The sequence below is a fragment of the Bolinopsis microptera genome, chromosome 10, assembly GCF_026151205.1.
Source record: "Bolinopsis microptera isolate Bmic1 chromosome 10, MBARI_Bmic_1.0, whole genome shotgun sequence".
Taxonomy (NCBI): domain Eukaryota; kingdom Metazoa; phylum Ctenophora; class Tentaculata; order Lobata; family Bolinopsidae; genus Bolinopsis; species Bolinopsis microptera.
The window spans coordinates 6,313,282-6,365,916 of NC_087081.1; the positions used below are offsets into that span (position 1 = coordinate 6,313,282).

Genomic DNA, 52,635 nt, shown 5'->3' on the forward strand with positions numbered 1-52,635 from the left:
TTATGTGACACCGCGACACGACACCTTAATTGAGCAGCCTTATCGATTCCCATAATGTTTAACGGGGTGGTTAACGGGGTCACCTAATCACGTGATTAGGTAAACCAATCACCTGATCACACGTAATGAATAACCTCGTTAAGGTTCATATCTCGGTCATCTGAGAAGCTAGAACTCTCATTTTTTTCAGGGTAAACGTAATTTAAATGGCCAAACACAATTCAATAAAATTTGATTCCCGCACTATATAATGACAACACTATATAATGACAAGCACTTTATAATGACTTGTCACTATATAGTCGTGTCATTATAAAGTATGTTTTGCACACTATATAATGACATGTGAGACGGCTGCAAATTTACCTAAAAGGATGTGACCCATGCTTTCAAATGGTAAGGTCGCGTAACATCGACGTGCCACAGATCATCACTAGCTGATGATCCGTCATCTCAAATATTTTAAGGCAAGCTGTGGAAAGGATGTGATCCAAGTACTCAAGTAGAAACATGAGTACTTGTTGGAGCTCGTTGGTGTCGTTGGAGCTTGTTATCATGTGGTGGTACTCGTATATATAGGGCTCAATGAAGGACAAGTTATATCAATCATGGCTACTCCTTCTGTTGAATACACTACTGGTAAACGAGGAAAGGACAACGCTCTCGTGGATGGTCAACGCTACACCTTAAACAGAAAGAGGAACGGAACTGACGGAGTCACGAAGACCTACTGGATCTGTGTTGTTCCTGGCTGTCTGGCTCGACTGGTGCTTCATGAACAGAAAATTTCGATTGTACTAGATATTTCTATGACAGTTATACATTTTACTTAAATAAGATTATTTGCTTTAGTAATATTCTAAAAGTAGAATCAAAGAAAAGTAAGGAAAAGTCGATATAAGATAAATTTGTCACTATATAGTGTTGTCATTATATGGTGCGTTTTGCAGACTATATAATGACAAAGATCAGCTGTCATTATAAAGTGCTTGTCATTATATAGTGTTGTCATTATATAGTGTGATTACCTTTTACTATAAGTTGCCGTTTGGTGTGAGCAATACTCAGCAATAGCGAACAGCACGCACACTCCTTTGCCCCGTAAACCTATATCTAATCTATTCAAAGAGTGACAGCCATACTACACATTGAATTAGGATTCCATTAAATATAAAATTGATTTATTGTAAACTTGTTTATTCTGTAATAAATGGCATAAAATTGGAATTTTTGTTTAAATGATAGTAATATTAGGTGTGAGACTATCATTTGACCGTTCATTAAGGACAACACCCCAAACACTTATACCATAACTGAGATGTGATTCAAAGAGAGCATTATATATTTTTTTCAAATGTAGTTCACCAGGTATTGAGTGTCGAATTCTACAGATTGCACCAGTCATGGACCGAAGTTTTTTACGAATGTAGTGCATGTGGGCAGCCCAGTTTAACTTACTACCTATAACAATACCTAATTTGGTATCCTTGACTTCAGTAATAACCTTACCATCGATGAATATTGACCTAGACTCATCTAGCAGGTTAGCACTTTAGCAAATGGTCTGGTCCTTGCACAGGTCTCATCATATTCAGAGGAAAATTTAAAATGGATCATGTAGCAACATTTACTCATTGATATGGAGTAGATTACATTTCATGTAAATCGACACATGTTTAAGAACTAAGAACATCATTGACACCACTCCATCATATATAATCATCCCTTCACAACATCATCCCTAGCTGAAGACGATTAACACATGTATTTTGAAAGCTCCTGCGAAAAAAACTTTTCGTATCTCTTATAGGTTTTGAATACATTCAATACATAATCAATAAATATATATCCGAATAAATTTGATTTAAAATTAAATGATACAAGTATGCTTGCAGCTAGCGCGCTTGTATTTGATAAATATTCACGCTGTTAAAATGGGTTTTACCAATTGTCCTTGATTAAAGCAAACGTACTTGATTCTAGTAGCCCCTACCTCCTCGAACTCTACGCAGTTGTTGAATGTACTGTGCTATTGTTCTATGGAAGCTATAAGTCTCTTCGATTATTACAATACAATGGGTCGTTCACATATTACGTAATCAATATTTTATATACCCAGTCCTAAGCACAAGAGAACTGCAACAGCGAATGAGCGAACGGCACTTTGTCTTTACACTTAGCTAACTTGTACTTGTACTACAAGTTGCATCTTCAAGTTGTAGATGCGATACTTCATAAATCATACTGCCATAGATTGGTTCATAATTTATCTTTCATCTACCAGTATATATACTACCCTTGCAAGCTTTCGACACGAAAGTCTCAGGTCCCTTGATACTAGAACCACCCCCATTAGCAAGAGCTCCCGTCTCTTATGTGATCTATGAGTCGAGCAGACAAGATCATGTTAACTTCTTAATGTACAGCTACATCTACTGGTGGATCACACCACTAATTATACGTCACTATTTGGTGATATGATAGGACCCCTAATTATTGGGGTCCTCCTTAGTCGGTCTTTTGTCAGCTGCACTGCTCCGGTTATTTTTGTTCTAAAAACCTCACAACTCTGTCTCGGGCATTTTAAGATTAAACAGCATCTTCAGATTAAACGATACGATATTTTTGGAACAAAATAAAACAAGGTAGAGTTGAGAGTTCGATTGTTGAGACACGATGAGTTAAGTTATTCCTTTTAAAGAGCTGCTTTATGCAGTTCACTGCATTCAGTTCTGCTCCAGGGACTTTGAGCCTCGTGGGCGATAATTCAATAACTCATTGTTGTCGTGAATTTCACACGGTACTACTATAACCAGAGGCTATTTGCTTACAAAAACTTGTTTACTATCTTAACACGTTTTTGTATATATTCTTACTTCTTAGTATACATTGGCTGGTACTACTTATATATACTCCGGGCTAGTATAGTGGTTTGTTATTATAATGGGTTCAATTTAAATAGGGTTTGATCTACATTGAGGCTTGAGTTGGACATTTTCGCCAGGAAAATATGTTGAGTAATACATTTGGGAAGCTTTGAAATGTTATCAAATTATTATGATTATGACAAAGAATTTAATTTGTTCAACTTTTCCGTACAAATTTAAGAAGACTGAACTGTTATTATAAGGCATTTAAACATTTCCATTTAAGATGAATGGTTCAATTTTTATAAATCATTTATTACAAATTATCAGAATATCACTACCTGCGTTTTAAACGATGCATTCAATTTTTATTGTGGCACGAAGTGTTGTGATTTATTTATTAACCATTTATCATTGTTAGGCATGTAGACAAATTTCCAGTTATCGCAAGAGTTGTCTCACTTGTTCAGAACATATTTGTCTACATCCCTCATCATGGAAAAGTTTTTAAGCCCTCAGCGCTTGGACATCACCCTCACAGATAAAGGTGACGAAGTTGCAGATACCTACCTGCACTGGAAACAGACTCTAGACAATTTTATTACTATTCTTGGTGAAAAAGCTAACACCGAAGAGACACAATATATGGTGCTTTGCAATTATGTGAGCCCCTCAATATATACAACTATCAAGGGTGAAACAAAGTTTTCGGAGGCAGTTAAGATCTTGAATGGTTTGTTTGTTAAAACAAAGAATACTAACTTTGCGAGATTTTGTTTATCTACACGGAGTCAAACTGAAGCTGAATCAGTTGATCAATTCGTCTTGGCGTTGCGGACACTGGCGAAACAGTGTAATTTTACCGAAGTATCAGCTGCTGTTCATGGGGAAGAGAGCATTAGAACAGCTCTTATCAGTGGGCTAAGGGACAAGCAAATTCGGCAGCGCCTAATGGAGGACACTAAAAGTTTAGATGATACCATCACTCTGGCTTTTACTCTGGAGCAATCAATCTCAAACAATGAAAAGTATAACGGTTCTAATCTAAATGGTATTGTTAATGGAAACGATTCTGGACTGGATTCAAAGGATCATGCGGTTATAAATATCTCCGGGATTTCGACGCGGGATCATATTATCACTCAGCCCGGCCCGCTGTTAGATAAACATCTCAAGGTGATATCATCCCGCCCCGGAAATTTGTATAAACCCGGCCCGCTTTTTAGTCGTAACTGATGTTTATCATTCAATTCTCCGACTTACAATAATCAATGATACTGCTGATTTAAGAACTCGATAATAGTAGAACAGTTAGACGCGCGATCACGTGGGCGCGTCACGTGCGTACCACGTGCCACCAATAGCATACGCCGAGTCTATACCACGTGACACGAAAGCGCACCACGTGATATGAAACATCGTAACCGTCCACTTCTTTTACACGCAAATTCCTGGGAACGTTGCCAAAGCAGCTAATTCTAAAGTATAAATCCCTTGTCGAAATCGCCGGAGATAATTATAATCCATAAACACTTCACGCTCAGGGCTAAATAAATGTAATCCCTCAGCTGGCGCTTCGGGATTACATATTAACACAAAACTCGTGCGCTGCGCGCACTCGTATGTGTTTATCAGATCATCCCGCTAGCGCGGGATGATCTGTTATATAAACCCTTTGCGTGGCGGGTTTATGTTATTGTAGCTGCCACTCACGGCAATTCAGTTAGTCCTAATATAAAGTGTGGATATTGTGGTAAGGAGTACCATGTTCGAACAGCGTGTCCTGCTAATAATACTACTTGTAAAACTTGCGGTAAGCGCGGACATTGGGCACGAGTATGTCGATCAGCGACGGGTCTTGGGAAGACCGCACCTAATGATTACATCTCTAAGAAGAACTCTGCAAACAACGCTTATACTCCAGTTAACAACGCCTACAACGTCCCGTCTGCTGATCAGCCCCAGCAATCATCCCCATTCTCTTATCTTTGTGCTATGTCTCCATCGACACCTTCAACGCTGTCTCAGACAACCGTCAACGCAAAGGTAAATAATCATATCGCTTACATTTTGATTGACACTGGTAGCTCAGAGAGTTTTGTTGACTTGGGTTTTGCTAGGCGAAATGGCATAACGATAGGCCCGGGTACGAACAAAATAACTTTAGCTTCGGAATCAATGTCAACAAACACTCAGGGGTCCTGTGTAGTAGATATTGTGATTGAAGGCCACTCCTATTCAGAGTGTAAATTATCAGTTATGGACAAACTATGTTGCGACGCAATCGTGGGTTTGGATTTACTCCGAAGTCATATGAATCTTGTGGTTAATTTCGGAGGAAATAGAGATCCCTTGGTGATAGATGAAGCTGGTAGGAACTGTGCACAGCTTTCAATGTCGAACCTTGAGCCCATACCTCTATTCTCCACATTAATGGAAGGCACCAATCCAATCGCTTGTAGGTCCAGAAAGTACTCTGATGCAGAGAGAGCATTTATAGCAAAATCGGTTAAAGAGTTATTGGAACAGGGCACTATTAGGCCGAGTAATAGTCCTTGGAGAGCACAAGTCCTCGTTACAGGTTTAGATTCGGCAAGGCCCCGAATGGTGGTAGACTACTCTCGAACGATCAACAAATTCACACACTTAGATGCGTATCCTCTGCCAAACCTTGATACTATGGCCTCGCAGATAGCTAAGTACAGGATCTATAGCACATTTGATCTTAAGTCTGCCTACCATCAAATCCCGATTCTCGAAGGAGAAAAGTCACTCACAGCCTTTGAAGCAGCTGGGAAACTATTTGAATTTAATGGCATTCCCTTTGGAGTCACTAATGGCGGGCCTGTTTTTCAACGTAATATGGACATACTTGTGGAGGAAAATAAGTTAGATAGTGTTTTTCCTTATCTGGACAATATAACTGTTGGGGGCTATGATCAGGAAGATCACGACAAAAACGTCAAGGGGTTATTATCGACTATTAAGAAGTTGGGACTAACGTTGAATCATGATAAGACTATAAGTTCAGTTGAAACTATCAACATTTTGGGCTATCAAATTTCTCACGGCACTATCCGTCCTGATCCTGAGCGCATGCAGCCGTTGAGGGACTTGCCGGTACCACATGATGCTGACTCACTAAAAAGGGCCATGGGCTTATTCTCTTATTATGCTTAATGGGTGCCAAAATTCTCGGACTTGGTACGACCTTTGATAGACCCGGAATTCCCCCTACAGAAAGAGGCAATCACGGCATTTAATAATCTGAAAACGTGTATAGAGGGTTCCTGTGTAGTCTGCCCTAACACTAATGAGCAGATGGTGCTAGAGTCTGACGCTTCTGATTTTGCAGTCTCGGCCAGTTTGAATTAAGGAGGAAAACCGGTGGCATTCTTTTCTCGAACATTGAAGCCTCATGAAAGGAAACATCATGCAGTGGAGAAGGAGGCTTGTGCTATTGTGGAGGCATGTCGTGCGTGGCGACATTACTTAGTTAGCCGGCACTTTAAATTACTTACGGATCAGCAGGCTGTTTCGTACATATATGATGAAAAGAATCATGGAAAGACTAAAAACAGCAAGATAGACCGATGGCGTATTGAACTCAGCTGTCTAGACTTTGACATAGAGTACAGACCAGGCCCGCTTAATGTCACAGCGGACTGCTTGTCAAGAGCATTTAGTGCTGCTACATATCATACAGGTCCTTCCCTCTCTCGGATTCACGAAGAACTATGTCACCCTGGGGTCACTAGAATGTATCACTTCGTTAGGAGTAAGAATCTTATCTATTCTCTAGCGGAGGTAAAAGAGACCATCGCGAAATGTGTGGTGTGTTCTAAGATTAAACCACGTTTCTGTAAGTCCGAGAACTCTCCAGTGATTAAGGCAACACAACCTTTTGAACGATTGAGCATTGATTTTAAGGGACCCTTACCAAGTGGTACAGGGAACAGGTTCATATTAACTGTAGTTGACGAGTACTCGAGGTTCCCGTTTGCCATTCCGTGCCGTGATCAAGAGTCAAGGACAGTGATTAAGGCGCTCATGAATTTATTTTCATTGTTCGGTACTCCGGGGATGGTTCACTCGGATAATGGACCATCACTCGTCTCTCACGAATTCAGATCATTCCTAATTGAGAACAACATTGGATTCTCAAATAGCAGCCGGTATAACCCCAGAGGAAATGGCCAAGTTGAAAGATATAATGCCGTTATATGGAAAGGAATTGAACTGGCGTTGGCTAGTAAGAAATTAGCACCATGTCACTGGGAACAGGTCCTCCCTCAAGTTCTGCACTCTATCCGCACCTTATTATGTACCTCAACTAATCAATCACCTCATGAGCGATTATTTACTTATGTTAGGAGATCTGCCACAGGTAATTCTCTACCTTCTTGGCTTATTGGGGCATCCAAGGTTCTTCTTAAGAAACACGTGAGGTCTAATAAGTACGATGATTTGTGCGAAGAGGTGGATATTGTCTCACTACAGCCTGAATCTGCTAAATAGTACAGACAGATCCGTCTGAAAAAATCGATCTGTCGACACACAAAGCTTACAAAGGATTTTTGACGTTTTTGAGTCCTAATAGATGTCCTTTATGGCTGACCAATTTTTCCAAACTTTTCCACGTGTCTTAAGGCCACTTTTTGCCACTTTACCACTTTTTACCACCTTTCTTGTTTGTCAAATATCTTGAGTTGTGAACATCGTAGAAAGTTGCAGATTAATCGAGGGTGTTTATATTATCAGGAAGAAAAACTTTTGTTCAAACAATTTTTACGTCAGATAATCAGTTAATTGGATAATTATCAATTAGCTAATTAGCAAAATTCTAAAAAAATTTTATTGGCTCAAAATGATCGGAATAGCTTAAAACACGGAAAAAGGTAGTTTTTAGAAAAACTTTGAAAATTTTTCACTTACATTTTTTTTTCGAGACTTGGAAAAATTTCGAAAATTCAAAATATTTTTTTCCTCCAAAAGTAATCAAATTGCATGAAACGCGGAGAAAAATGCTTTTCAAAAAAAAACTTAGTGAAATTTTCGTTTCAAGAATACTCAAATCACCAATATTTGTAGTTGGAGTTCAGTAAATCTTGGCATATTTTAGTAATCAGGAATCACTAAGTGGAAAGGTCTGAAACTGAAAAACGTTAACCATACGATATAAGAGTTTCATAACTAATTACTAAATTACAATACAGCCTTATCGATATTCACAGAAACTGCACCAATGGCACAGTCAAGATCGAACCGATAGCCTGCTGTACTATCATTTTATTGATTTCAATGATGAATCAGTGGGGTTAAGATAATCACATTTGTAATAAATAAAACCTCTCTGTACCGTCAATTATGCTAATCTAAACCGGCCTACCTGGATTACCAGACCTCTTCTTTTCCTCATCAATCAAACCGAGTTGTTCATATCACATTTGGTGGGTGATGTAAGTACATATCGAGCTGTATTCAATCACAATATGACACAATACGTGTATATTATATTATAGCCCTTAATGAGGTATATGAAACGCTCTATAACGGGGTGTTTCTATACCGTACACTTCTCGTTTCTCCCGTGAGAGGCCCGGTATAGAGAGGTTTCACAGTTTATCACGAAAACGTCTTCTTGGCCTCATGGCTCTTTGACAGCTCAAAGAAGGAAAGAAAAGACCAGAAAGCTTAAAATGTCAACTCGCTCTTTTCAATGCTCTTCGGTCCGTCCCACATTAATCCCGAGCTGATCATCATGGCCTCAAATATCCTGCGGAAAGAACCTGTATTTTTACTTCACAACGCCCGGATTTCAAATCATCATCCTCAATAACATTAACAATCCTTCTTGATCAGGATCTGTCCCGTCGTCTCTATTAGCAATTTCCAAAATATCCTGACTCGGATCTCGTGCAACATTTCACTGAATTAATTATTACCGCGGCCGGTTCTTTACTTCCCCTTGCCCGTCGCTCGTATTTAAATATTACCCTTGCCCGTATGTTACCCTTGTTGATTTTACTTTTAGCCGACCCTGACATATGGGGGTGATTTGAGGTATCCCGCATAGCAAATGAAGCGGTATGCAGTACAATACAAAACAAGTCACAGTAGATGTTGAAAGGTGTATTTTCACTTGCTTCCTGGACCTGGCTGTTCCTTAGTTTCCCTGGTCGTTTCTTGCCTTCTTTGAGCTGTAAATGAGCCATGAGGCCAAGTAGACATTTTCGTGATAAACTGTAAAACCTCTCTATACTGGGTTTCTCGCGGTATAAAGCGTTTGATAAACCTTATTAAGGGCCATAATATAATATACACGTATTGTGTCGTATTGTGATTGAATACAGCTCGATATGTACTTACATCACCCACCAAATGCGATATGAACAACTCGGTTTGTTTGTTGAGGAAAAGAAGAGGTCTGGTAATCCAGGTAGGCTGGTTTAGATTAGCACAACCCCACTGATTCATCATTGAAATCAATAAAATGATAGTACAGCAGGCTATCGGTTCGATCTTGACTGTGCCATTGGTGCAGTTTCTGTGAATATCGATAAGGCTGTATTGTAATTTAGTAATTAGTTATGAAACTCTTATATCGTATGGTTAACGTTTTTCAGTTTCAGACCTTTCCACTTAGTGATTCCTGATTACTAATATCTGCCGAGATTTACTGAACTCCAACTACAAATATTGGTGATTTAAGTATTCTTGAAACGAAAATTTCACTAAGTTTTTTTTGAAAAGCATTTTTCTCCGCGTTTCATGCAATTTGATCACTTTTGGAGGAAAAAAATATTTTGAATTTTCGAAATTTTTCGAAGTCTCGAAAAAAAATGTAAGTGAAAAATTTTCAAAGTTTTTCTAAAAACTACCTTTTTCCGTGTTTTAAGCTATTCCGATCATTTTGAGCCAATAAAATTTTTTTAGAATTTTGCTAATTAGCTAATTGATAATTATCCAATTAACTGATTATCTGACGTAAAAATTGTTTGAACAAAAGTTTTTCTTCCTGATAATATAAACACCCTCGATTAATCTGCAACTTTCTACGATGTTCACAACTCAAGATATTTGACAAACAAGAAAGGTGGTAAAAAGTGGTAAAGTGGCAAAAAGTGGCCTTAAGACACGTGGAAAAGTTTGGAAAAGTTGGTCAGCCATAAAGGACATCTATTAGGACTCAAAAACGTCAAAAATCCTTTGTAAGCTTTGTGTGTCGGCAGATCGATTTTTCAGACGGATCTGTCTGTACTAAAAGTTAGGTTTGCTTCCGGAAGGGAGGCCTCGGTATCGATTCGGGATATTGCTCCTCTGGCAGGTCAAGTTGAGATTGACCCTGGACAAAATTCTGTTGTTGATTGCGGTGAAGTACAGACTATTGATAGGGAATTAACCGCAGGACCTGTTGTAATCGGACAAGATAGTGGCTCTGTTCCTACTAAGAATACGTGTAACCCTGCTGTTCCGCCGTCGGATGTTGTGGTACCGGACTTAACCCCTGCATTACGTAGGTCACAGAGGACTAATAAGGGAGTACCTCCTCCGCGGTTTGAGGCAGGTTGAAACTTTATTGACTTGCTGTTTAATGAATGAGATATTTTCTGGAATTGTGATTTTTATGGTATTAACCGGATTTATAACTTGGTAGATTTGAGGTTTTACAAATTCATGTTGAATCGTGTTTTACAAATTCATGTTTTATGAGTGCCGTTTAGAACAACACATGTTTCTGAATAGTAGAGGCTCTTACGGGCATTGTCTGCTCGATACGTTAGGGACCCCAGATACACCTTACTAGACGTATTTTTGACCGTAGAATCGATTGAAAGTGGTTTCAAGATGATTGGACTGATTGTTCTGGGGTAAAATCGCAAAAAACCGATTTTTGGGCCAAAAATAGGCCAAAAAACCATGTTTTTTGATATTTTGAGCAAGTTAATTTTGTTGGCATGTCGGCAAAACTTGCATAAAGATAGCTAAAAGACAGCCGCACAAGATTGTATAAAAATAAAACAAATCCCTTTATTTGTTCTGAGGTAAAAATCCAAAAAAGTGGTAAAAATTTTGACTTTTTTGCTTGAAGTTTGAATAATTTTTTGCAGTTGTATTAAATCAACCCAAAAATAGTCACATCGTGTTTGCCTAAATTTTTCCTTTCCGAGAAGTACCCACTTCATATACTTTATCGAAGTTTGAATATTGTCACTCCGCAAGCGTTTTTGCCAAATTTTCGACGCGCACTACGCGCAAAAGCATTTAGTTGTTATCAATTGGCACCCGCGCGTTCATCATAAATTTCAAACAGCTATAACTCAGCGAGATTATGTCCGTTCTAGCTCATATTTTCACACTAAATAGAAAATAATGTGATCTTATTGCTGACAAAATATGAATATAATTACTCTATTTGCCTTAGAGTAATAGACTGTCAAAGTTTTAAACGCGCATTGGTATAGCACGTGACTAATAAGTCCAAATTTATACTTCTTAACATATTATCGATCCTTAGACATCATACTATTGTGTCCAATTAGCGGTTAGGTCTCTAAACTCGTAGCAGAAAACACGTCTTTTTGCCCGTAAGAGCCTCTACTAGAAAGATGTATTTTTATACGAACCGATTATTTGGTTTTTGCGAGTATGTGACTTTTGAGAAGTTTTATCAATGTTTTAAATGTATCCTTATCTGCGCATTGAAATGGCGCAAATTCGTATAAAAAGCACGAATTTTCAGCTGACGCGCGCATTTGCGCGTTTCCATTTGTTAAATTTTTAAATTTTATTTGATTTTTACGGGGGGTGTATGTTGTGATTTATTTATTAACCATTTATCATTGTTAGGCATGTAGACAAATTTCCAGTTATCGCAAGAGTTGTCTCACTTGTTCAGAACACGAAGGTCAGTTCAATTTGGTTTGGACACATAGTAAGACAGCACAAATATAGGTGAATTCTTCGTATATTTACATCACTAGCCTATAAAAATAAAATTAGGTTAGACTAATGAAAGCAATTTAAAAGTTAACAACTTGAAAATTCAAACAGATTTTAATCTGAAACTTTACTAAAGAGCTCAATGTGTTAGGTAGAATGGACAACAGAGCATAACAGATTATTCAGCGAGTAACTACAATCCTATTTAACCCGAAAATATTAGTTCTAAATTTTGAAATAAGAATGCTCTCTTCTCTATCAAGTGCTGTTGGTCGGACTTTTCTTACTACACCTAATTTAAAAACTCCCATAGTGAAATCAGATTTATGCGCTAGAAAACAATGCATGGAAAGTGCCGACTTCTCAAATGACAATTCATTATCAATTTTAAACTTGTTTCTGTGTCCATTCATTCTGATATGAAATGGAGAAACCGTTTGGCCGAAATAGGTGTCGTCTTTTAGGCTCTGGGGAAGTTTATTACAAACTTGGCATTGGGCGACATAAATTATATTGCTGTCCTTACATGTCAACCGGAAATCCAGAGTTAAATCCAAACCATTGACAGTGATAACTTCGTTGGAGTTGAACAGTTGGGGACAGGTTGCACAGCCTCTCCCGCCACAGTTTTGGCTGACGGTGAAAGAATCCGTTTCGGAGCACGAACTGAGTTTTCTATTACGCACTACTGTGTTGCCTATAGATGGCTGTTTACGTAGTGCAAACAATATCTGTACGTCTCCGCATAATTGTTTGATGTCCTCACTAGTAGTGTGTACCAACTTCCTAAGTTCAGTGACCTCTTTGAAAAATTTCACTGAAAAGACAACTTTGTCAGTGATTGGCTTCTTATCTTCCCTCTCATACAAATCGTGTTCTATTGACCTCAAGACTGCTTCAGGCTCTGTTTCCGTTAAGGTCCCCTCCTTGTGTCCACTTTTCATTAGGTCTTCTTTAAGTTCCTCCATGTCCTCCACACATGTGTGATCCTGCGAATTTCGTTTGATCACTCGGATCATCTGTGAGAATACTACTGATTTAAAGACGTGGTTTGGGTGGAAACTATCAATATTAAGGTAAAGCCTGGCATCAGTCTCTTTCTTAAATAGTCTGTAGTCGATGTTGTTGTTCTCCCCCAGTGAGAGTTCTACATCCAAGTAGTTAACTGATTTGCCAAACTAACAATCACCGAACTGAATTCCAAATCGTTTTGCGGCTTCATTTAGTTTCGACACAAAAAGATCAAATTGCCTCCTGGAGCCCTTCCAAATTCCAAAGACATCGTCGATGAAGCGTCGCCAGAATAAAATAAGACTCCATAGCTGTATCATTTCAGGCCAGATGTTGATGAATAGCACCCAATGAAGCATGATATCAGCGACTTGACGCGAAATACAATTTCCAGTTGGGATACCCTTTTTGCCTGTGTACACATTTTCTTGAAAAGTGACAAAGGAGTTTGTGAAGATAATCTCCGTGAATGTTTTCAGAATAGCCTTTCGTTTATCAATCATAGCACTACGAAGGTCAGTTTTCACTTTGAAATTCGTTTTTTACCGTTATTATAATATTCCACTTTCCAGAATAACAGAATAGAGAATGAACATGTCTCTGAAAATCGTTGTGGTCACCGCTTTGATGCTTTTGGCAGTGAGTGCAGGTCTTGGAATAGGTAGGAAAATGACCGAATAATGCATGTTCAATGCAATGTTGATTTTAACTTTTATAATCGTATCTTTAACTCAAGTTTAATATTTTGCTTTATACCGATCTGCGCATTTCAAATGGTTTTTTTTCGTCAGTTATAATAGGTACTTAACTTAATGATTAGATGGTTTGATCTGCCACCTGTCATAGTTTTCCAATAAATAAATAAGTTTAGTAACAAACAAATTAACCCGCTTCAATACTGACATCTATAATAATAACGGTCGCCGTTAGACCGGCTTACTCCGGCCATTTATGTTTTAACCCATTTAAATACCGGACCAATAACGTTCCTCAATGAATTTTTGAAATACAGCTGTTTGTTGACCAACAAACTATAGGCTTATAGGGCCCGTGACCGAACTTTTGAGTGGGTTCCAGACTCCTGGTGCCCGCGGGACAACCACGCCCATATTTGGTCAACTTTTGGCTCAATTTTGCCAAATTACCTTAACATGGTAGATGGGAGACCGATGAAGGGATCTCCACATTTCTTTCAAGGTCCCGGAGATCTCTTTCTTGTATTCAATGAGATATTTTGCCTTATCGTTAAAATTCTTTATAATCATGAAGATAATCAACCCAGCAACCCGCATAATACAAAAACTTTCAGATGAATACAACTTAAGGTATTGAAGTTATAAGGTAAACTGCCACCATGTTTGAATAGAAGGTCAAGGGCTCGAATCCCAGTGTCAAATAGCTATAAAAGACAAAACTATAAAGATATGTGGATCTACTTTACGTCCTTACAATGTGTTGCATTAATCGTGGTAGACACTTCCAAGTGATACACTGTTTATGATAAATAGTCTCAATAAATATCGTAAGGTAAACTGTTCTCTGAGATTCTGGTTTTAAAATGGTACGCCTACGAGTGTAGCACACTTACTGTACCTAGCTGCTCGAAATAAGTGGAAGGTTGTACAAAAGAAAATACGTTAAATTTTGGGTTTTGTGGAAGAAAGATGAAACATTAAAAAGTACTATTTACTTTTGTTGGGTTTAGCGCACTGCAACAGGGTCATCAACTATCTTGACCGCCCCATAGCTCCGCTGTTACAGGACCCTTTCGCCATTCCAGGATGGAGTTGGTATTGAGGGATGTGTATCCCTTGACCGGAGGCTGGTCAGGGATCTGCCGGAGCAAGGATGTGAGTTGTATTTTGAAGGATTCAAATTCTTCCATCTTGTTAATGTAACCAGGAAGACAATTCCAGAGACGTGGGCCATTTTAACAGCGAATGAATTGTCATATAGAGACTCTGGTGGTAAGCAGCAACACCCTTTCGTAGGAAGGTACAAGTTCTGCTTTAATGCCAGTTTGAGGTCTTGAAGTGAAGTTAATCTTCAAATCGTTGCTGATGGACCCATGGAGGATCTTCCACATGTGTAGCAGGATATAGCGTTCCCTTCGACGTTGTTAAGACATGAGTGAGAGTTTTTTAATCTCCCCCAGTAATCAAGGTGTTTGGTTCAGCTGCTATTCGAGATGTGAATGTCCGTTGAACTCCTTCCAGTTCTTGTATATCTGACACTTTAGATGGATTCCATAATGGGCAGCAGTATTCAAGTTAGCTGCGTACCATAGACTTGTATAGTGTCAGCATGATAGTGGAGCTTCTGGTGTGGAAGACACTCAATACCCACGCGGCCTTGTTTTCCATAGCTTTGATTTGTTAAGTCCAGCTCAAGTCAGAACTGACAGTAACTCCAAGGTCCCGAAGTTGTTGGACAGGCGTAAGATTGCCTTTGGAGGTTGAATACTGGTAGACTTCACATGTAATTTGTCTTCATGAAGTGACATTGAAAACCACCGAGTGACTCTGTCAAGGTCTTGCTGCAGCAGTGGCATATCCTGAGTCTTGGATATGGCTTTCATAATCCTTGTGTCATCTGCAAAGCAACAAATGACACTGTAATTAACGCAGAAGGTGATGTCGTTGATGAAGATAAGAAACAGGATAGGACCAAGAACTGTTCCTTGTGGGACACCACTAATGATTAAGGCTGCTACACTCAGCTGTCCCTCTACCACTACTTGTTGAGTACGGTCGTTCAGCAATGACTCTATCCAATTTATGATTTTTGGCTGGATACCATACTTGGCATAGCCATAATCCAAGTATATGCAGTCGGTGTCATTTCCATCAAGGAAGTTTTCCAGGATGTCGTCAAAATAGTGGAGGAGCTGTGTTAGACAACTGTGACCTGACCTAAATCCGTGCTGCTGGCTACACAGTAGGTTGTTGGACTCAAGATGATGGACGAGTCGTTTCCTAATGAAGCGCTCAAATATCTTAATGATATGGGAGGTCAAGGACACAGGGCGATAGTTTGACGCAGTTGCATGGCTCCACTTCTTGTACAATGGGCAGATGAGGGATATTTTGTAGAATGCCGGGACAGCACCTGAGTCAAACGATTTGGAGTTGAACCAGAGGAGAGGACTGAGGAGGTGTATTGGTCGTGCCAATGCATACTTGCAAGATTTGAGAAGTGTTGTAGGGTTACCGTCAGGGCCAGGTGCGGCATTTGCTTTTATGTCATCAATGGTGGACACCACATCTCCCTCTGAGAATGACAAGTCGGCATCTTCAAATATGCTTGCAATGGTTGGGGATGCAAAATCAGCAGCAGTCATGTCAACAGCATCTGGTTTTGCAGGATGTTTGCAATAGCTGCTGAGGATCAGTACAGATATTGTTCCTTTCATCGAAGAGCATGTTAATTGACTGTTTCTGCTTAGAAAATCTCTTAGCGGAGCTATAAAAATACTTTGGGTTGGACTTAACTTTCCCTACTGCACGCTCTTCTCTGAAGTGTCTATCACTGACAATGGTATCTCTAATATCATAGTGAATTAAAGCAACACGGTTCTCGAGGACTGCGATGGATTACTTGGAAGACGTGGGGTCAGCATTAGCTCTATCCAGATGTTTTTGCAATCTCCGTTTCTTTCGTGAGAAAATGCGCATCTTGCATGACATTTGTCCTTTTGGTGGTAGTTTTTGCGGACAATGGTCTTAGCAGATGTTTAGTAGGGTACACTTAAAGAGCTCAGGAAATCTCTCTACTCCATTGGTGTCCAGAATGTTGTCCCAGTCGAAGGACTCGATTCTGTCGCTGATGCTAGTGAAATCAGTTTGGTTGAAGTCCAGCCTTCGAAAGGATGCAGCTTCAAACAGAGGAGGAAGGTTGATGTTTGGCTGACAGGGGTTGTAGGACAAAAATATCTCCACCAGGTCGTGATCAGACATCCTTGTGGGTTTGACGTCCACGTGGGTAACAAGGGAGGCTGAATTTGTCATGAATAGATCCAGAATATTTTTCTGCCTTGTTGGTTGAAGGATGTACTGACTATACAGGTGGTTATTCATGAAATTCTCCATGAGTTCTGTAGATGGGCCGGGAGTGCCAACCATTGGATGATCCCATGAAATGCTAGGGAAATTTAAGTCCCCTAGAAAGCATTTGTCAAAATCCTCTTTGCCGTTAGTATACTCGTGTACAGCATCGAGGCAAGCTTTGAAATCAGTAATGGTGCTGAAGGCGGTCTGTAAAGCACACAGATAATTATCTTAGCTGGTTCCGAAGTACACATGAGAAGCTGACAGGAGTCTTTGTCAAGCGACTCAGTGTTTGTGATGTGCAGGTCACGGTGGGTTTAAAGGAGTACCCCACCCCCAATCCTGGTACTACGGTCAAATTGGTGGGTATGATAGTCTTTTATGCTGATTTGGGCATCGTGCACATAAGATTTCAACCACTTTTCCGTTTATAGAGCTATGAATGTCTTCAAGATAAGGGATTTTCCAACTGCAGACACTCCTAGCACTAGGGTTAACTGACTGTACATTTAACAGCAGGAAGGATGAATAGGAGTCATATTCGGCGGGTAGAACATCTGTTGACTCTGAACTGGATCCGATTAATTCTCCATCCTCTGTTGGTACAGTTGATGACACAGAACTGAATCTTCAAAACTATATTATGACTCGGGAATCGAAAACTTGTGAGAAATGGTCATGTAACATGAATGGAATGGAAGTTTTAGGATTAAGCAGACTAATGGTGACAAACTCTTTCAACAAGGTGAACTAAAGCGGAAGATTATAAATGGGATGGTGTGTCATGTGATAGATGAAATAGGCCTTATAGGATGGCTAATTAATTGAGTGAAGCTTATTGGTTTAAGTGAAATGCGTCTACAGAACTTAATGACAGGTATGAAACTATTTGCTGGAAAATGAAAACTTACATGATTTGAGGTTCTGAAACTGTGAAAAAATCGGTACAATTTGAGGTGAAGGTGACTCATGATAATTTACAACAAACAATATATAAACTATATAAATACTACTGAGCAATTACTTCATTAGGATTAGAACGTGATTACATAAATATTAAAGTTATTCTAAATTTCAATATAATCTAATTCTTAAATAATAGTATGTACCTAAACTAAAATATGCCTATCGCACACGAGGAAAACTGCTGCCGAGAATTTTAGGTAATAAGTTCAAAATATCGAAAGGTAAACTGTTCTCCGAGAATCTCGTTTCAAAATGTAATGTAACTGTAAACGCTGCTTTTAGTTTTAGTTTTGGCAAAAACTGACTCATAATAATAATAATCTATAAATATCACAAACTACTCAGAAGTCTATAAATAAAAACTACTCAGAAGTCTATAAATAAAAACTACTCAGAAGTCTATAAATAAAAACTGCTCAGAAGTCTGTTAATGTCAACTACTCAGAAGTCTATAAATAAAAACTGCTCAGAAGTCTGTTAATGTCAACTACTCAGAAGTCTATAAATAAAAACTACTCAGAAGTCTATAAATAAAAACTGCTCAGAAGTCTGTTAATGTCAACTACTCAGAAGTCTATAAATAAAAACTACTCAGAAGTCTATAAACAAAAACTGCTCAGAAGTCTGTTAATGTCAACTACTCAGAAGTCTATAAATAAAAACTACTCAGAAGTCTATAAATAAAAACTACTCAGAAGTCTATAAATAAAAACTGCTCAGAAGTCTGTTAATGTCAACTACTCAGAAGTCAGAAGTGTGTTAATACCAATTATATTTTTACCATGAGTGGTCGAATGTCACGCAGGATATGAAGTGCTTTGCATTTAAATCGGCTGTATCTTCGGTTCAGATGGATATATATTTTGATGCGATAAAAACTTACTACCACTGAATATTATTACTTTCTTCCCTGTGACCACGGGCTTTCTATTATTCTATAAACATCAACTACCCCCCCCCCCCCCCCCAGATTGAGAGTGCTGACTGATCTCTCTTGATACATTTTAATTTTCTCTATTCCCATCATACCGACTGATAGGGGTGTTGAATTCCTGACCAAAATAGAAGCCTTCATAGTTCACAAAAGTACATTATTTTGTAATTATTATATAGCATCCAATAATCAATAATAATCAACTATGCTCCAGAGAAAGCGTGTGAACAAGGATTTTCGCCGTGCTCGAACGGTGAATGTGTCGAAGATGCCTGGGTATGTGATGGGGAACAAGATTGTAGTGATGGGTCAGACGAAAAAAACTGCTCAGGTTGAGTATCTATAAACTTAACTTATTTACCAATTTAAAACAATTGTAACCCAATGATAACGGACTAAAATTTCCGTCAGATTTTGGGACGTAGACGGTACCTTTAAAAAAATTGCTATTATCTGGATCATAGTCAAATAACATTATACTTTATTTAGTTGACGTAAGTACGCCTGCTTAGCTACACCAAATCGGGCGTCTTCCAGTTACTGATCAAAATATTCAAAATTCCTTGTATATAGATGTGGTGTGATAGTGCTGACTGATCTCTCTTGCTACATTTTAATTTGCACTATTCCTATCATACCGACTGATAGGGGTGTTGACTTCCTGACCAAAATAGAAGCCCTCATAGTTCACAAAAGTATATTATCCTGTAATTATGATTTATTATAGCATCCAATAATCAATAATAATAAACTACTCTCCAGAGTGTCAAGAAGGATTATGGTTGTGCTCGGGCGATGAGAAATGTATCATCAATGCCTGGGTATGTGATGGAGCAGACGATTGTGATGATGGGACAGACGAATCAACTGCAACCTGCTCTCCTGCAGGTTGAGTATCTATAAACTTAACTTATTTACCAATTTAAAACATATGTTACCCAATGATAACGGACTAAAATTTCCGTCAGATTTTGGGACGTAGACAGTACCTCAAAAAAATTGCAATTATCTGGATAATAGTCAGATAATATTATACTTTATTTGACCAAAACCCATAATAATGGGTCATCTAGCCATATTTTAAGGTATGTCGAGTAATTGGGGTAGAATATTGGGTGCCTATCGTTATTATGAGGACATTATAAATTTGTATTTTATATTATTAGTAGTGATCAATAGTGTAACCCAGCCATAGGGCCGGGACTACGCTATTACAGCTGAAACAATTTATATTTCATATTGTCAAGTTTATGTGGAATGGCCAAGTTATATAGTAGTATAGTATTGAGATTTGTCGCGGCAAATGTTAACAAGAATTGCGCCCGTTGTTTCGTTTTGGCGGACGCTAGATTTCCATTTCACATTTACTATAGATTTAAGTATAAGCTCCAATCAGCTCATTTCAATATTAATGATCTGATAATAATATTGATAAATTATGCATCAAATACGGCAAACACTTGAAATTCAGTTCAATTGCCGTAGAACTTAACTTGTATCTGTAATTCAAGAAATTATCGGCAAACCTAATAGTAATATTATACATTACATGCATCATATACGTTAAAACACAGTCGCGCCGCGCCTTCATAGATCACAGGCTATCTATACATCACATCTCCGAAAGCAATCCTCGCGCGCGCGCAACTTTTTCGTTGCATGGTAACGGACGTAAGGAAGGAAGGACACACGACATATTTAAACCCACCTATCTCGTTCTCCAAAATCCACGTTTTTCTGCAAAAACCTCCATTCGTAACCTGTCACTATTGCCTTTTTTCAAAAGGGTGAAAAGGAAAAAATAATTCAAGTCTTTTTATGTCTCACTACTTTAAAATGGAAGGCACGCTTGTTTAATACGGCTGAAGATTTATTATAAACTAAACTCGACTTACTTCAACTTTCTTTATTTACAATTATTTAAATCTAAGAACAGTTAACTAAAACAGCTTCATACTTAAAGGTGACCGTTGTTGGTAGTTATCATCTCAGCAATGTCTTGTCCTCAGATATACTCCTTTAACTCTATAAGTTTCGTTAAAGCAGATATACAGTAAGATGAAGTATTTTGTTTAATGGCTAGGGTTAGGGCTGAGTCAGATTAGAGGGATAAGCTGATAAAGTTTTGAATATTTTGAATAGTCACTAAGAAACACCTAGAGAACGTGTTAAAGTATAAGTCAAGTGATTGTCGAGTGAATAAGAGTTTAACTTTCGATCTCAATAGTTGAATAAGTTTATCGAGTGATGCAGGTTGAGCAAACCAACAGTTTTGGACAAAATATTAGTTTTATGACGACAATGAACTGCCACAATTATTTATAAAAACTGTTATCTAACTGAGTGGTCTAGTTAGTCACGAAATCATCATGTTATGTTTCTAACCCTGTACAATGCATCAAGTGTTGCAAATTGTTGCCTCAGGTGCCTCAGCGCCTCAAAACTGGTTTTTCAAGGGCCTAAAAGTCGTGCCTTCGGTGCCTCAGTGCCTCAAAGCGTCACAAGGTTATCTGAAGAAACTCCAACGGGAGACGATTGTGTTGATGAAGCGGATTCAACCACTGAAAAATCATATAGTTTCTCAAACAGTTATACTTATACTGCGTTATTAACACTGTCCACTGATCGCTACTCTCTAGGTCGCCTTTACCGCGCCTGATTCACAGATACCCGATTTAATACGCCCCAATTTACTGCAAACCCCAATATACCTCACTATTGTAAGCGAGAAACTGTTCTTGTTTTTGCTATAACAATGTTTTCTAAAAAGAATAACCAATGGATTAGCTCCCACTCCACTCCCAGCTCCAGATTGTATTGAAAATGACGGATCAGAGTACAGGGGAAAGGTAGCTGTCACAAAATCAGGACGCAAATGCCAGGGATGGGACTCTCAATCACCTAACACACAGAATTTTGGATCCAAGCAAGAGTAAATTTTTTCGTTGCTTTTTAAGCCGTTCTACACTTCTAAAGTTATTCAAAAGTCTTTTTGTTGCTTCTTATTTGGATTTATTCTTTTTTATGTTTGAGACCATCATGGTAACTTTGCAGATGGTATATTGTTACTTATCACTCTGTTTACCCCCATAACACTTTTAATCTATATGATTATAATATTATATACATCGAAAATGCACATCATTGACTATTTTAGGAAAAGACCTCATCATAAAAACATTTTCAGATACACTAGATTAGGACTGCAAGAGAACTATTGCAGAAATCCAGACGGGTAAGTTTTCAATATCTGGTAGTGTTCCATAATTATTGTCATCAAGTCGAGCACAAGGTATGGGCACAAACATTTATAAAATAAATCTACAAAAAAACTGCAATGAAGATGGATTTAGAAATATAATTGATCTATGAAATTTCTTTTCTGAAATATTCCATTGTAACATATGTCATAATTTTCCTCAGTGGCTCAGGCCCCTGGTGTTATAATGGCGAGCTGGAACTGTGCCTCGATGGGAGTACTGTGATACACCTACATGTGGTAATTAACTGTGGTGAATTTTTTGCACAAGGTTTTTGCCATTGAATCGAGTTAAATAAGTTATTGTAACTTGTAATAAGTTGTTTGTTGTTTGTTTGTTTGTTTGTGATTATTTTACTATATAAGTATATACTAGCAGGAACCCGTATAATATAACCCTAAACGGTGTCAATACTCAATACACTACTTTAACGCGACTTTCCGCAAAAAACCGTAAAAGATATACAACTGAAACTTTTTTGGCTGGGTCAAAAGCTTTAATGGTCTCCAAATCAGCATGAAAAAATAAAAAATTGGCCAAGGAATAATATTAATGATTCTAGAGCCGAAAATGTGGACCCCCAAGTGGTGTCAAAAACGCCAATTAAATAGGTTATAATTATTTTAGTGTATTGTCATTAAGTCTTGACACCATTTAGGGTTACTAGCAGGAACCCGTATAAACCTAAAAGTGTTATTTTTATGAAACAAGCTTAATGAACTACCGACTGATAAAATTCAGCAAGTCAAAACAAATAAAATTATGATATCAGCCGATAAACTCGCGGCTGATTATTTAATAGTTTGACACTGAATGGTAAATAGCGAATACATAGTTGAATACAGATGTTACTTTACATTTACATGAGCAAATAAGATTGCGGCATGTCGAGTAAGCATCAAAATTTATTAGTTTATGTTAGACACAAATAATAGTAATACAATGAGACAGAATATTATATAACATTCAATAAAGTTGGCATACGATACAATAATTATAGGACGTGACATGATGTGCGCATTGTTAACACGAAACAAAACCGCGCAAAATATGATGTGGTCTACAAGTGACTACAACCAAACCACAAATCGACGTAAACTCAGTGAAGGCGAAACGTCAGAATCTGACGCTTTTTTGAAAAAAGCTGCCGTTATTTGTTTCTCCGGCAAAATATTCGGAGTTAAAGTATCGCATCGGTCATATTTGGTCTATCACTATGTGATGATCAATTTAAGTTATGGTTATATTTAAAATGTTTATATCTAATGGTCGAATAAATATTTGCAGGTCATCAGTAAGCCAGACAACTAAAAAGGAGCTGATGTACAAGAAGTTCAAACGAAAAGGATTATATAATTTAAATTTAGTGACTGAAATTTGCAGCAACTGGACTGTTTAAGTTTTTTTTGAACTTCATTGTTTTCATATTATAAAGTCTTTATGCATATAATTTTTTGGAGCATCAAACGTCTTTAAATCAGGATATACGCATATTATTATTATATATGTTTACTAGTATGTTATTTAATAACGTGAGATACTCGTAAAATATTTATTTCAAATATTCAAGAACGTCGACGATTTCAACGATCGGCGCGTTTTGGTAATAGTAGATTATAAACCTACAAGTACAATATGTTATACTACCTTATGATATATTTTAATTTGTCTTAAAACTGCATCATTATTTTGAGTGGGGTAAACCATGGTTCCAAATCAAATTATTCAGACTTCAGGTTGTTAAGTTTATTAAGTTAATAGGCCACACCCTATTTTACGCTCACAGTAGCAGTTTAAACTTAATTAATCCACCTCTTAAACACCGGGGTGGAAGTTGTATAGTCGGGAATGTTATAACCAGCTCCTTCATCCTTGATTACTAACTTTGAGGTAACTTTACAATACATCATGGGGGAGGGGGGGGGGCGTTTGAATGTGGGACAATTTTTAAAACAACGCGTTACTCCACTAACCCCAACTATCTCTACCTGGAGATGCGTGTCAGTATACTTGCTTACTTGTTAACACATTATATGTGTTAGTTAAATTATATGTGTTAGCAGTACCTACATATCGCTGTGTTTTTACATATTAGCATATTGAAACTCGAGTATTATATTTCATCCGGTATAACAGACGTACCATGTGGTTAGTTCTTTTGAGGCACTTGAGGCAGCACTTTGAGGCCCTGAGGCACTTGATGCACCACTTTGAGGCCCTTGAGGCAGCACTTTGAGGCCCTGAGGCACTTGAGGCACCAATTCTCAACACTTGATACATCGTACAGGGTTAGAAACATAATATGATGATTAATGGATTGATCTCGGCACTAACTGACCAACTAAACTAATCATTAATCAGTACTCGTCCAAATTATTGTGCCGATAATGCTCAACGGTTTAAAATGTAAAACATTTTTCTTATTTATATTTGGAATTTGGATGCTCATTTCTAAACAATACTTATTATTACTCAAATGGGACGTTGGTTTATACATTATAACTTCATATTGGTACTCTTTATTCGCTATTATGAGTGGGTCGATCATATATTTTGATGATAGTTTGTGACGAAATGAAAGTTTCCACTCAGTGTTTCACTAAGTGTTTCACTAACTCTCACTTTGTCACCAACAGTCATCATCTCCCTATGTCTTTCAACAAACCTGATGTTCTTAAGAAACACAAGCTATAAACACATGGCGATGATGAGTTCAAGTGTAGGTATTGTGGGAGACGTTTTTTACGTTCAGATACACTTTAAAAGAACACATTCAGATACACAGAGAGAGAGCACACGAGTGTGATGTGTGTGGTAAGCGGTTGACTAGAAACAGTAATCTCACAGTGCATATGAGAATTCACACAGGAGCAAAACCCTACTCCTGTACTCACCGGAGTATGGAATTTAATGTAAGTAGTGCAAAAAACAGACATGAAAGTAGCTGTAATTAATATAAATAATATTAAATATCTGTCTCAAACTTTATTCGAATACATTTGCTAAATAAGAAAAATCTAGATGATGGATCATTTTTAAAATTTGCCTTATTGGGTCCTCGCTGTGTTTGATGAAAGAAGAATCAGGAGGAGGTGTAGCATCGTTTGTGATAGAGCGCCGTTTCTTTGGTAGTTGCAGGTGGGCTGACGGTTGTTTCTTTAGCTGATACTAATGAGATTGCGTCAGCAGAGGTTTTGAAACAAATCCCCCTCCATGAAGCTAAGATCATTAACTTATACCACCCTATGGAAACAAGAAGTTACACTAACACCGTCTTGTCTTAACGTTTTACTCGCAAATTGTCCTTGATTAAAGCAAACGTACTTGATTCTAGTAGCCCCTACCTCCTCGAACTCTACGCAGTTGTTGAATGTACTGTGCTATTGTTCTATGGAAGCTATAAGTCTCTTCAAATATTACAATACAATGGGTCGTTCACATATTACGTAATCAATATTTTAGCAATTTTTAATCAACCGCCGTTATGATTTGGGAACCCCCTCCCCCCTCGGTTGATTACGTTATATGTGAACGAACCCTAATCCCAAACTTAACCCCTCAAGAACTGAGCAGACTTATTATCTTGTTACCAGACGGTAGGCTGACTCATATGAGTAGCATGTTCTTATTGTTATTTTACTCAATTCTAAGATCATTAGCTTACACCACCATAGTCCCTACCTCATCGAACGTACTTGATTCTAGCTCCTACCTCCTCGAACGTACTTGATTCTAGTAGCCCCTACCTCCTCGAACTCAGCTACGAATACAATGTATTGTTTTTGTATATTAGAGCTTTAGCCACAGGTAGGTTGGTCTGCACGGAGCCCCACAGTTTCAATTCCTTGTTTAACTAGCCGTACAGCAAGGATATCCACTAGGCACCAGCAAACGGCACTTTGTCTTTACACTTAGCTAACTTGTACTTGTACTACAAGTTGGATACAAGTTGCATCTTCAAGTTGTAGATCGATACTTCATAAGTCATACTGCCATAGCGATTGGTTCATAATTTATCTTTCATCTACCAGTATATATACTACCCTTGCAAGCTTTCGACACGAAAGTTTCATGTCCCTTGATACTAGAACCAACCCCATTAGCAAGAGCTCCCGTCTCTTATGTGATCTACGAGTCGAGCAGACAAGATCATGTTAACTTCTTAATGTACATCTACATCTATACTTCCGTGTATAATTATCTTTATCCCGGTTGTTGTGACAAGTAAAGATGCTATCATTAAGGAAAGGAGTTTACGTTTCAATGTAACTATATACATCGTGTTCATGATCTCAAATTATTTGTTATATAGTAGTGTTGAAAGTATTAAATTTTTGTCATGAATTTCACACGGTACTACTATAACCAGAGGCTACTCGCTTACAAAAACTTGTTTACTATCTTAACAAGTTTTTGTTTGTATATATTTTTAGTATACATTGGCTGGTACTACTATATACTACGGGCTAGTAAAGTGGTTTGTTATTATAATGGGTTCAATTTAAATAGGGTTTTGATCTGCATTGAGGCTTGAGTTGGACAATTTCGTCTGCAAAATCTGTTGGGTAATACAATTGGGTAGATTTGAAATTTTATCAAATTATTATGATTATGACAAAGAATTTAATTTGTTCAACTTTTCATTATACGGCCATTTAGCTAGCTTCTCGTAAATTATTCACTTTCCCTGTGCATACTTACCGTTCTCCTACTAATCGGGACTAATCGGTAATTTAACCCTTATTATTTCCACTCTTATATCTCCAGCGTGACAACAACATGTGAGGTTCACCTTTACGATATTTGTTTTCATGCTTTTATAAACTTCGTTATTATGAAATCTTTACACCATATTACTTCACACCACGTTTTTATAAAGTATGAATCAGTATGAATTCATACTGGTTCATACTTTAAAGCTACGGCGTTTTTAATTCAGAGGAAGCACTTTCCCAACTATTTACTTTAAAAGGCTAAATTGTATCACTATCAGAGTGAAATTGAGTGGAATTTGAATTAATTTAGAAAATTTTCCTTTTCATCTACCTCAGAAGCCTAGTTTTGAATTTGAATGTTATTGTAATGTAAACTTAGAACATTTTCCCATCATCATCCATTCTCCCCACTCCACCCTTGCACATCACACACCCCTCATCATTGACATCACTCCATCATATATAATCATCCCTTCACAACATTATCCCTAGCTGAAGACGATTAACACATGTATTTTGAAAGCTCCTGCAAAAAAAAATTTTCGTATCTTTATAGGTTTTGAAACAAATCCCCCTCCATGAAGCTACCACCCTATGGAAACAAGAAGTTACGCTAACACCGTTTTACTCGCAAATTGTCCTTGATTAAAGGAGGGGGTGCACGATAAAAATTAACTTGCTTCGATTATCAAAATTTTTGTACCATTGTTTTCTAGAGACTGTGAGAATTTTGACTGACTGACTGACTTAAGTCGGCTTCTTGGTCCGAGCAGCTACAATTCCTCGCCACACTTCGCGGACAAGCATAGCAGATCTTATCTCGTCAACACAGGAAAGGCTGGTGTCCTTCTTTAGCATGTCCAGAAACGTAAGGTGGGGCCTTCCCGGTCTCCTGTATCCATGCTGAGGGTCCCAGAACAGAAGTTGGTTTGCCAAAAGGTCGTCATGCCTGGCTACATGTCCAGACAGTCTCATTCTTCTGGAGGCTATCATCACTGATGGCTTGGGGATGTTGCCGTATAAATCACTGTTGTTGATGATTTGTGGCCCACGTATGTTCAAGGCCATCCGGAGCATTTTAGTGTAGCATCCATTGATCCGCTTAGTTATGGATTGACTTATAGTTATCGTCCAAGCTTCAGAGCCGTACAGGAGTACGGACTCAACCGTTGCTCGAAAGACACGGATCTTTAAATCCCTGCGCATTCCAGACTTCCAGGTTGTCTTTAACTGTGAGAATTTTCATAGTACCAAATTTGTCATACTTTTTTGGAATGAGCAGTAAGTTTCGCCTAGGTGCCATATTTGATGGTGCGCGGCTTTAGCAAGCAAAATAACGTGTAAAAGTCACGTAATTTGACGAAATTCGTTGATTTTTGTCGTATTATTTTGTCATTTCTTCGGTTCCTTAACATGAATCATGTTGAAAATTTGTCAGAACCTTCCAATCATACTCAGCTACCGAATCTAAATTAGTTGAGAGAGATTAGCTTTGATTAAAAGGTCTAAACATGACAAAATAGGTATAGATTCGTTGATAACTCAAATTCTGACCATCGAAATTGCTCAAACTATTTTAGGTTCAGTAGAACATACCTTATCGGACCTTATTTGGACGGACATTACTTGAACGCTGGAGGCCCTAGCGTTCATCTTAATGTCCGTTCAAATAAAGTCCGTTCAATTAATGTCCGTCCAAGTTAAAGTCCGTTGAAATTTTTTCAAAAATTTTTCCATTTCGAAATTTTTGTCCAGAATATGACAACTTTGGGAACTTTATTGTGCCGTAAGTTAACGACGGCGGAAAAAAGTCAACGAAATTATGGCACTCAACAACATAGTTCATGAACTAGTCCCCGCCAACAGGCAACATGATAAACTTGTTCCAGCCTCTAGATATTACGGTAAATCGTGTTGCCAAGGACATTGTCCGACGTTGTTATAGTTCATATTACTCGGGGGCGGTAATGAAACAGTGCTAGGAAAGCTCCACGTGATGTTAAGGTTAACCTTAAGTTGTCTAAGATAAAACCACTTCACGCCGAATGGCTTGTAAAAGTTAACACTGAAATGCAGGACCAGGGTAGTTTGATTTTTAAAAAGGTTTCCATAAAGCTTTAAAGCATCAGGTACCCATTTGATGAAGATGATATGTAATATTAGACACTGATCATGTACACATATTTTAACATTTTTACTGCTTAATGACTGCTTTTCTTACTTACTGTATAAAAAATGGATTTAAAAATTATTTGCTGAAATTTTAAAAACGTCAAAAAAATTGAAAAAAATTCGGATTTTTTATGGTTTTGAATGCTTTCGAGCGTTCATATTAATGTCCGTTCTTAATTGTGTCCGTTCATGTAATGTCCGTCCAAATAAGGTCCGATAAGGAAGTGTTTACGTAAGCTGACCAAATTTCAACAAAATTTTTATATGGGAAGAATTGTAACTTTTTGATTGTTTCCGAAATAATGTGCTGGCCGAAATAAGAGCTAAAAAACCATTCAATGGTCAGCGCGCGCGTCTTACGGTCGATGGCGCACGTCCTAATTAAAGTAAACGTACTTGATTCTTGTAGCCCCTACCTCCTCGAACTCTACGCAGTTGTTGAATGTACTGTGCTATTGTTCTATGGAAGCTATAAGTGTCTTCGATTATTACAACTTTACAATACAATGGGTCGTTCACATATTACGTGAACAATATTTTAGCAATTCTTAATCATTAACCGTTATGATTTGGGAACCCCCTCCCCCCTCGGTTGATTACGTTATATGTGAACGAACCCTAATCCCAAACTTAACCCCTCAAGAACTGAGCAGACTTATTTTCTAGTTACCAGACGGTAGGCTGACTCATATGAGTAGCATATTCTTATTGTTATTTTACTCAATTCTAAGATCATTAGCTTATGCACCACCCTAGTCCCTACCTCCTCGAACGTACTTGGTTCTAGCTCCTACCTCCTCGAACGTACTTGATTCTAGTAGCCCCTACCTCATCGAACTCAGCTACGAATACAATGTATTGTTTTTGTATATTAGAGCTTTAGCCACAGGTAGGTTGGTCTGCACGGAGCCCCACAGTTTCAATTCCTTGTTTAACTAGTCGTACAGCAAGGATATCCACTGCACCAGCGAACGACACTTTGTCTTTACACTTAGCTAACTTGTACTACAAGTTGCATCTTCAAGTTGTAGATCGATACTTCATAAGTCATACTGCCATAGCGATTGGTTCATAATTTATCTTTCATCTACCAGTATATATACTACCCTTGCATTCTTTCGACACGAAAGTCTCACGTACCTTGATACTAGAACCACCCCCATTAGCAAGAGCTCCCGTCTCTTATGTGATCTACGAGTCGAGCAGACAAGATCATGTTAACTTCTTAATGTACAGCTACATCTACTGGTGGATCACAGCACTAATATGATATGACCCCTTATTGGGGTCCTCCTTAGTCCGTCTTTCGTCAGCTGCACTACTCCGGTTATATTTGTTCTAAAACCTCACAACTCTGTCTCGATCATTTTAAGATTAAACAACATCTTCAAATTAAACAATACGATATTTTTGGAACAAAATAAAACAAGGTAGAGTTCGATTGTTGAGACACGACGAGTTCAGTGGTTAAGGGGTTTTCCAAACTCCAGGGGCTCGTGAAGTGTCTTACACAACCTCTCCGAGCCCAAGATCCGTAGTGCGTGGTGAAGAGCCACACCCTTCTCGAGGTGCCACTGTTAAGCTTAGTAGCCTGTTCTGGGTGATTCCAGTTAAAACAGGTGAACGGTAACAGAACACTGCGGCTCTAGACCAGTACAGGTCGAAAAATATAACCGGGACATCTGTCTCGTTAGGACTGCATGCAGTTCATCGAGTGCGAAGGGCCAGCATCCCTTCCACCTCAAATAACAACGCTACTGAAACAACACACACATCAAATGGACGGAGTGCTACTTCCAATTCAAGGACGGATGGTTCCAGCATGACGGAGGCTGGGCAAAGCCTACGGGACCCCAGTCGCCTGATGAGAAGAGGGGGTACTCGTCATCCGACCAGATTTATTAGTCAACAGATCATCCATGTTGACCCTGCTTCCAACAAATCCAATCCAGTAAATTATTGCAAACAGTTTTTACGTTTTGGAACATGGAACGTTCTATCTCTTGTCAGCTCATCTACACAGCTCTACCAACTTAGTAAAAACATTGATCAGTACAGATTGGATCTTTTGGGGATCACCGAGACTCACATGCCTGGATCTGGCACCACTCTACTGGACAATGGCAGTCTACTCATCCATTCCGGTAGAGTCGACGGGATCAAGAGACAGGGAGTCGGTCTCAGTCTTTCAAAACGAATCAGAAACTCCCTGATATCGTTCACTCCCACATCGGAGCGGGTTTTAACTGCTAGGCTGCATAGTAAGCAAATCAACATCTCTGTTGTTGTGGCCTATGCTCCAACTGAGGGTGCAGAGGAGAGTGAGAAAGATAAGTTTTATAGGACACTCACAGATACATTTGATGGGCTACCTCGTCACGATATCAAGTTACTGCTCGGCGATTTTAATGCAAAAGTAACATCAGGCAGATATGGAAGTGAAGCGGTCATCGGTGGGGAATCACTCCATAGCTCATCAAATGACAACGGGACAAGACTTGTGGATTTCTGTGCGACGAACCAGCTTGTCATCGGGGGAACTCTCTTCGAGCACAAGAACATTCACAAGGGAACATGGCGGTCCCCCAACGGGCTCACCGTCAATCAGATAGATCATATCTGCATTGGAAAGCGGTTTCGTCAGTCACTTTTTGATGTTAGGGTATGTCGCGGGGCAGACATCGGCTCCGATCATTATCTGGTTCTAGGACTGCTGAAAATCAAACTTCAGTCAGTGACAAAGATCAACGCCAACAGGCCCAATGTGCCTGCCATTGAGCGCCTGAGGGATAGTACTACGGTTTTAGAGTACAATGTGGCTCTTCAAAACCGATTTGCAAGTCTGGATAGTGAGGTCGACCTCGAGGATATGTGGCGTAATCTCAGTCAGACCGTCACTGATGTCTCACTGGAGGTACTAGGCAAAAGACCCCGGAAGGCAAAGGAGCAACACCTGTCACGGAAGACCAAGGATTTATTGACTCAGCGGGCACAGTTTAAGCGCAAAGACCCAAACTCGGACACTAACAGGTCAGAGTATTCTAAACTTAATAAGTTAGTCAAGAAAAGCAGCAAGCTAGACGACAATAACTGGGCAGTAATTAGAGTAGCTACTGATCTTGAGGAAGCAGCGAGCAAAGGTCAGCAGCGTGAGGTATGGGCAAAGATCAAGAAGATCTCTGGTAAGAACAAGAAGCCTCAAGCATCTTGTGTCCGGGACAAGGACGGTAGGAAGATCACGGATCCCCAACAGCAGAGGGATAGGTGGAAGGAGCACTTTACTGAACTTCTGAACCCCCATCATCAAGTGTCAACCTTGCCGACCTTGATACAGTACCACCCCAACCCCACTTTAACTCTCTCTCTTGTTCGGATGGACCACCCACCAGAGACGAGATTAGTTATTCCCTGACAAAGCTTAAGAACAACAAAAGCCCAGGAGTGGATGGGATAACTAACGAGCAACTGAAGTATGGTGCGAGTGCTCTAGTTGATCAACTAGAGTGTCTATTCAAGAAAGTGTGGGAAGAAGAGACTGTTCCTGAAGATTGGTTAAAGGGTGTGATCATTGTTATTGGGAAGAAAGGAGACACTTCAGTCTGCGGGAACAACAGAGGGATCACCTTAAGGTCTACAGCATCCAAGCTTTTTCAGATGATTCTTCTTAAGCGGTTACATGCTGGTATGGAGTGTCTCCTCAGGGAGAATCAGTGCGGATTTCGACAGAACCGCTCATGTATTGATCAGATTTATTCTCTCCGAACTATTATTCATAACTGTCTTGATTTTTTTACATTAATTTTGTGGATTTCAAGGCAGCGTTCGATTCTATCAGAAGGGACTTTATTTGGTGCAGTATGAGACACTATGGGCTGCCTGAAAAATATGTCAGAATATTTCAGTCATTTTTTGGGGGTACCATGAGTGCCGTGAGGGTTAATGGGGAGCTGACAGACTGGTTTGATGTTAACTCAGGCACAGGTCAGGGTGACATTCAAGCACCTCCTGTCTTTAATTTCTGCCTAAACTTTTCTGCATTTCTGGCTGAGACCAACAAGATCATCAGTCAAGGCGCAGTGCTGCAGAAAGAGATGAAGACGGTCGAGGAAAAGGTCATTCTGGACACCGATTATGCTGATGACATGGCTATTATGGACAACTCAGGGGAAGGCCTACAGGAATCAACTGATCTATTAGTTCATTACAGCTCCTACGCTGGGCTCAGAATAAATGCAAAGAAGACCCAATGCATGGCTGTAAGCAAGTGCGCCTCCCAGCGACCTTTCATCAAGGATGATTGTATTGAGCTGTCGGTTGAGGGTGAACCCGTCGAGCAGGTTAGCAACTTTGTCTACCTGGGTGCAACTATTAGTGGGGATGGGACAATCAACAGAGACCTGGATGTCCGTATCCAGAAGGCTAATGGCGCCTTTCATCAGCTCTGGAACATTTGGAATAGCAGAACTATAAAGACTCCAACCAAGATCAGGATCTATAGGGCTGCTGTCCTCACCATCTTGTTGTATGGAGCTGAAGTCTGGAACACCACCAAAAAGCAGATGAAACGTTTCGAGGTTTTCCATCAAACCTCCTTGAGAAGGATCCTTAGGATTAAATGGTTCTTTCATGTAACCAACGACGAAGTTCTTAGGAGGGCTGGCATCAAGTCAGTTGAGACTTTCATCAGTGCTGCCAGGCTACGTTGGTATGGACATGTAGTTAGAATGCCAGACTCTAGACTACCGAGGTTTCTGTTGAACTGGAAGCCAAACTATGGAAAGAGGTAAAAACATCGACAACGACACAACAGAAGCTTTGGCTACCAACCGAGTACAGTGGAGACATATGTTACGCCGCCAACGCGATGTGTGTGATGCAGGCCACTCCAACGACTAGGAGGAGACCTTACCATGTAACATGTATGTATGATGAGTTCAGTTATTCCTTTTAAAGACTAAGAGTTGCTTTATGCAGTTCACTGCATTCAGTTCTGTTCCAGGCACTTTGAGCTTGGTGGGCGATAATTCAGTAACTCATTTTGTCGTGAATTTCACACGATACTACTATAAGAGGCTAGTCGCTTACAAAAACTTGTTTACTATCTTAACAAGTTTTTGTTTGTATATATTTTTAGTATAAATTGGCTGGTACTACTATATACTACGGGCTAGTATAGTGGTTTGTTATTATAATGGGTTCAATTTAAATAGGGTTTTGATCTGCATTGAGGCTTGAGTTGGACATTTTCGTCAGGAAAATCTGTTGAGTAATACATTTGGGTAGCTTTGAAATGTTATCAAATTATTATTTATATTATGATTATGACAAAGAATTTAATTTGTTCAACTTTTCCGTACAAATTTAAGAAGACTGAACTGTTATTATAAGGCTTTTAAACATTTCCATTTAAGATGACTGGTTCCATTTTCATAAAATAATTATCAAAAATTAATAGAATATCAATAACTGCGTTTTAAACGATTCATTCAATTTTTATTGTGGCATGAAGGTCAGTTTCCACTTTGAAATTCGTTTTTTACCCTTATTACAATATTCCACTTTCCAGAATAACAGAATAAAGAATGAACATGTCTCTGAAAATCGTTGTGGTCACTGCTTTGACGCTTTTGGCAGTGAGTGCAGTTTTTGGAAAAGGTAGGAAAATGACCGAATAATGCATGTTCAATGCAATATTGATTTTAACTTTTATAATCGTATCTTTAACTCAAATTTAATATTATGCTTTATACCGATCTGCGCATTTCAAAAGTTTTTTTTTGTCAGTTATAATAGGTACTTAACTCAATGATTAGATGGTGTGATCTGCCACCTGTCATAGTTTTCCAAGAAATAAATAAGTCTAGTAACAAACAAATTAACCCGCTTCAATACTGACATCTATAATAATAACGGTCGCCGTCAGACCGGCTTACTCCGGCCATTTATGTTTTAACTCATTTAAATACCGGACGAATAACGTTTCTCAATGACTTTTTGTGAAATACAGCTGTTTGTTGACCAACAAACTATAGGCTTATAGGGCCCGTGACCGAACTTTTGAGTGGGTTCCAGACTCCTGGTGCCCGCAGGACAACCACGCCCATATTTGGTCAACTTTTGGCTCAATTTTTCCAAATCACCTTAACATGGTAGATGGGAGACCGATGAAGGGATCTCCACATTTCTTTCAGGGTCCCGGGATCTTGTTCTTGTATATAGACAATTTTGCCTTATTGTTAAAATTCTTTATAAACATGAAGATAATCAACCGGGCAACACGCACAATACAAAAACTTTCAGATAAATACAACTTACGGTATTGAAGTTATAAGGTAAACTGCCACCATGTTTGAATAGAAGGTCAAAGGTTCGAATCCCAGTGTCAAATAGCTATAAAAATGATATAGTAAAACATACTACTTACTTTTGTTGGGTTTAGTGCACTGCAACAGGGTCATCAACTATCTTGACCGCCCTATAGCTCAGATGTTACAGGACCCTTTCGCCATTCCAGGATGGAGTTGGTATTGAGGGATATGTATCCCTTGACCGGAGGCTGGTCAGGGATCTGCCGGAGCAAGGATGTGAGTTGTATTTTGAAGGATTCAAATTCTTCCATCCTGTTAATGTAACCAGGAAGAAAATTCCAGAGACGTGGGCCAATAACAGCGAACGAATTGTCATAGAGACTCTGGTGGTAAGCAGCAACACCCTTTGGCAGTATCGAGATAGCCCGACCACTGTCCGCGGACCACTGTCTGCGGACCACTGTCTCAAGACAATCATTTCTATCATCAACTCCTTCTTGAACAACTACAAATATGGTCTCAGAGAAAACGAAACGGATGAACTCAGCCCTACCCTGCGACCCTATCTGCAAACCTATCTCACCTCTCGACAAGTGGACTCAAGCTGGTAAAACCCTCATCGTCTCCAGAGCCAACCCAAGCTTCTGCGTTTTCTGCAACAAGAGGCATGCTGGTATATCATGCGCTGCTCATGACCCTGTAGCATCTTCTGATGCCGGAGGTCTTGCTAACTCCTCTGCTCATGCTCCTCGTGTCCGCTCCAAATGTAACAACTGCAACTGCGTTGTTATGAATGTCCACCGAGAATCTTCAGTCCTCGATGGGATCCTACATTCTACTACAAAAAAGATAACAAAGCTTTGTCCTGAGCATCAACTCCCGGACTCCATTCCACCAACTCCTCAAGACACGATAGATAGAGACAACGCTGAACCCTTCACATGTCAGGAATTGGAATAGTTGTTGTTGTTGATGATGGCAACTGATAATACTTCACCAAAAACGAACGACTTATATACCACATTTTAATCGTAATCATTTATTTCATTGAGCAATCAATATAATTCGTAACTAATTATATCCAAGAGACCACATTTGAATCGTAATCAATAGTTTGATCCAGTAATTTACTACGCTACAGTTAATTATGCAAGTCGTAACTAATTGCATCCAAGATACCATACATACCATTCATATGATCTGGTAACCAATAAACTATTCACAAACACCTGTTGCTTGATTCAGGGGATACTGTTATTATACAGTAATATGATCTAGTAGACAGGTGTCTGCGGACAACTGTCCGCGGACAGTGGTCCGCAGACAGTGGTCCGCAGACAGTGGTCCGCAGACAGTGGTCCGCAGACAGTGGTCCGCGGACAGTGGTCCGCGGACAGTGGTCGGGCTATCTCGATACTGCCCACCCTTTCGTAGGGAGGGTACAACTGCTTTAATGCCTGTTCGAGGTCTTGAAGTGAAGTTAATCTTCAAATCGTTGCTGATGGACCCATGGAAGCATGGATGATCTTCCACATGTGTAGCAGGATATAGCGTTCCCTTCGACGTTGTAGAGACATGAGTGAGAGTTTTTTAATCTCCCCCAGTAATCAAGGTGTTTGGTTCAGCTGCTATTCGAGATGTGAATGTCCGTTGAACTCCTTCCAGTTCTTATATATCTGACACTTTAGATGGATTCCATAATGGGTAGCAGCATTCAAGTTAACTGCGTACCATGGACTTGTATAGTGTCAGCATGATAGTGGAGCTTCTGGTGTGGAAGACACTCAATACCCATGCAGCCTTGTTTGCCATAGCTTTGATTTGTTAAGTCCAGCTCAAGTCAGAACTGACAGTAACTCCAAGGTCCCGAAGTTGATGGACAGGCGTAAAATTGCCTTTGGAGGTTGAATACTGGTAGACTTCAAATGTAAATGGCAAGTGATTCAATGGGTTAGACCGATTGACAGCATGGCTTAGAAACTCAAATTTGTCTTCATGAAGTGACATGAAAAACCACCGAGTGACTCTGTCAAGGTCTTGCTGCAGCAGTGGCATATCCTGAGTCTTGGATATGGCTTTCTTAATCCTTGTGTCATCTTCAAAGCAACGAATAACACTGTAATTAACGCAGAAGGTGATGTCGTTGATGAAGATAAGAAACAGGATAGGACCAAGAACTGTTCCTTGTGGGACACCACTAACGATTAAGGCTGCAACACTCAGCTGTCCATTTACCACTACTTGTTGAGTACGGTCGTTCAGGAATGACTCTATCCACTTTATGATCTTTGGGTGGATTCCATACTTAAACAACTTCTTGATGAGTAGGGCATGATTAACATTGTCAAATGCTTTGGCATAATCCAAGTATATGCAGTCGGTGTCATAATTCCATCAAGGAAGTTTTCCAGGATGTCGTCAAAGTTGTGGAGGAGCTGTGTTACACAACTATGACCTGACCTAAATCCGTGATGCTGGCTACACAGTAGGTTGTTGGACTCAAGATGATGGACGAGTCGTTTCCTAATGAGGCGCTCAAATATCTTAATGATATGGGAGGTCAAGGACACAGGGCGATAATTTGACGCAGTTGCATGGCTCCCTTTCTTGTACAATGGGCAGATAAGGGATTTTTTAGAATGCCGGGACAGCACCTGAGTCAAACGATTTGGACCAGAGGAGGTGTATTGGTCGTGCCAATGCATACTTGCAAGATTTGAAAAGTGTTGTAAGGATACCGTCAGGGCCAGGTGCGGCATTTGCTTTTAATTCATCAATGGCGGACACCACATCGCCCTTTGAGAATGACAAGTCGGCATCTTAAAATCTGCTTGCAATGGTTGGGGATGCAAAATCAGCAGCAGTCATGTCAACAGCATCTGGGTTACTGAAGACAGATTTGAACTGGTTTTGCAGGATGTTTGCAATAGCTGCTGAGGATCAGTACAGGTATTGTTCCTTTCATCGAAGAGCATGTTGATTGACTGTTTTTGCTTAGAAAATCTCTTAGCGTAGCTATAGAAATACTTTGGGTTGGACTTAACGTTCCCTACTGCACGCTCTTCTCTGAAGTGTCTCTCGCTGACAATGGTATCTCTAATTTCATAGTGAATTAAAGCAACACGGTTCTCGAGGACAGCAATGGATTACTTGGAAGACGTGAAGTCAGCATTAGCTCTATCCAGATGTTTTTGCAATCTCCGTTTCTTTCGTGAGAGAGTGCACATCTTGCAAGACATTTGTCCATTTGGCGGTAGTTTTTGCGGACAATTGTCTTGGCATATGCTTAGTAGGGTAGTCTTAAAGAGCTCATGAAATCTCTCTACCCCATTGGTGTCCAGAATGTTGTCCCAGTCGAAAGACTTGATTATGTCGCTGATGCTAGTGAAATCAGCTTGGTTGAAGTCCAGCCTTCGAAAGGATGCAGCTTCAAACAGAGGAGGGAGGTTGATGTTTGGCTGACAGGGGTTGTGAGACAAAAATATCTCCACCAGGTCGTGATCAGACATCCTTGTGGGTTTGACGTCCACGTGGGTAACAAGGGAGGCTGAATTTGTCATGAATAGATCCAGAATATTTTTCTGCCTTGTTGGTTGAAGGATGTACTGACTATACATGTGGTTATTCATGAAATTCTCCATGAGTTCTGTAGATGGGCCGGGAGTGGTAACCATTGGATGATCCCATGAAATGCTAGGGAAACTGAAATCCCCTAGAAAGCATGTGTGGAAATCCTCTTTGCCGTTAGTTTACAGCATCGAGGCCAGCTTTGAAATCAGTAATGGTGCTGAAGGCGGTCTGTAAAGCACACAGATAATTATCTTAGCTGGTTCCGAAGTGCACATGAGAAGCTGACAGGAGTCTTTGTCAAGCGACTCAGTGTTTGTGATGTGCAGGTCACGGTGGGTGTAAAGGAGTACCCCACCCCCAACCCTGGTACTACGGTCACATCAGTGGGTATGATAGTCTTTAATGCCGGTTTGGTCATCGTACACATAAGATTTCAACCACGTTTCCGTTAGAGCTATGAATGGTAAACAGTTGGAGCTTGACTTCTGTCCGACAATGTCTTCAAGATAAGGGATTTCCCAACTGCAGACACTCCTAGCACTAGGGTTGACTGACTGTACATTTAACAGCAGGCAGGATTAATAGGAGTCATATTCGGCGGGTAGAACATCTGTTGACTCTGAACTGGATCCGAATATTTCTCCATCCTCTGTTGGTACAGTTGATGACTCAGACCTAATTCTTCAAAACATTATCATGACTCGTGAATCTAAAACTTGTGAGGAATGGTCATGTGACATGAATGTAGAATGAGTTTTAGGAGTAAGCAGACTAATGGTGACAACCTCTTTCAACAAGGTGAACTAAAGCGGAAGATTATATGGGATGGTGTGTCACGTGATAAATGAAATAGGCCTAATAGGATGGCTAATTAATTGAGTGTAGCTTATTGTTTTAAGTGAAATGCGTCTACAGAACTTAATGACAGGTATGAAACTATTTGCTGGGAAATGAAAACTTACATGATTTGAAGTGCTGAAACTGTGGAAAAAACGGTTCAATTTGAGGTGAAGGTGACTCATGATAATTTACAACAAACAAAATATAAAATATATAAATACTACTGAGCAATTACTTCATTAGGATTAGAACGTGATAATCCTGGACCAGGCAAAAGTCCTGCTCACATTGGGACACTGGCTAAGTTTCTCGATGTAATTCGACTTATATGACCCTAAATAACATAATTGACTCGGGTACACTTTTTCACCAGTGGGGCATTTCTCGGAATCACGCCCTTTTTGACCACACCCATATCGCGACCCCAACTATAAATTATCTCGTCTTCTGATTGAGATACAGACCTCAGCTATGAACCAAAACGTGCCTAAGATGCATGTTTATATTAGTGCTATGAAGATACTTAAGGCCTAAGAGACTTAGTTTTTGAGAAATCGCCAAAAATCCGATTTTACTATATTAGCAGTTGAGTTATTAGGTCAAATCCCATTTTTACGCTTTCGCGAGTAGCGATTGATGCACTTATTTCAAGATATCTCAGCTTCTGATTGGAGTTCAACGCTCATCTTGGGCATTGAAATGGTCAGAATCATCATATTAAGTGGGGTAGAGCATGGTTTTAAAGTCTTCAGACTTCAGGTTGTTGAGTTATTAGTTCAGATCCCATTTTTATGCTCTCGCGAGTAGCGATTGATGCACTTATTTCAAGATATCTCAGCTTCTGATTGGAGTTCAACGCTCATCTTGGGCATTGAAATGGTCAGAATCATCATATTAAGTGGGGTAGAGCATGGTTTTAAAGTCTTCAGACTTCAGGTTGTTGAGTTATTAGGTCAGATCCCATTTTTTCGCTCTCGCGAATAGCGATTGATGCACTTATTTCAAGATATCTCAACTTCTGATTGGAGCTGTGGAGATAAGCGTTTATCATGGGCATAAAATAGTAAAAGTTATCAAATTAAGTAGCATCGAGCATAGTTTTAAAGTCTTTAGACTTCAGGTTATCAAATTATTAGGTTAAACCCTATTTTTATGCTCTTGCAAGAATGGTCACTGCAATGGTGGAAATATTTATTAAATGAACTGTAATTAATCGCCAGGAAAAAGTCGTTTGCCAAGAAATATCAGTAAAATGTCACTAAAACCTCTAACACTGGGAAATGCTTTACCCCACTTAATATGATCATACTGACCATTTCAATGCCCATGATAAGCACTTAGCTTCAATCAGATGCTGCGATATCTTGTAATAAGTGTGTCAATCGCTACTCGCAAGAGTGTAAAAATATGTTATAACCTAATAATTCAACAACCTGAAGTCTGAAGACTTTGAAACTATGCTCTACCCCACTCAATGTGATGATTCTGACCATTTCAATGCCCAAGATGAACGCTTAGCTCCAATCAGAAGCTGATATATCTTGAAATAAGTGCATCAATCGCTACTCGCGAGAGCGTAAAAATGGGATTTGACCTAATAACTCAACAACCTGAAGTCTGAAGACTTTAAAACCATACTCTACCCCACTTAATATGATGATTCTGACCATTTCAATGCCCAAGATGAGCGTTAACTCCAATCAGAAGCTGAGATATCTTGAAATAAGTGCATCAATCACTTCTCGCGAGAGCATGAAAATGGGATTTGACCTAATAACTCAACAACCTGAAGTCTGAAGACTTTAAAACCATGCTCTACCCCACTTAATCTGATGATTCTGACCATTTCAATGCCCAAGATGAGCGTTAAACTCCAATCAGAAGCTGAGATATCTTGAAATAAGTGCATCAATCGCTACTCGCGAGAGCATAAAAATGGGATCTGACTAATAACTCAACAACCTGAAGTCTGAAGACTTTAAAACCATGCTCTACCCCACTTAATATGATGATTCTGACCATTTCAATGCCCAAGATGAGCGTTGAACTCCAATCAGAAGCTGAGATATCTTGAAATAAGTGCATCAATCGCTACTCGCGAGAGCGTAAAAATGGGATTTGACCTAATAACTCAACAACCTGAAGTCTGAAGACTTTGAAACCATGCTCTACCCCACTCAATATGATGATTCTGACCATTTTAATGCCCAAGATGAGCGCTTAGCTCCAATCAGAAGCTGAGATATCTTGAAATAAGTGTGATAATTGTTACTCTAGAGACTGCTAGTATAGTAAAATCGGATTTTTGGCGATTTCTCAAAAACTAAGTCTCTTAGGCCTTAAGTATCTTTATAGCACTAATATAAACATGCATCTTAGGCACATTTTGGTTCATAGCTGAGGTCTGTATCTCAATCAGAAGCCGAGATAATTTATAGTTGGGGTCGCGATATGGGTGCGGTCAAAAAGGGCGTGATTCCGAGAAATGCCCCACTGGTGAAAAAGTGTACCCGAGTCAATTATGTTATTTAGGGTCATACAAGTCGAATTACATCGAGAAACTTAGCCAGTGTCCCAATGTGAGCAGGACTTTTGCCTGGTCCAGGATTATGATTACATAAATAATATTAAAGTTATTCTAAATTTCAATATAATCCAATTCTTGAATAATAATATGTCCCTAAACTAAACTAGTGTGGTGTAGTGGTAACACGATTCCCTCCCAAGCCGAAGACCCGGGTTCAAATCCGGTCGGATGCAAGTCGGCCAGTTACAAAGCTGTGATTTGGTACAGCTTCGGCTGGTGATACACACTCGGTAGCTCGTAGGACTAACCCCCCAGCCCCCCTTCAGCTAGTATAGTGCCTCGGCACAGAGTGGCTTAGGGTTACTGAAAAGGAGATAAGCACCTCTGGCCATCCCAACGTTCGGGAGAGACCTGCCCTTGTATCTTGTGTCATGTAAACTAAAATTTTAGGTAATAGGTTCCAAATACCGAAAGGTAAACTGTTCTCCGAAAAATCTTGTTTTAAAATGTAATGTAACTGTAAGCGCTGCTTTTAGTTTTAGTTTTAGCAAAAACTGACTCATAATAATGACTATCTATAAATATCACGAACTACTCAGAAGTCTATAAATAAAAACTACTCAGAAGTCTATGGAAAAAACTACTCAGAAGTCTATAAATAAAAACTACTCAGAAGTCTATGGAAAAAACTACTCAGAAGTCTATAAATAAAAACTACTCAGAAGTCTATAAATAAAAACTACTCAGAAGTCTATAAATAAAAACTACTCAGAAGTCTATAAACAAAAAACTACTAGAAGTCTATAAATAAAAACTACTTCGAAGTCTATAAACAAAAACTACTCAGAAGTCTATAAATAAAATCTATTCAGAAATCTATAAAAACTGCTCAGAAGTCTATTAATATCAACTACTCAAAAGTCATTAGTGTGTTAATACCAATTACTTTCACCATGAGTGGTCGAATGTCACGCAGGATATGTAGTGCTTTGCATTTAAATCGGCTGTATCTTCGGTTCAGATGGATATATATTTTGATGCCTTAAAAACTTACTACCACTGAATATTATTACTTTCTTCCCTGTGACCACGGGCTTTCTATTATTCTATAAACATCAACTACTCCCCCCCCCCCCCCCCCCCCCCCCCAGTTGAGAGTGCTGACTGCAGATCTATCTTGATACATTTTAATTTGCACTATTCCTATCATACCGACTGATAGGGGTGTTGACCAAAATAGAAGCCCTCATAGTTCACAAAAGTATATTATTTTGTAATTATTCTACATCATCCAATAATCAATAATAATTAACTACTCTCCAGAGTGTGAACAAGGAAAGTCGCCGTGCTCGAACGGTTGGCAATGTGTCCGAGATGCCTATGTATGTGATGAAGAAGACGATTGTGATGATGGGTCAGACGAAAATAACTGCCCAGGTTGAGTATCTATAAACTTAACTTATTTACCAATTTAAAACATATGTAACCCAATGATAACGGACTAAAATTTCCGTCAGATTTTGGGACGTAGACAGTACCTTTAAAAAAATTGCAATTATCTGGATAATAGTCAATTAGTCAAAGTATATTATATTGAAATTATTATATACTTGTACTTGATTAGGTCTCCTCAATCATTCGAGTGGCCTGCACCAATGAACTCCCGTTTGTGACGTAACATCTCCCTCCAGAGTTTGCGGTCACTAGCCACCTCACTCGCTCCTTCTAGGTCTATGTCAGTGTTTCCTGTAAACGCTGCAGCATCTTCCAGCAAAAATTTCATCCAGTTCTTTCTTGGACGACCACTAGATCTCCTCCCATGCGCAGGGGTCCAGTTAAGCAGATACTTAGGAAGCCTAGTGTCTGGCATTCTGGTGACATGGCCAAACCAACGCAGGCGGTTTGCTCCTATGTACAATGTACATCTCTACTGGATTAATCTTTGTACGCTCCAGCACTTCAGTGTTTCTAACCCGATCGAGCCATCTTATCCTAAGTATTCTCCTCAAGCAACACTGATGGAACACCTCAAAGCGATGTAGCTGCTTTTTGGTTGTGTTCCAAACCTCACTACCATATAACAATATTGTCAAAACCGCTGCCTTATAAATCCTGATCTTTGTATAAGACTGGATGTTGCGGTTTTTCCATATATTACTCAGTTGATTGAAGGCTCCGGAAGCTTTCTGAATCCTCGCTGACAGCTCACGCGGTCGATAGTATCGTCGCTGGAAATAATTATACCTAAGTACGTAAAGTCAATAACTTGCTGCACTGGCGTGTCTTCAACAGTGATGTTCACTGTGGCTTCTTTCGTGTATGGCCGTTGAGAAGTTGCTTTACTAATGACCATAGCCTCAGTCTTTTTACCATTGATTCTCAGACCTCCCTGGGCACCATACATACACAAAAGGTCAGTTTTTTCTTGAAGACCCTCCTCGCTGTTATCCAGTACAGCCATGTCATCTGCATAGAGTGTATCTAACACAGTGATATCATCAACAAGCGGACTGATAGATCTTTGAAGAACCGCTCCGTGGGACACCACTTTGTTGCTTTCTGTTCTCACAGCAGCCACATTGAGGCAGACATTAAAAAGAGGGGGACCCTGAATGTCTACTTGGCCACTGCCTGAACTTACTTCAAACCATTCTGACAATTCACCATTGTGTCTAACAGCACTAACAGTTTCATTAAAGAATGCCTGTATAATTCGAATGTATTTACATGGCAGGCCATAATGACTGAAAGCTTTCCAAATATAATTCCTGTCGATAGAATCAAAAGCTGCCTTGAAGTTCTTCAATTTTTTGAGACAGTTTAAAATCTCAAGTCTAGTGGGGGGACCATCACCATCCCCAAGATAAGGAAAGCAGGGAAGCACTTCAAGATGGTCCAGGTCAGACAGGTCCGCATTTGTTGGAGGAGGGTTTAATAGCTCCGAAAAATGTTCTCCCATCTCTCTCTCTCTGAGAAGAGGGATCAGCAATCAACTTCCCGGATTTGTCTCTTACAGCAGTTGATTTTCTATTCTTCTTACCGGACAGTGTTTTTATCCGTATAGCATCCAATAATCAATAATAATCAACTACTCTCCAGAGATACCGTGTGTACAGACGTGCTCGAACGGTGACTGTATCTACGATGACTGGGTATGTGATGGAGCAGCAGATTGTGATGATGGGTCAGACGAACAAGACTGTGATTATGATAATCCTGGTATGCATTTCTATAAATCTGGTAAGACTAAAACTCCTTTCGTACCCTCAAACATCTTTTATTTCTAGCATATTTGATAAATTCATGTACATAATAACATTATCCTGATTTCCAATCCAACCTCATATAGTAAAATCTACTTCTAATTTCCTTCAATTCTGCTACCTCCACTATAGCTCTATCTAGCAATCTCTGAATGCTACTTCCTGCTCTATCTAGCTTCCACCTGTCACCAACACCCAATAATTGTTGTAATGTTGCCACTAGCACCTGTAAATTCTAGCCCTATCCATCAACCTCAGACTTATTCCTACTCTGTTCAGCTATTCAGTTAAACAAAAATTTCAGTTAAACAAAAATTTAAATTTTATGCCATTTATTACATATTAAACAAGTTTACAATAAATCAATTTGATATTTAACGGAATCCTAATTCAATGTGCAGTATGGTTGTCACTCTTTAAATAGATTAGATATAGGTTAACGGGGCAAAGGAGTGTTCGTGCTGTTCGCTATTGCTCACACCAAACGGCAACCTAGTAAATGTTTTGTATGAACACCGGTCTCCATCACGATTCACGATACAAAATTAGGATTATAGAATTTATTGTATAACTATTGGTGCAGTGGAGGTAGCGGTGTGGTGCATTAATAGAGTGACAGCCTACCAGGGACAAAAGGATTTCGCGGCGATTTTGGCCAAAAATCGCGATACCGCGAATTACATTTCGCGGTATAATAAACTATACATCAAATTTGTCGCAAATAATGGGAAAAATCGCGATTCCGTACATGCCGCGTTATCCTTTTGTCCCTGCAGCCTACTGATTTAGAGATGTTTTTAGGTGAGCATAATGGGTGTATTTTTGGATCTAATGGCAACTTTAAAATTGGTTCTTTTAATCATTTATTAAATATCAGTTTAAAAATATATAAATCTGGAATCTGTTCACACTGTGAACCAGTCCTGTAAAAATTTCAAAAACCCTCCTGAATTAAATATTAAAAACGTCTCAGTAATGGAAATAGTCATACAATTAAGAAATTAACCAAATTCTTAATATCTACCTAAGAGAAAAATACCTACCTACTAAGTCAATTTCTACCTGTAATACACTAAATATTAGGTTAATTACATAGGTGGTGGAGTCAGCACACATTTACCAAAATCAAAATTTTTTAATAGGAGGAGCCTGTGGGCCGAGATCACTGGATTAAATTTGATGAAGGGGATTGTTTTCAAATGACAGCTGCATTATGTCATAATCGCTTGTGGTCCATGCCGAATCATTATAAGCATGTTACCAGCACCTGCAATTTCTAGCACTATCCAGCTAGCTCAGACTACTTTCTGCTCTATCCAGCTTACACTAGCAAACGGTACCCACAAATTTTAGCTTCTTCTAGCTACTTCGGGCTACATCCATCCTTATTCAGTTGGTTGAGCACTCTCAAATTCTATTTGTTTTTACCTAATTCATGCTACCTCCAGGCTCCAGCTAGAATTTAAGGGTGCTTGTGCTATTTGGATATAGCAGCATAAGGTAGTCTGAGTTTGCTGAATAGGGCTAGAATTTGCAGTATCTAGTAGTAGCTTAGCAACAATTAGTGGGTGTTGGTGGAAGCTAGATAAAGCAGGAAGTAGCATTCAGAGGTTGCTAGAAATAGCAGGTTTCCTCTTCCTCAATGACCTGAAAATTGTTGAATGCAGCTGAGGCAGCCGGAAAGAGCCAGAATAAATTGTTGCTGGTGGTGCTATAAAAGGCAAGAGGTAGCTTAAGTTAAGTTTGCTAGAAAGAGCAGACTAGGTTCATGGTGGGCCTGGGGCCAGGGGGGCCTTGCAGTAGTAGCTAAATAGTTGTAGCCGAAGTAGGTGAAAAGAGCTGGAATTGGTGGTTTCTTGTTGTTGCCCACTGGTGGTACCTGTATAGAGCAGGAGGTAGCATTCAGAGGTTGCTAGAAAAAGCTAAAATTATAACGTGCTGGTGATAGCTGTGTAAAATAGGCATGACATGGAGGTAGCAGAATTATAGGTAGCTAGAAGTAGATTCTACTTCATGAGTTGGGATTGAAGTTGATTAGCCATAATAGTCAAACAGTACTGGAGAGAGCCCAACTTGTGGTAGCTATAACGAGATAGTTAGATTTTCATGTATACATTTGGGGATTGAAGTAGTTTGAAGTAACCAGAGAGATGATTAAATATATACATTTGGGGATAAGATAAGATAGCCATGGAAGGAGCTTCTGAAACTGAATTGTGTTGCTCCATAAATATTATCTGAATGTGTTCATGCTGAACATTTTGCTATGCTGCAAGTAAAGTGATTTCTCTTGGAGAATTTCTCTTTAGACTCTTAACTTGCGAACAAATTGAAGCAGCAAACTTTAGGCTATAAACTTTATTGAATTGAAATAATCATTCCACGTAACAACGTCTTCTTCAGTTCTGTAATAAAATTGTTAAACATGTGTAAAAATTAACGACGGAAAGAAATTTAAAATAACATTAAAACAAAAACAGAGAAATAAAATTTACGAAATAAGACCCAAAAAATGTAATTGCAAAAAATGTCAAAACAACAAAAAATACGACAAGAAGAAATGTAAGCTAATACAGCTAAATACTGTACTACTCATGATACTAAACTAATTAATAAACGTAAAACTGGTTGTTCAGAATTCACAGTTCATGTGTAAAAACTAATGATAAAATCAGCACTTAAGCAACTATAACTCGGTTGTCATGGTTACTATCCAAGATAGTCCTATCAATACATTATTTACTAGTTAAACATCGACTAAATATTTGTACGTGGAATGATTATTTCAATTCAATAAAGTTTCTAGCCTAAAGTTTGCTGCTTCAATTTGTTCGCAAGTTAAGAGTCTAAAGAGAAATTCTCCAAGAGAAATCAAGTTCAAATGCGACTCATAAATATAGCCCCCTTGAACTATTGCAAGTAAAGTGTCTGTAATACTTTTTAGCCCATGATACCAAAATTAAGTACATGTTTGATGTTACTATTTTAGGATGCACGGAAGTTAAAACAGTTTTTACTTTTTAATGAATATCTCCTAAACTAAGCACTATAAACCCTATGTTGCTTTATAGCTTGTATGTAAATGCGGCCTTTGCAGTAAGTTTGAGCTAAAAGAAAGGCCGCTACAACGTTCAGAAGCCAAGATACAAAAGTTATATATTTGCACCTGAGGGTGATTTAGAATTTCCCCGGCCCTAGGGTTGGAACTACTGATAGAAACGCGTTTTTCGATCCCTGATCCTAACAGCTGCAATGGACTGTATAAATGAGATAATATAACTTTAAGCTAACAAGATAACTATAACCTAATAATTTCTATTTCAGGTGATAACCGGAATTGAAAATGATGTAAGTGCATGTTCATCGTAGTCGATAATTGTTCAATCGTACAACCGTCAAAAAATATGGGGAAAATGAAGAAAACTGTTCAAATTTTATATTTATGATTTTAAAACTTACTTTTTAGTTTTTAAATTGCATGACAAAAAATTGGCATCTAATTTAACACTTTTGTGGCGGCATTGTAGTGACATTATTGCATATTGGCTTCTTAAGTTATGTCTTTTTGCTATCTTAAATTATGTCTTATAGTTATTGCTTATCGTATTTTTCTTATAGCTAAAATATTTACTCACTCTTCATTTATCGTGTTTAATTCTGCGAGTCTACTGTTATAATTATTGGAAAGATAAAATGCTGACATTATGCAACAGACAGTTAGTTAGTTTGCTAATTATAAGATATGAAATAGAAAACTTAGCAAGGATCAACAAACAATTACAAATAAGTTAAGCGGTCTATTGAATCCTCGAGTCTGGTACGGCAATAGTTGAAATTTAAAATCATCAAATGTGTAACAAAAGTCGTCATAGCGCATTTGTGTTATTTGCTATACGATGTTCAAGTACAAGATTCTTCAATTTCGTCTAAAATCCAATTAACTTTAATTGGACAGATCACAAAGACAGCAAATCAACAGATGACAAGACAGCAAAACTTACACCAGTTTCTGTAAGTGGGTAGACCACAGGTAATTTACGGTGGGGGTGTCCTAACTTCCTGAGGTTAAACTTAATGTAGCAGTGCCGGCACACAGGCACATTCTGCTACTAGTACACATCATCACTGCACTGGGTAGAGAGAGTTCAGTATTTGCTGTTTTGTGTTTTTATTGAGGTATGCTTGTTTGACGTATTCATAACTCTAAGGCCTGAAAAAATATAAGGGCAAACAAATTAATTCCGCCGGTTTATTGTGGAGCAAGCCCCTCACACTGTATAAGGGAATACAGCCTCTGAGTATCTTACAAATTGTTCGAGGAAAGCTGATATCTGAAAATTCCCTTTACTATTATACCGGTAGGACATTTTCGTGATTTTCCTTTGATCAAAGCTTTCTCTTCATGTTCAGCTTCCAATTTCAATACCTCAATTGTGACTCGTGTCATACTGACCCCAGTGGTCAAAAGTTCAGGTAAAACTGTGAAATTTGGGTCGATGAGACGGTATCGAATGGAATATGATTCCATTTGGCATGATTCCTAAAGAAGAAACTTTTGGAAAAAATATCTGTGCTTGTACAGGGTATACCGGAACTAATGAAACTGAGACTGTTGAGGTGGCTATAAAGACGAGGCTAGTAAGGAGAGCAAGAAGACAATCTAAAAGATGATACACTTCTGCAGGATGAGTGTAGTCCAGATAAGTCAGGGGACCATAGCACATTCTTTCTTATCTGTGTTACTTTTGCGGGCCGACTTTATGTCTGGTGTTATTTGTGGTATATTTTAATATGTGACGTAGTAACAAATGTAATATTTTGATCTATATATTGTCCAGTGAAGGTGTGATTTGGTAATATAACTTTCATTGAACCTCGACGATTTGCCTGGTATCATAAGAACAGATTTGCAACAGCACGAAGCGTGGAACAGCTAATCTTAAAAAGGGGGCCTTCCATTCAAATTATATAAATTAAATTCTATAATGAAGATGATGTAGACATGAAAAGTGAAAACGACATATCTCGAGACATGCCTTTTTTACTTTTTATGTTTACATGATCATTGTACACTAAATTATCTCAGGGCGACTGCGGCTAAATACTATCGTCCATCATTACTGACTTGTCGAGTTCATATGAAACGTCAGCTAACGCTCATCATAATGGCTAGTTCCTGCTACAATTCGCGATAGAGGTCGCATCAATACAGTATCACGCTCTACAATAGTCCGTGTACCCACTTATCTCCCCTTAAATCCTACAAAAAACACAAACTAACAAAATATTCACTAAAACTTCTCCTGTCTTCAAAGCTGTCTGCATCCAGAAAACAGCTACTTTTACCATACAGTTGCTCGTATCACAATGTTATATGAATTCAAGAACCCTTACCAGGCCAGTTGACAGAGCTGTGTCGTCCGGAGGTATTAGTAAGTTAGTAGTATGTATATTGAGTCGGCACAACCCCTACCCTCAGCAGCTTATTTAATATCAGCCTCGGATCAATGGTCCTCAGTATCCAGTAGTTTGCTTTTCGAAAGCCTCCTCGGCCGATGCCCATTTTAAATTTTTCTGATTCTGCAAATTTAAATATAATTCCGTGTTCTAGCCTAATTTAGACTTTGGCTTGGCTTGCCCCTTTTAGTTATTCTACTAAGATATGTTCGTCTCATGTTCCCCACAAGGCTAAACCTTCTGGGCGCCCAAAACATACCAATGCTTTGCGGCGTAAAAGGAACCGAGTCAAGGCAAAGCTGAATGCCTTAGTCAACAATGGTGCACCTGACGATCACATCAGAAATGTTAGGAACAAGGTTGCACTCCTACAGTATGATATTCGATGTGCCCATACCAAGAGACTTGATGAAAAGGAATCCAGGGCAGTAGAAAAGATCAAAACAAATCCCAAGTTCTTTTTCAGTTATGCTAAGTCTCTGTCGAAGATCAAATCCAGTATCAACATGCTCTTTGATAGCAACCAGGAGATAACCACAGACCCCAAGAAAATGGCCGATCTGCTGCAGGAACAGTTCAGCTCTGTGTTTAGCGATCCGACCTCTCCTGATGTTAAGGATCCGGTTTTCTCCCCTCCCTCTATCCAGCACCCACAAGAACTAGAGGACTTTAGAATTAGTGACGAAGATATCATTTCAGCTATAAAAAGTATCTCTACAGATTCTGCTTGTGGACCAGACGGAATACCTACAACTCTCTTGAAAAACTGTGCTAAGGAGTTGTGTTCTCCTATACGTATTATTTGGGAGGAATCATTTGAAAACGGTACAGTGCCATCGTTCTACAAAGACACCTACATTACACCACTATTTAAAAAGGGTGACAGGGCCAAGGCAGTCAACTACAGACCAGTTGCTCTCACTTCGCACATCATCAAAGTGTATGAACGTATCCTTCGTGGTGTTATGGTTGACTTTATTGAGAAAAATCAGTTACTCTGCAACAACCAGCACGGGTTCCGCTCAGGAAGAAGCTGCCTTACCCAGCTGTTAAGTCACGTAGACGATATAGTTTAAGGTCTTACTAGAAATGCAGACACTGACGCTATATATTTGGATTTTGCCAAAGCCTTTGATAAGGTCGATCATCGGTTACTACTCCTGAAAATGAAGAGATTGGGTTTTCATGAGAAGGTGGTAAACTGGATCCGATCCTTCCTGACTGAAAGGAAGCAATGTGTTGTGTTAGGTGGTGTATCATCGTTTGCTGCCGCAATCCTCAGTGGAGTTCCACAAGGCACCGTTCTTGGGCCACTGTTATTCATTCTGTTCATAAATGATATGAAGCTATGTGTTAAAGGGTCAGTCATCAGATTCTTTGCTGATGACACTAGGATTCTTAAGCATATTTACAGTTTGGCCGACAAAGATGTCCTGCAGGATGATCTCAACTCTGTTGTTAATTGGGCTAAGTGCAACAACATGGCCCTTCATGAGGATAAGTTCGAGCTTCTTGTTCACAAGCATAGTCCAAAGAATCCCTTGTTTGATCATCCATTCGCCATCCAAGCTCAAACATATGAAGTGTCTAACGGAAACATGCTGTACCCCACTCAAACGGTGAAAGATCTAGGAGTGACAGTTTCCGCTGATTTGTCCTGGACCCCACACGTCAACAGGATAGCTGAACGCGCAGGAAAAGTTGTTTCTTGGGTGCTAAGTGCGTTCAAAACGAGAGACAAAGCCACCATGATGAC

The 52,635-nt window shown here is 39.1% G+C and overlaps 4 protein-coding genes across 5 annotated transcripts; all 4 read left to right on the forward strand.

Moving 5' to 3' along the window:
- Window positions 1-6,046: 6,046 nt before the first annotated feature.
- On the forward strand, window positions 6,047-7,385 carry LOC134822169 (uncharacterized). The gene is made up of 2 exons (XM_063833081.1): window positions 6,047-6,071; window positions 6,244-7,385. Exons 1-2 carry the CDS (start codon window positions 6,047-6,049, stop codon window positions 7,383-7,385), a joined length of 1,167 nt encoding a protein of 388 aa, XP_063689151.1.
- A 4,131-nt stretch (window positions 7,386-11,516) lies between these two features.
- Window positions 11,517-23,703, forward strand: LOC134822149 (very low-density lipoprotein receptor-like). Of its 2 annotated transcripts, none has more exons than XM_063833055.1 (8): window positions 11,517-11,775; window positions 13,394-13,482; window positions 18,982-19,098; window positions 19,530-19,655; window positions 21,573-21,699; window positions 21,955-22,002; window positions 22,191-22,297; window positions 23,315-23,703. In XM_063833055.1, exons 2-8 carry the CDS (start codon window positions 13,410-13,412, stop codon window positions 23,323-23,325), a joined length of 609 nt encoding a protein of 202 aa, XP_063689125.1. In that variant the 5' UTR covers window positions 11,517-11,775; window positions 13,394-13,409; the 3' UTR covers window positions 23,326-23,703. The 2 variants fall into 2 exon arrangements, with proteins under 2 accessions (XP_063689125.1, XP_063689127.1); XM_063833057.1 differs by having other exon boundaries at window positions 22,191-22,266.
- Window positions 23,704-30,736: 7,033 nt separating this feature from the next.
- On the forward strand, window positions 30,737-32,326 carry LOC134821553 (uncharacterized). Its single transcript, XM_063832259.1, has one exon. It carries the CDS (start codon window positions 30,737-30,739, stop codon window positions 32,324-32,326), a length of 1,590 nt encoding a protein of 529 aa, XP_063688329.1.
- Window positions 32,327-34,483: 2,157 nt separating this feature from the next.
- Window positions 34,484-49,063, forward strand: LOC134822150 (very low-density lipoprotein receptor-like). The gene is made up of 4 exons (XM_063833058.1): window positions 34,484-34,569; window positions 43,483-43,596; window positions 45,259-45,399; window positions 48,747-49,063. The coding sequence occupies exons 1-4, from the start codon at window positions 34,497-34,499 to the stop codon at window positions 48,761-48,763; spliced, it is 345 nt and encodes a 114-aa protein (XP_063689128.1). The 5' UTR covers window positions 34,484-34,496; the 3' UTR covers window positions 48,764-49,063.
- The last annotated feature ends 3,572 nt before the right edge of the window (window positions 49,064-52,635 follow it).

What these genes read in the sequence shown, in the direction of transcription:
- LOC134822169 (XM_063833081.1), top strand. Translation starts at nt 6,047, where the DNA reads ATGGGTGCCAAAATTCTCGGACTTG. An exon ending in TGCCAAAATTCTCGGACTTG is followed by an intron (nt 6,072 to 6,243) that starts GTACGACCTTTG and finishes GTTTGAATTAAG; the next exon opens with GAGGAAAACCGGTGGCATTC.
- LOC134822149 (XM_063833055.1), top strand. Translation starts at nt 13,410, where the DNA reads ATGAACATGTCTCTGAAAATCGTTGTGGTCACCGCTTTGATGCTTTTG. An exon ending in GAGTGCAGGTCTTGGAATAG is followed by an intron (nt 13,483 to 18,981) that starts GTAGGAAAATGA and finishes ACTATGCTCCAG; the next exon opens with AGAAAGCGTGTGAACAAGGA. An exon ending in TGCAACCTGCTCTCCTGCAG is followed by an intron (nt 19,656 to 21,572) that starts GTTGAGTATCTA and finishes CTCCACTCCCAG; the next exon opens with CTCCAGATTGTATTGAAAAT.
- LOC134821553 (XM_063832259.1), top strand. Translation starts at nt 30,737, where the DNA reads ATGACGGAGGCTGGGCAAAGCCTACGGGACCCCAGTCGCCTGATGAGA.
- LOC134822150 (XM_063833058.1), top strand. Translation starts at nt 34,497, where the DNA reads ATGAACATGTCTCTGAAAATCGTTGTGGTCACTGCTTTGACGCTTTTG. An exon ending in GAGTGCAGTTTTTGGAAAAG is followed by an intron (nt 34,570 to 43,482) that starts GTAGGAAAATGA and finishes ACTACTCTCCAG; the next exon opens with AGTGTGAACAAGGAAAGTCG. An exon ending in AGACGAAAATAACTGCCCAG is followed by an intron (nt 43,597 to 45,258) that starts GTTGAGTATCTA and finishes ACTACTCTCCAG; the next exon opens with AGATACCGTGTGTACAGACG.